This window comes from Zalophus californianus, chromosome 4 (assembly GCF_009762305.2).
Source record: "Zalophus californianus isolate mZalCal1 chromosome 4, mZalCal1.pri.v2, whole genome shotgun sequence".
Classification (NCBI taxonomy): domain Eukaryota; kingdom Metazoa; phylum Chordata; class Mammalia; order Carnivora; family Otariidae; genus Zalophus; species Zalophus californianus.
In genome coordinates, this window is record NC_045598.1 from 72,335,443 (window position 1) to 72,399,705 (window position 64,263).

Here is a 64,263-nt window from a genome sequence, read left to right on the forward strand (position 1 = left end):
ATTCTTAAAATGGAATACAATGGATAAAGAACATACTCCTGCTACATGCAACATGGCTGAATTTCACTCGGCTAATGTTATGTGAAAGTAGCCAGATACAAGAGGATGTACTGTGTATTTCTATTTATATGAAGTTCAAAAACAGGTATAATTGATCTATGTGGCAATGGAGATCAAAAAAATAGTGATGACCATTTGGGGGTTTCTGACTAGAAGGGAACACAAAGAGACTTCTGTGATGCTGGAAATACTTTACACCTTTGGCAAAAGTTTGCCACTCAGGTGTTAACTCCCTGCACCTCTGGTTTGTGTCATCGGGCCCATCTGGGCTGCCTCTGACAAAACCAGATCCCACCTGCCATCGTACAATGCTTTATTTGAGCCAAAGCCTCTGTGAATCTGTTTCGACTGAACTTGGACACCAGAGAGAGAGGAGCTGCCACTCCTGTTCAGTAGAGGCCATGCTAAACTAGGCCCTCTCTTTGGGGAGGCAGAGAAGATGAGACAAAAATGAGGAGATGAGGCAGTCATAGCAGCAGCATGGACTCTCCACTGAGCAAGCAGCCAAGGCCCCGTCAGCAAGGAAGGCCAGGCAAATGTGGGGAAGCCCCTAAATTGGGTTGGTCACAGTTTTGTCATAGACAACTGCAGAAGCCACAATCCAAAGGGCAGGGCAGCTAAGGGCTCAGATCCTTCAGGAATGAAGGCTCTGGTTATACCAATAGGCAAACAAACAATACAGATCAGCCAAAATGCTGGCTAAAAGTGAGGGAAACCGGTGATAAAGGAAGGAGATAAATATCTATAATGGCTGTGAAAATTAATATAGGGCAACATCAATAAAGTGGTATCAGGAGGATAGGAGGGGAGGCTAGAAGGGGGAACCATACCATTCAACATCAATTACAGGAAGAATTGTCAGTTAGAGACCCCAACAGAGAATCATGAAAAGGAAAGAACCATCCGTTACAGGTCTCAACCGGGAAAGATGTACATGGCTTCTCCTACGAGAAATCAACTATCCCTACAACTCAGCCAACTTCCCCAATGGATGGACTTGCCTTCAAAACAACTTTTCCCAATTTCCTCAGATAATGTTTCCTTCCTTTTTTTTTTTTTTTTTGAGTTGCCATACCTTGCGTGCCCCAAATTATAATTCTCTGTTACTCCTGAATAAACCCATTTTTGCTGGCAAAAGAACTGACTTTTATTTTAGGATTAACATGGTCTTGAGACCAGCTCTAGCAGCAGACTTGAATGTATTTCAGTGAGTCTCTTGCTTTAGGTATTTTGAGATTGCAATTGGCCACCACTTTGAAGGAGTTCTATGAATGACTGAACTTGCACCTCCTTTGAAAGAAAAAGCAAAACAGTTTGTGCTCACACACAAAAAATGTAAACTTTATAATGCTGGAGCTAAATATTATGGAAGAACAAGAGTGGATCTGAGCAGTTGAAGGGGTAAATTGTGTTGGATTAATCTTATGGAACCCCCTTAGATTTTCTCAGCCCCATCTATGCACTGGACCCTCAGTTACTCACACCCCCTTAGTTCCTACCTCCTCCTTGAGGGCCCAAGTGGCTCCCCTGCCAGAGGCCAACCATGCACCCCTTGGAATGTATCTCCATAAACACAACAAGGCATGGGATCTCTCTTCCCAAGCTGCTGCTAAAGGGGCTGGACAACACAGCCAGGAAGTTCAGGGGAGCTGATCACCTATAGGAGATGAGAAGCCAAACACTTCCCCTTCCTCCTTCCCACAGACTATTCTAAGGCATGGTTTCTTTCCATAGCCCATTAGTAGGTATCCCAAATGTCAGGGCAAATACAGTGGTCGACTTTAATAACATTCCACCTTTCATTGCTTCCAGCCATCCCTATTTTCCCCTTTCCCTCACTCTCACTGCTCTGGGATTAAATTCTCCAATTATTTGCACATAAGCTTGCCTTAGGCTCTGTTTTTTAGGGAGTCCTGGAAAGACATATATAGTTGGGGGTGTGAGATGTTTTAGACATAAATTTTTATGTATAATAAATGCATACGTTTATTGAATAAACATTGAATAAGTTATTTTTGTATAAAAGTGTATTTAGATCATCTGGACAACCACTTTATAATTGAGCATTTCCACTCTACTTCATGGGACGCCTGGTTGGCTCAGTCATTAAGCGTCTGCCTTTGACTCAGGTCATGCCTGGGATCAAGCCCCGCATCAGGCTCTCTGCTCTGCGGGGAGCCTGCTTCTCCCTCTCCCACTCTACTTCAATGCTTCACTTTGGATTAAAGATTATGTACTTAAGCAGTAAGTTCTATTTATTAGCTATAAATACTAATCTAATTTTTATGAGCCAATGTCAAGGAAAGGAGGTGATCAAGGTGAATTGATTACTACAATGTGAAGGCCAAATGAAGTCACAGGATGAAGGGATATTTCAAGTAATTTGAATACAGTAAAATGGTGGACCAGTTTGAGTTTCCATCTGAGGTTCAGCAAACTTAAAAGTGTCTATGCAGTAGCTGGCAATCCATAACTCATGTTCTGAGAGATATGTACTTTCAATAAAATAATTCAGTGTTGTTAATTTTAATTATATTGACCAATGGGAGCTAAGGAATAGAGAAATAGAGGTCTGATGAGGAAACTGGAGGGAGTTTGCTTTGCACGGTGATATCTAAATTTTATCTTTTCTCTCCATTATAAAATATTCAGTAATATCTATGTTGCTTTCTAATGTTTTTTGGTGCAAGTGGATTCTGTAAGGGAGTACCGAGAGGTGATGAGGCTATGTCAAGATCAATGAGGGTTACAAAAAAAAAACAAGGCCACCATGGAAGTATAACTGGGTATATGGTTTATACTTAACAAATGCTGACTGAATATGCAGAACAGTCAGGCCTCCATGGGCAGGTGAGGGTTGGAGGGTGGTGTTGGGTGGGTCAGTGTCCCTGGTTGGCAAACATTTGTAATAAGTAAACATCTTTCAATGACCAAGCTGCTTGTCACCTGTGAGTCCCTCCAGGGAACCGGATGTGGGTTCCCCACCCTCATTCCCAGCATCTGGCACAGGTGAAGGCAAGGGTAATAATCCTTTCAAAATGAAATATTTGAAAGTACACAGAATTTGAGACTAAGCTATAGTTCCTTATAGAGGAGACAAATGCAATAGTGAAAGAATTTTGGGTCAAAGGGTTAAATACTTTGATAAACCATCTCTGATAGCTTGGAAAAAATGTGTGTCTATATATTCATGTATGTATACACACACACACACACACATATATATATATATACATATATATATATATATATATGGGTAAAGAAGACCTCTAAAAGCATCATTCTCCAAGGAGAGAAATCAAAGTGTGATGTACAACAATGGGGTCATTTAAGAGTTCTGTTTTCTTCTTGGTCCTTTATCTCCTGGAAGGGGCCCTGAGCAATTCACTCATTCAGCTGAATAATAATGGTTATGAAGGCATTGTCATTGCAATTGACCCTAATGTGCCAGAAGATGAAACACTCATTCAACATATAAAGGTAAGTTCAAAATGGTAATTATCCATGCTTTAAAAAAAATTTAAGTGTAATGTTGTGATAGAGCAAACGTGAGTTCTCTAACTCCAGCTGTGTGATACAGGCAAATTATTTTCATATCTGAGCCTGTTTCTTCAGCTGTAAAATGGCAATAATAACACTAAACTACTAGGATTCTTGTGATAATAAATGCAGTACACATAACTCAGAGTTTGATATGTTGTTGATGCTTAATAAATGACTGGTTGCAGACGATTTCACTGAAAACTATTTAGTTTCCACTAAGGTAGGGCCAGCATCATTTGACAGAAGTTGTGAGATACGGGGAGGATAATTCCTTTGCTTGATTTTACCATTGGCTTATATCAGATTCTCCTTTTATGGTCCTAATTGTAACCCCCTTGTCTGTTATCCTAATATAGGAGCCCAGGAGGCAAATCTCTGATTTTAGAACAATCCTGACCCTTCCAATGAGAGGAAACTGTGCATTTTACCAGCCTCCATGCAAGGAACTCTCTCAGGGCTGCTGGGCAGCCTCAGCTCACTTGTTACTTCTCCTATGGGGGAAGGAAAAACTAGGGAAAAAGACTTTCTGTTCTGGCAGAGGCATCTAATTGCTGTAAGGTGGAGGGATTAGAGAGGTCGTGTGCAACAGAAAACAGCTAAGAATAAGAAGGAAATGTCTTATAAAAAGGCTGTAGCACATCCAGAGGCAGTATTGTATAATGAGCAAAAGTATTAGCCTGTAAAATGGGAATAATAATGAGTACCTTCCTCATAGGACTTTGTGAGGATTCAATGTAACAATGCATGAATATAAGGGAAGTGGAGTGAAAGGTATATGGGAACGCTGTACAATTTTTGCATGTCTTCTATAAGCCTAAAATTATCTCAAAAATTAGAAAAAAAACTTCAAAAACGTATGCATAGTACCCGGTACATAGTAAGAGCTCAATAAATGGTAGGCACAGTCATCAATCACCAGTCCCACTTTTAATCCATCTAGATGGAAAGTGTTCCTCCCTCTTTTTTTTTTTTCACCGTATCATTATTTTTAATGTCCAGCATTTACAACACGAGGGCCAGAGCTTTCTCCCCAACTCAAGTTTATAAATTCTCAATTGGCTTGTGAGGCCAATAGGGATACTTCTTCTTGTCTAATCTGGTTTCTGGGAAGACTTCACTCAGGTCCTCAATGGTCATCTGATCAAATGGAATTATGTTCCTCATCTTCTCCAGCTCTTTTTCATATTCCTCAATCCTGGCCTTTGAGAGAGACAAAAACTCGGCACAACTTCTCACATCTTCTTTTTCTTCAGCATCCACCTGAGCAGTATATTTATCCTCTGGCACAGGAACCTTCAGGGCATTAAACTTCTTCTCAAAGCCATCTACCAAACCAGCCTTCGCCACATCGGCCTTGTAGTAAGCCCAGTCGATAGCAGGTGGTTTCTCAGGGAGAGTAGCCAATCTGGAGGTAAGTGTCTCATGCCAGGATTTCAGGGAGTTAGCAATGGCCTTCTGGTTTCGGGGTATGATCTCCCCAAAAGCTACCCAGTCAATGGTTTTTAGAGCAAGTTTTCGCGCAGCCATCTTGAGATCCTTCACCGACCCCCAAGCATTCCTCCCTCTTAATAAAGCCAAAGGGACTGAAGCTTTTTTTCTGGGCAAAGTTCCTGAGTGTGAGCTCAGAAGTTAGTAGTGCAAGCGCTCCAACGTTCGCCTCCAAACGTTCCTTGCTCTCAGCAGAAGCAAGGCTAGAAAGATGGAGTTTGGAGAGAGAACCATCTCTATCACCAATAGCAGTTTAGGGTTGGAGAAGTGCAGCAGTTGATGGGGTGCGGGGAGCTTACCTGTTGAACTGGAAGACTATCAGGTTTACCACCAATTGGTGAAAGAGAAATTCACACCCTTTAAAATCTCTCAATATCAGAAACCTTGGGTAAGTTTTTGATTACCTCTAACTTTAAGAATAGCATGAGCAAAAATGAAGTAGCCACTTGGAGCAACAAAGTGTGGAAGAAAAATGTGGCCAGCGATGTTTCTGTCTGTGGCTGGACAGTCAGTGGGGCTCAGGAATTGCCAGAAGGAGGATACAGATGCCTTATCTCGAATGACAAAGGTCATTTGTATTTATATGGTGCTTTAGAGTTTTCAAAGTGCTTTCACCTAATATCTTTGGGGGTTTTCCTCCTGAAAAAAATGTACTTCTCACTACAATTATTAAATCAACTTTCTGGTAGAAGTCCTAAATGTGTTGGCTATAAGATAAGTTGGTTTCCACATCTTCTTTACAAAAGGAACACTGGTAAGGGCAGTAAGTGTGCTCAGTGTCCCTGAGTAGTTAATAAAAGTGGTTTCCTCCCTATTTGATGTTCCAATCTACAGAGTTGAGGGAGGCCACTGTGGGCTTTGCTGCCATTCCTGGCCATCCCTCACTCTGCTTTCTGAGGGGATTTTCTCCCTCCTGCCCTTGTGGGGACAGAAGTCTCTAAGTCAGCTCTTAATACCAGCTTCAGCTGGGCCGTCCCCAACATTTTTCCACCTGCAAGACCGGCAGATGGCGCTGCAGCAGTTCTATCCACTGCACCTACACTCTACCTAGTATTAGGGAAGCAAGAGGAGCACATTCACAAGGTGAGGGAATGAGAGTCAGGGAGAAACTCACTCTCTGTGTGTCTTCTCTCTGTCACACACACACACACACACACACACACACACACACACACACACACACAATACACAGTTGGAGTAGTTTGGGGTCTCCTCAATGCATGGGAGCCCAGGCACCTCCTGACTTGGCACTCCTGCACAGTTACAGCTCATCATAACCACTTTGTTCATTCATTCATTTGTTCATTCATCCAACAAATATTTACAGAGCATTTACATTATGTTGGCCCCAGGAATCCAGTGATGAACAATATGCTATCCTTGTCCTTAAGGAATAACCGGCCCACCCTATAAACTGTTATCCTCAACTTTCTCCAAACCTCAGTACTTTAAATGTGTATTTGGACATGAGGTCATCTTCTCAAAACCTGGAACAGATGCTGAAGCAAAGCTCCCTAATTAATGGTTCTATTAAAACACGGAAGACAAGAGCATTTCATGCTGCTTATTCTTCCGGGGGAGACTAAAAATTCACATTTCACAAGTCAAATTGTGATACAATACTTTAATGTCGGAAGGTTTATACCGACTTTTCAACTTTTTTGTGATCTTGACTCAGTGTTTTTATTTCTAAAAATGATACAATGTTAAATTCTCCTAGTGACTGTTAAAAATCTGGCTTTGGGGGAAGAAGGAAATGCAAACCATTACAAGAACTTTTTAAAAAATATCCAGGCAGCCATTATTATTATCACTATCTGAAAGGAGTGGAAACCGAGGCTCTTAGAGATAAAATAAATTCCCCAAGTTTATCCCCTTAGGAAGTGTCAGAGCAGGAGTCACTCCTGCATCGATGCATGAGTGCTGCTTCCCCATGTATGATGAACTGTTTCTGCCCCTCAGGCCAGCCCCATCAGGCACTGGAGTCTATCTAGTCACTCTGGTCTGCTCCAGCAAGGACTTTGCTCCTGCAACAATCCCTTTTTCTCTTACATTATCTGGTTTTTTTTTTTTTTCCATTAGCGTATACATATGGTATAATAGTTCCTATTTTTAAAAAACAAATAAACAAAACAAACCCCCTTGTCCTGGGGGCGCCTGGGTGGCTCAGTCATTAAGGGTCTGCCTTCGGCTCAGATCCCAGCCCCACATGGGGCTCCCGGCTCCACAGGAAGCCTGCTTCTCCCTCTCCCACTCCCCCTGCTTGTGTTCCTGCTCTCACTGTATCTCTTCCTGTCAAATAAATAAATAAAATCTTTAAAAAAAAAACAAAAAAACCCTTGCCCTGAAGCCCTCCTTCAGCTACTTCTTCATTTCTCCATTCCTCTTTAATTTATAGAAAAACTTCTTGACCTGTTGTCTGTATTCACCGCCTCTGCTTCCTCATCTATTCTTTTGGACTCACTCATTTGGAGCTATCATCTCTATTCCACTAAAATGGATCATTCAGGTTGCTAAATCCATTGCTCAGTTCTTAGTCCTCACCATACTTGATTGCTCAGTAGTAGTAGACACCAACAAGCACTCTCTCCTTCCTGAAACATTCTCAAGCCAGTGCCTTCTGACTTCCTCCCCGTGCACCTGCCACTCCCTGAGTCTCATTTGCTGGCTCCTCCTCACCACACCTCTAAATGCTGGGGGCCTCAGGGTTCAGTCTTCAGCCCTCTTTTCTCTTTTATCTATACTTGTTTGGGTGCTTTTCAGTGGTTTTGGTCCTAGTAGACCCAATGCCCCTTTGGATAATAAATCTCTTATAATACCCCCTGTACTGTCTTGGCATGAAGCAGCTCAGGGAATCTGCAGAGGCATTTATAATTTAACACCAAGGCTCTTTCATTTTAGGGAAATAAAGTTAGGTGTAACTTGAAGATAAATTAATTATGCCACTTCCTTATATTGAACACTTGGTACTATACTAATAATAAATGCTCTCATAACATTTAGTTAACCCCAAAATTATTATAGTGATATCAGCAGGGCTGAAGTACTCATTTTGAGTTTCTCTCTCAGTACTACTTGGTGTGTGACTTTGAGACCTATACTCTCTAATTGTCAGTTTCCCCCTTAAAGGTTTATTGATCCTCAAAAGAGCAAATGAAATGAAACCAATAGCTAACATTTATTTTTTTTTAAGATTTTATTTATTTATTTGACAGAGAGGGGGAGAGCACAAGCAGGGGGAGAGGCAGGCAGAGGGAGAGGGAGAAGCAGACTCCCCACTGAGCAGGAAGCCAGATGCAGGGCTTGATCCCAGGACCCTGGGACCATGATCTGAGCCAAAGGCAGTCGTTTAACCAACTGAGCCACCCAGGCACCCCAACAGCTAACATTTCATAAGCACTTGCGCTGAGTAAACATGGTCCAAAGTGTTTTCTTGCCTTCCCTTAATCCTCACAACAACTTTATGAGCTAGTCACTAGAATATTTTCCACTCTACACATGGAGAAATTGAGGTTCAGGAGGGCTTGAGGAAATTGCCTGATGTCCTAATGTAAGTGGGGGATCCAGAATTAGTGCCTGCCTCTGGGGTCTGCATTGTCAACCATTACTCTGTGACACACAACATGTGGTAAGTGCTCAGAAAAGGTTAACTATTATTATTAATAAAAGGTAATTCCACATTTCCCCTTCTCATCTTAAATAACTAGGTCTTTGCAAATGTGAAATACAGGTGTAAATTTGAATGATTGGCAACTTTGCCTATTTTCTGTCATAATTGTGTGCTGGTTATATATGTTTTCTTTTTTCCCAGGACATGGTGACCCAGGCATCTCCATATCTGTTTCAAGCTACAGAAAAAAGATTCTACTTCAAAAATGTTGCCATTTTGATTCCTGAAAAATGGAAGACAAAACCTGAGTATGTGAGACCAAAACTCGAGACCTACAAAAATGTGAGAATATCAAGTTCTTTTTTTCAAATTCAATTTCCTTCTCTGATTCAGATTTTTTTCATCAAAATATTCTAGAATCAAATGAACTTGTTTCAAAATCCTCCTATGTGAATAAGGTCAATTTATTTGCTGATATTGATGTGGGAACAAAGGCAGATGAAAAATTACAATTATTAAGTTTCCTTCCTACCTACAGCCCACTGACAAGTCCTTAAGGCAGGCAGAATGACATTCCTCTAGGGACTCAACTGCCTCCATGTTGATACTTTGCTAAGGGCAAAAGGCAACCTTAGCCCAACTTCCAGGACCGCATAAGTCTACTTTAACATATAAAAATTCCTTTGGAGACTTCCTTTATCTCTACCCCCCAAGATACATGTAGGCAATCATCCCCCAAGCATATGACCTACCAATATACATCTGAAGGGACTCATGATTGAGTTTTTACTAAACAGTAATAAATGACGTTTCCTAACAATAGCTAGCCTCCTCAGGATCCTGGAAACCTTGTTTCCAAAATACTCGGGAGGCTTATACTACCTCTAACCCCCTCTTTCTGCCCCTGGGTCCTGTCCCCATGCTTTAATTAAACCACCTTTTTGAACCAAAGATGTCTCAAGAATTCGTTCTTGACCATTGGCTTCGAAACCTAATGTTTTTCCTACATCAATATTTGGTAATAATGACTTCTTCTTAAATTTAAGGCTGATGTTCTAGTTGCTGAACCGAATCCCGCAGGTAATGATGAACCATACACGGAGCAGATGGGGAAATGTGGAGAAAAGGGTGAAAGGATTCATTTCACTCCTGACTTCCTAGCAGGAAAAAAGTCAGATATATACGGATCACAAGGTAGGGGTAGAGAGAAAATATTCTGCTATATTTCTCACAGTTTAATAATTTTATGTTCAAAGTAGATCAGCAATCAACAGGATCTGAGTAAGCATATATAAGCAAAATAAACTATTATAACTTTCACTTAAAATAGGGAATCAGAATAGTGCATTTTTCAGTTAAAATTTAATTTCTTCATATTTAGCATACATGTGTAAATGTAGTATTTTTAATTTTTAGAGATTGTTATCGGGTAGTATTAGTATGATATAATAACTGTAAGATAGTTTAATATGTATTATTAGGTTTCTATGGATCTGTGGTGGGGGTGGGAAACATCTAAACAAATTAAACCTCCTGCCTGCAATTCAGGTAGTAGCCACCAGATGGCAGAGATGCACAGTGCTAAATGGATAAACTGCAGATGGCTGTTGAGTAGGTGTGGTATGGGACTCAAGCATGTGCATTTTTAATAAGCTCCCAGATGATGCTGATACTGTGAGGCCATGGACCCCACTTTGAGTACCAGACAGAATATCTTGGATTGTAGCTCTCAAAAACCCGTGACTAAAGAAAAAGTCCAATTTTCCTTCACAAAATAAACTATCATTCCCATATGAGCTATTTAGAGCAATCTTTGAAGAAAATATTAAAAGAAACAAGCAATGGAGTATACATAATATGTGCTTTCCAAGTATAATCAAATATGATTAGTTTTAGATAATTAGGTTAACTAATAACTAGCACTAGTTTTCTTCACTATCTTGAAAAGATTAGAACCAGTTTGATTTTCTTCATTTAAATGGGCAAGGCAGAGAAAACAAACAAAAGAGTGCTAGCACCTCCATACTCCACCCCCAAATACACTAGAACACTGACAGATCTTATCAGAAAGAGGTGTCAAACAAATGTACCTCTTTGTTGTTCTTTTACAACACTCCGTCTCAACTCCATAACAAATAGAAAATATCCAACATATGGCTCAATATGTGTTGAACTGATTTACCTAACTGCCCCCTCCTACTCCTGAGCCCACCTTAGCCATCATGGTCACCACATAAAACGTCATTCCTTTATAATCTTTCCTTTCTGTATTGTGACTCCATGCCTGCTCCCCAACAACCTACTCTTCCCTTTAAGAGGTCATCAGTATTCCCCAGCACTGATAGAATAGTCTAAATCTTCAATGTGATATACTAGGTCTTTCTTAGCATGTACCCTCTCATTTAACCTTCCAAATTCAGCCTACCTAGGAATTTACATTCCAGAAAAACTGAGCTGAATATAAGTCACTAAGATTCATGCAAATTTAACAAATACTCACTGAGTAACTATTCAGTTCTAGGCACTGTTGCCAAGGCAAGACAATGAAGAAGTCACGGTGTCTGTTCTTATGGAGACAAGTGTCTAGCGCAAGAGACTAGCATGTAAGCAGCAATGAAAATATAACATGATAAGTTCAGTAATGGAATATAATGAAAGTGCAAAGGAGGGGTATCTGGACTAGTTTGAGGATGTCAGAGGCTTCTAGGTGGCTATAAGCCTGATTTTGAAAGAAAAGTAGGAGTTATCCAGATGGAGAGATGGAGAGAGTATTCTGAGCCAGAGGAAAAATATGTGAAAAGAACCAGAGATGAGCAAGAGCATGGTGTGACTCTAGAAAGTAAAAGGAGTTTAGGGATTCACTGTGATTTGGAGTTTTGGAAGTGGGTTAAGAACAGCAAGAAATATGGCTACAGAGAGGAGCAGGGTCTGGATCATCAGGAACCTTGTATGCCAAGTTGAGAAATTGGATTTAACCTGAGCACCATAAGGGTGCCACTGAAGACTAGCGATATGGAGGCCGGGGGGGGGGGGGGGCGGCTATTGCAGTGATTCAGGAATAGGAACAGTAAGACTAGAAAGATGAGACTTGGTCAAAGCAAAAAGGCTGTGGTGTAGTAGGCAGGCCTTGAGAGTTAACCAGATATGAGCCATGAGGGAGAAGGACGTACTGGGGATGCTGCCCAGGTTGTGAATGCCTCTGGTTCACATAGCAGCCTGCACTGACTTCCATCATGACACTTACACCACTTGGGATTTAGTTATCTGGTCATCTGTGTCATCTGCTAGACCGTGAGCTGTGTAAGGACAAGGAAGTTGTTTTATCTTTGTATGAGTAACTGCCTGGCAGTTACTAGCATCTAATTAACATCTGAGGAGCCAAAATAAGTAGTTACATTTTAAAGAAATGTGCAGTTGTTATTTGATTTTCTCTAAGGAAATCAAACCTTTAGTTGAAAAAAAATTAACATAGCAAAGAATAATGATGTTCGGAAAAATTACTTTCTCCCAGTGTGAGAAGATAATTTTGCCATTCTTACTGTAATTGGATGTTTAAAATATTTTCTTACAGAAAGGGTCTTTGTCCATGAATGGGCTCATCTACGATGGGGGGTATATGATGAGTATGATAATAACAAGAAATTCTATTTATTCAATGGAAAAAGAGAAGCAGTGAGGTATGTATACTTTGATTTAATTTTTCCCAAACTATTTTAAGTTGCAACAAATTTTTTCAGGAATTGATGATTTCTAAAATATCAGGTATTTCGTCTTATTTTTGATCTCTCATTCTTAGTGCCTTCTTTTTCAGCTTCCCAAAAAACTACCACTTTTGTTCACTTTATAAGTGCTTCAATTATTTGAATTCTCTACTCTGCAGCTACAAATCATTTGCCTCTTTGTGTGTTTGTGTGTATATGCATGCAACTAGAAGAAATCTGCAGGTGCTACATTCAGTGTCTCCATCTTCCTGCATCAGAATCAGGGACATAAACAAATCTGATGTGATTCTTCAGTGACTTCAGGGCAGAATGATATCTATGTGGACTTCATCAGTATGAATGGGCCTGGGAGGGACTGTAGAACTTAAAAGAATGACAATCCAAATATTAAAACAAAACACAATTTATCCCCGTTAAAAAAAAATTTTTTTTAATTCGAGAGAGAGAGAGAGAGAGAGAGAGAGAGAGAGAGAGCCATGAGCAGGAAGGAGGGGCAGAGGAAGAGGGAGAAGCAGACTCTCTGCTGAGCAGGGAGCCCGATGCAGGACTCAGTCCCAGGACTCCAGGGTCATGACCCGAGCCGAAGGCAGACGCTTAACTGATTGAGTCACCTGGATGTCTCCATCCCAATTTAAATTAAACTTTCTGTGGTGTCAATAGAAAGCAAACTGAGTACTTGTAAAGTACTCTTGGCTGCCATTATTTTATGAGTGAGCTCAATTTCAGTGAATATAAACTTCTTTAGCACAAACAGGAAAGACAGGGAACTTCCTAATTTACTTTAAAGAGCTAGCATAACTCAGATACTAAAACCTGAAGGTTTTTAGTATCCAATGCCCCCCCACCCCACCCCAGGCAGGGCACCTGGTTGACTTTTTAGATGAATGGTAAAGAAAATGTGGTATATATATTATATATTCTATCATATATATAATATATACATATTCCATTCAAACTCTGTTATATGGAATGGAATAATATATTCCATTATATATAATGTTAATATAATATATATAAAATGGAATATATATATATATATACACACACACATATACATATAATGGAATACTACTATTCAGCCATAAAAAGGGAAATCTTGTCATTTGCAACTACATGAATGGAGTATAATGCTAAGTGAAATAAGACAGAGAAAGACAAATGCTATATGATTTCACTCATGTAGAATTTAAGAAACAAAACAAATGAGCAAAGGAGAAAAAAACAGTGATAGAGAGACAAACCAAGAAATAGACTCTTAACTAACTGAACAAACTGATGGTTACCAGAGGAGGTGTGGCTGGGGGAATGGGTAAAATAGGTGATGGGGATTAAGAAGTGCATTTGTCTGGCGCCTGGGTGGCTCAGTTGGTTGAGCGACTGCTTTCGGCTCAGGTCATGATCCTGGAGTCCCAGGATTGAGTCCCACGTCAGGCTCCTTGCTCAGTGGGGAGTCTGCTTCTCCCTCTGACCCTCTTCCCTCTCGTGCTCTCTCTCTCTCATTCTCTCTCTCTCTCTCAAATAAATAAATAAAATCTTAAAAAAAAAAGAAGTGCATTTGTCATGATAAGCACCAGGTAATTAAAATAAATAAATTAAATTAAATTTAAAAAATTTTAAAGTAGGGGAAACTCTAAGCAATGTGAAAATCAATATGAAGAAAACAACAAAATCCTTCTAAAAGGGCTTAAAAGACTATCAAGATAAATTGGGAGACTTTCAATTCATGGAAGTTGTAAATTCAACCCAAATTAATATACAGGTTTTATGAAATTATTTAAAATGCTAACAAGATTTTTTAAAAAGAATAATAGTAATAATAAAGGGAATAATAATAAAGGGAATAATAATAAAGGGAAATTCTACTTATTGAATTTTAAATATACATTAATGCTACTTTAATTAAAACAATGTGGACTGACAGACACATATATAATTTATTTTAATACAGCTAGAATTACAAAGCTATGAGGAAAGGCAGAATTTCTTAAGATATCAGGACAATTTTTAAATGTGTGGGGAAAAAATTAATAGACCCTCCTCCAATTAGATGGACTCATTATATAGAGAGAATAGGAAAAACTAGAAGAATATTAACTCTTTTGTGGTGAAGGTCTTTCTATGCATTCAAGAGTTGGAAAAAGATATAACTAAAAGAATATTTGGCAACCTAAGAACTAAAATTGCTGTTGTACACAAATCAAACATAAACTAAATAAAAAGGTAAAAACAAAACAAAGTATTAGAAAAATTCAGAAACCAGGCTTTTAAGAGCTTAGTATTGTAACTCATAATGAACTTTTAAAAACCATAAGGAAAACAGTAACACTCTTAACAGAAAAATCGACACTGGAGAAGAATAAATAATTCACCAGAGAAATAAAAATGGCTGATAAACATATAATAAATGTTCAGACTTACTAGTAATCAAAGAGGCACAAATTTGACAAAGATGAGAATCTCAGTGGGATGAGCACTCCCACAGATGGCTGTTAGAGGCATGAATTCGCACAGCTTTCCTGGAAAGCAATTTGATGACACATATCAAATCTGTGAAATTTTTCTTTTTTGATCCAGTAATTTCATGTTTAAAATTCCATTTTAAGGCGTGCCTGGATGGCCCAGTCAGTTAAGCATCTGCCTTCGGGTCAGGTCATGACCCCAGGGTCCTGAGATCAAGTCCGGAGTCAGGCTCTCTGCTCAGTGGGGAGCCTGCTTCTCCCTCTCCCTCTGCCTTCTGCTCCCCCTGCTTGTGCTCTCCCTCTCTCTTTCTGTCAAATAAATAAATAAATAAATAAATAAAATCTTTTTAAAAATCCATTTTTTTAGTGTATCAACAGACTTTAAAATGTTCAGACTTTCACTCTGGGAATCAATTCTGCAGCAAACTTGGAAACAGTGTCAAAACTTTATGTGAATTTTTATTTATTCATTGAAGTTTTACTTTTAGTACTGACAAATTGGGGAGAAAGCAAATTAAATAAGTTAGACTAGATTTATATTATAGTATCAAAACATACAGCTATTAAAATCACATTTTAAAATAATATGAATTATAATAATATATTAAAATCTTAAATATGCTCATACACCAAGTTTTTTAAAAGCAGGAAGCAAAGTTATATGGGCAATGTTATGCTGATACATAGAGAAGAAAATACTTCAACATGTTAACAGTAGCTTATTTCTGATGGTGGGACATGATTTTTCCTTTTCTTCTTTATACTCTTGCTATTTTCAAATTTCCTATAGTGTTCATATATTATTTATAGTCTCAAAAAATAAAATGTTGGGTAAAAGCAGTCCATTTATAATAGACACAAACTCATAAGCATATAAGGAAAAATCTAAAATACCTATGAACATATAAGAACTATGTAAAAATTGTATGATATAAACTAACTGGAAAAGAACACCAGGGAATGTCTGCAAGCCTTTTAAGGGAAACAAAAGAGAGCTCCTGATTTTCTAGGAATGAGGGTCTTAGATGAGGAGGTGGCTAAGGTCTTGGATCCTTATTAATTCTGATGACAGTCATAAGCCAGACTTAGCTTTTCTGTTGCATAGAAACAAATTCTATACCATTTTGGGAACCCTTCAAATACTTTCGGGCAAACAAAAATGACACTGATGTGGATTTAATAATTTTGCCATTTAAGGTGATATATTTGTTCATTGAAACAAAAGAGGAAGTTGTAGACATCAGAACAACCTGACCAGAGTCTAACCCTCTGAAATGATTACAGCACCTAAACTTCTAATCTTAATATATTCTCAGATGTTCGACAGGTATTACTGGTAAACATAAAGTACAACACTGTCAGGGAGGCAGCTGTATCCCCAAACCATGCAAAATCGACACAGCAACAGGGCTGTACAAAGAAGGGTGCGAGTTCCTACCTTCTAGAGACCAGACCGAGAAGGCTTCCATAATGTTTTCGCCAAGTATTGGTTCCGTAAGTACCCTGTTCTTCTTTTTCTTTCTTGGCACTTACGAATTTAGTGAGGTTCTTATCCCTGATTGCTGCAAGAAAGGATCAAATTTTCGGAAATCACCAGTGAGCAGCTGATTCTCTGTGCGACAAGCTGGGAGTACAAAATCAGGAATAAATTCATATCTTCCCCCTCTGTCCATTCTTGCAGCTCCATTATCTCCCTCCCACAAGCTTGGAGTTTCAGTGCTTAGAATTACTTCAAATATCCTTAAAGGCAGACAAGCACAAAAAATTTTAGTTAAATAAGAAATATACCCAAGAGGATCAGACACTTCTTTTTATTTCTTAATAAGAACATGATCAGTAGCCTTAAATTTAACTTACAGAGATCTTTTCAGCCTGCATATTTGCTTTTGGTTGGTTAACTGAAATTTTCTATATTTTTAAGAGCATTGGTGAAGGAACTTGTAAGGAGTTTGTGCATAGTTTTAATAGGTTTAAGTAGTTTTAAAGTAGTTTCTAATGTTTTTTTTTTTTTTTTAATGACCAACGGGTCATAAAATAAACTTGATAAATTATCCTTTAGTGTAACTAAACATTTTGGCAAATCGGCACAAACTAAACCTAAATGCATCAGTTAACCACTGACTAAAGTCAGTGGAGAGACTTTGTGGGGAGTCTCTTATCTTTCAGCCTCTTATATAAAATTATGTTTTCCTTTTGGATTAGAGGGTGAAGTAACTTGTAAGAGTTACTGGTGGCATAAGTTTTTAAAATGTGATGTACCATGGTTCAAAAGGCCCATCCTTCAGTCTGGCTTTGCAGTCCATTTCTAGATTTACTCAGAAATTTTCAAGAGGGGGATGCCTGGGTGGCCCAGTCGATTAATTGTCTGCCTTCTGCTCAGGTCATGATCCCAGAGTCCTGGGATTGAGTGCCGCATCAGGCTCCTTGTTCAGTGGGGAGTCTGCTTCTCCCTCTGCCTGCCACTCCCCCTGCTTGTGCTCTCTCTCTCTCTCTCTCTTTCTCTCTCTGATAAATAAATAAATAAATAAATCTTTAAAAAAATGAAAAAATAAAAGTATTTGTTAAAAAAATAAAAAGAAAAACTTTTAAGGGGGGCCCAGATTTAAATTAAATCTGTTGTAAATTAACCACAAAGTTAAATTTGATATACAGTCAGGTTTGGGAACCTCTGCCTGCAGTTTGCCTGTAAGTTTTTCAGATCCCCTGCTAAAACAGAGCCTTATGATATTATGGAAACACAACCAAAATGACCTGGGAAATGCAAATAAAGAGGAAAATAAGTGTTTTACAGCTAATGATTACTTTCTAAATTACTAGAATCTTGGATATTTAGGATTTTTAATTGAATAATACTATGAATAATAATCTGAGAGGAAGAATGAGGTTATACATTCTTTGCATACTGTGGCTCCTTTTTTAATCCCCCAAATGCTAAGATATAAATGCTTAATGAAAGGGGAGGAAACTCATTTATCGGCTATGTTCGTATGGACCCTATTCCATATGTTCTCATGTAATTCTTGCATAATAACTACTGCCCGATTAAAAAAAAACCTGACATACAGATTTTAGGGTTACTTAAAAAACAACAAACTTATATTGAGCTTTTATTATGTGTCAGACACTAAACCAAGTTTTGAGGAAGCAAAATTTAATGAGACAATTTTCTGTCATAGATAGGTTTATAGCCCAGTAAGTGTACTAACAATGTTAAAGGGGTCTTACTGAAGTATCTCTAGGGTACTGTGAAGCCACAGGGCTGAGTGAAAATTCTTTGGAGGGGTAGGAAATGAGAAAACATTTTGAAAATGACCTTTTGGCTGGAACAAGAGGGTAAAGTTCACAATGCAGAAGACAGAGGAAGAGGAATTCCTTGACAAAGTGGGAAACCATGACCAAAGGCAAGTTTAAGAACTTACGGATTACACTAGGGGGAAATTAGAGACTTGGAATGTACAGCCAGAGTGAGGCTGGAGAGTGAAGCAAAATCTAAATCATGGAGATTGCTATTTGATATGTGAAAAAGTCCAGAAATAGTGTGTGAGCAATGAGGAGCCACCAAAGGGTCTTGAGCAAGGGGTAAGAAAGAAGCTGTTCTTGGAAACTATGGGTAGACCATTTGGAGGGCAAACAAGATGGAAAAGTCAGATAGGAGACCAAAATAGTCTGATACAGGGACCATGAGGATTTGAATGATGGAGATTCCAACGGAGAAGGAGAAAGATGATGAACTGGAGAGATAGTGAAATAGATGGCTCTTGGTTATTCTGTAGAGGGAAGAAGATAGGATTTCCTGATGTAGGTGCCTGGGTGGATAGTGTGGTGACATCAAGTTAGAAAATACATGAGGAGGAGGAGCGGAGTTAAAGGAAAGGTGGTGAGTTCAATTATGAACACATGACAGGTTGAGGAGCCGGTGGGGCATCTTAGTGGAAAGAGCTGGAATGCAGGGTGTTGGTAAGTGAGTGGGAAGTAAGGAAGTGAGTGGGAAGTAAAAGGATGGAGAAATAAGATGGTACCAGCAGAGAAATGTTAAGAAGTGGGTGGTTTGAAGACAGTGGTGACAGCTTGAAATGACAAATTTGAGAAGTAGGAAGGAAGCCAGGAGCAGATAAATAGATTGCTGAGTAGTACGAAGGGTCCAATGAGGTTGAAGATGTGGTATGAGATAGGAAGTCTGAATTATGACTGTGAATTTCCCCAGGAGTGCCCTGCAGCGATTGTGGGATTAAGCCAAATTTACAGGTTAGCAGGGCAGACTAGGAAGGAGGACAAGGGATTTAAATATCCTTCTCTATTGTTTATCTCTATAATTTTACTGACAATTTCAGGTGGTTGAATTTTGTACAGAAAAAAACCACAATAAAGAGGCCCCAAACCCGCAAAACAAACAATGCAATCTCCGAAGCACCTGGGAAGTAATTAAGGATTCTGAGGACTTTAAGAAAACCACTCCTATGACAACACAGCCACCTGCACCCACATTCTCATTGCTGCAGATTGGACAAAGAATTGTGTGTTTAGTCCTTGATAAGTCTGGAAGCATGTCGGTATGTTCACTGGGTCTTGGTCTTCAGGATGCTGCTCTCACATTTGTGTATGATATGATCTGGACAACAATTTGTAACAAGCTGGGAATAAACGCAATCCTTAGAGTCAGAACAGTCACAACAATAACATTACCATCAGAAACACCCACTTCAACTCTATTCAACAGAAATTCAGCAGCAAGTGTCTCATTTGCCAAATTAAATTAGCTTTCAATTTATGAGCAAGATCTGCTGAAGTACATAGCCTTGACATCTTTTAATGTTTCACTGACAATATGTACGTCTATAGAACTATTATCAAAGCAGTAATAATCTAACTAAAGGCTAATCTGGCTTGATCTTTTAGGGCTATTCAAACAAAGGCCCTAAAATTCTACCCAAAGATGCTACTAATTATAAAGGATTATATATATAAAGCCCCTTAAATAAGCTTGTAGTCATTTACTCGATGTTAAGGCAGCCACTTCCAAATTTCCTCTACCCTGTTTTGTTATTAGTCTGCTCATCTGAACTCAACCTGACTGCTTTTCTTCTACTTCTCCATTCAGAATGGTAACCGCCTTAAACGACTGAATCAAGCCGGCAAACTTTTCCTTCTGCAGATAGTTGAGCAAGGGTCCTGGGTTGGGATGGTGACATTTAACAGTGCTGCCCAGGTACAAAGTGAACTCGTACAGATAAACAGTGCCGCGGAAAGGGATGCGCTCACCAAAAGCTTACCGACAGTGGCCTCAGGAGGAACGTCCATCTGCAGTGGGCTTCGATCAGCATTTGCTGTAAGACAAGTTCCCCCGTCATTTGTCAATGTTTACAATTTCTGTTTCCCTAAACTTATCTCCGTTTTCAACAAAATTAAGTCAAATTTTCTCTAATATTTAAGTTCTTTCATAAAAGAGCACCTACCTACCTTTCTAGGTTCCCGTACCAGGGACTCTCTTCCAGGTGTCCTATGTCTCAGCAACTTGGATCGCTTGTCCTTCGGTGCTTCCACACCTTTGCCAGGCTCCCCACTTAGAATACTTTCTCCTGCCTCTTCTGTCCTTCAAATCACATTCATTCTTCAAAGATTCATCCCAGACATCACCTACTTCTGGACATCTTTCCTGATTCTTTCAACTGTACAGAATCACTCTTTCTACATTCTGTGAAGTTTAACAAAAAATTTCTTATGACTTCTAGGCTCTTCTGTATGATTTTCTAATCACACGCTTCACTCAAGCAAAATTTCATTAGGGATAGGACTTATCTCTTTACCTCCCAGGCTGCTGCACAGTATCTTTTATACGGAAGGTTCTCAATAAAATTGAATTATTTGAAAGCACCTGATGCTTACTTGCTCCAAATACATAATCCAATATTCCATAGTTATTTAGAAGATATTTACCCCATGAAAAAAGAATAAGAGGCTGAAAGAAACTGGCTTATTAAGGTCTCAGAATCTCTGTGGCATCTTGGGCAGCTCAGCCTTCTGCCTGATAGGGGGCACAACACGTCCATGGGGCTGTTCCAGATTCCCAAGCAGCAGCAGGAACATTTGGTTTCCAGCTCACACTATTGCATGTGGACAACAGACAACCATTTCCTCAAATTCTTCTGTCCCCTGAGACCTTTTATTCCACCTTGAAATTCAGTTCCCTAAAATTGATTTCCACTGTATGCACAGTCGGCTGCAGAACCCTTGTCCAGATGCCGGCGTGCATCTGGATTCTCTTGCCTCTGCCACTCGCCCAAGCTTTGATTAAAGAAGCAAATGAGGGAGGGGAACGGACAGTGAAATTGCTGACATGTTATTCTAAATTCCTGCTAAGCAAAACCTTAGGGGAGATGAGTAAGGCCAGATGGCCTGGTGGTGAAGAGAGAACTTCTGGTTCTGCATTTTCCACTTAGATGGGTGAGAGAGAGTGCGAGAGATACAACTGGAATTTAGATGCTCCTCCTGCCCAATGGAGTTCAGATGTGGGATGGGAGGAGCCTGTGTGGGAAAATGATGAGGGAAAGAGCCTTGTGTACTAAACTGTCTCAAGTTCTCCGCTGGTTCCTGCTGCAGAGCCCTTGTCAGGTCCGTTCTGGGCTTCTGTGCCTGCTGAGGGGCCCCCTGGACTTTGTTCTCTGGGCTTGATCAGGGCCCAGTCCTCTTTCCTGGTTGACTCAGCCCCACCCTGGCTCTCACTATTGGAGCAGAGCCCAAACACTCCCTTGTCCTCCATCCAGCCCCTGAGCAGACTGAACACCCCTTAGCCTGTATAGTGAGATGACCTGTTCTCTTGTCTGCTGACTTCTGTCTTTCCTGTGGGATATATGGGAATTTCTACATGTTTTCCACGACACATAGCAGTGATCGGGAGTAGGACAAAGGAATCCAAATTAAGCCCTTTCTCTGTCCTCTCAGCTTGGTCAGATCAAGGCCACGGCCAGGGTTGAGAGGATCCTGGGCTTTGGGCTCTATCATGTAGCAGCAAGCACAGTTCTGTTCTCTTCCCTTAGGTGGCAGCCCCTCTCAGAGTTCAAATAGAGTGTAGCACAAGTCCCCTCTGCTCTTAGCTTTCCTTTCAACCTACTTAAGATGCTTTCCTTTTCTGACAGTCTGGTCCAGATTAGAGAGGTTACTTAGGCTTGATTGCTAGTTTTCCCTTCTTCTGGGTCTCTCCTACTCTTTTTAGGGGAAGAGTGGACTCTTGCCTTCCACTTCTGAAATGAGTAACACTATTTTTTGAATCTAATTTTCCTTCTATCATAATCTTATCCAACATTGGTAAAAGGTGTGTGCTTTCTACACAATGTAAAAAACTATAATCTGTGTTAATCAGGAATAGTTGAAACATAGATGTCATAGGACAATAGGAGCTGGGGTTAATAGGAACAAAATTATTTGTTAATCAGAGGGAATATTAAAAATTTTAATATTGTGACCTGGGTACTTACTGGTCAGAACCAATGCCAACCATAAACAGCTGGTATGGTCAGATGGTGAATATCATATAAGCTAAATCTACCCTGCGTCTAATATCTCCCAAATATTATACCTATTCAGTGAGGGTGGTTTCTGAAGGCATCTGGGAACCTCCAAAATCCTGTCAAGGAGAAAGCATATGAAGAAAACTAGAAAAACCTCCTTCGCTGCTTCCCCAGTGCTGTCTATCCCTGGACCTACCCTGTATCCTTCTTTACAGAGCCCGCTCTGCAGTAGGGTAACCAAGGGAAAAGACTATTGTCAAGTTCCATGAATGTTGCTGATTTAAAATTTTATCATTTCAAGACAGAGAGATATTTGACCATTCTCAGGCACTTTTGTTCATTCCCTCTGGGATTTCTCTTCTCATTCCCTTTAAATGCAGTTCTCCCAAACCCCTTGGCCCCCCTGATAACTCATGCCCTGCATTATGTTCTTAGGTTATTAGGAAGAAATTCTCAACAGATGGATCTGAAATCGTGCTGCTGACCGATGGGGAGGACAACACTATAAGCTCGTGCTTCAACGAGGTGAAACAAAGTGGAGCTGTCATCCACACAGTTGCCCTGGGACCCTCTGCAGCAAAAGAACTAGAGGAGCTGCCTCAAATGACAGGTGAAGGGTGGTCTGCTGCTGTTGTGTCCCACTGAATTGTCTCTTCCACTGGACTGTGAGCTCCACTGAACTGGGGAGAAGGGGAAGGATGGGATATATAGAGAGAGGGGTAATCTTATTAACCAACTACCTGCCTTTACCTCTAAATGACCATTAGAATTGACTCTACCCATTTCTTTTAAGGCCTCAATTCTAGGATTATGGCAGTCTGAAGGAAGATGGGATCAGCATAGCACTCTAGTTAGGACTCAGGTCTCTCTTCCCAGACACTTTGTAAGGACTGCAAAGAATCTAATAGGTTAGCCAGGAACCACTCTCTTCCAGTTGGCAACTGGCTTAGAGACCCAGGGGAGACAGATGACAAGCCACTAACTATATAACACCATGATACAAGTACTCTATTAACAGTAGAAAGCACCGTAGAAGAGAAAGTCTTTGACTTTATTAAGGGAAGGAGAAGGTCCAGAAAGGTGACATCTAAGTTGACACTTCAATAAGGAGTAGCAGGGGAAGGGCAAAGGGCCTGCTAAACCACACACAAGGTCACTCTGAAACTGTAGAAAACAATGCAGTTTCTCCATAAAACATTAATATATGAAGCTTCTAACTATCATACACAGACAGATGGTTAAAATAGATTCCATATGTGCCTGGCTTCTTTAGCAGAGTAGGTGGGCGCAATTTTTTTAACTTAGGGCCAGTATTATGGATATCAATTATTATGCTGAGTTGCCACCTGAGGCAGCTAAAATGACAGGACTGCTTGTTTCTAATACTACCTGCCTTAGGCTGGGTTTCCTAGAAATAGAGCCTGAGACAGGGATTTGGGCACATGTGATTTATAGAGGGAGAGCTCTCGGGAGAATAGGAGAAAGGGAAATGGGACAAGACAGGGGAAGGACCCAAGCACAGAAGTGGACTTAGAGTCTAGCTGAAGCCTAACCCTACAGGGGGCTCTCAATCTGGAATTGCATCACACACCTCGTACAATCTTGAGGCAAAAGGGCTGATCTTTTGTACCACTGTGTCTTTCAGTCAGTGGCTGTGGACAGTCAAGACAAGGTGGAGGTGAGGGAGCACGTTATTTCTCCAGCAAGCGTAGTCTCTTTTGGTAAGGCAATTCTCCAGAAAAAGGGGCAGTTACATGCCATTAGCAGCTAACACTTAGAGCAGCTGGGGAGAGATTTGCTTGCTTAGGTAAGGGTAGCTGGGTGGGGCCCCAAGAGAATTACCAAAGTACTTACCTTAAACTTTGGATGGCATTAAGAGTTTAAAAGTGCTTTCACATCAACTATCTTAGTTACATATGTTCTAAATAGCCCAAGACTGAGAGACCTGGTGTATAATCTATTTTTTACTACACATTAGACTTTTCTATAACTGTCCCTTGTCAGCTGTTATTTCTTGCTGTTGTTACATACACATGTTTTATGATTTAGGAGAAAACCCAAAAGTCAAGCTTGTTAAGATTATGTCTAAAATAAGAATAAATCAATAGGCTTGGAATAAGGCCTAATGAATTCTCTTTTTGAAGTGTATGACCTTTAAAACATGAAATTTTATGCTCCTAGTTTTGACTAATCAGAGATTCATGGCTGCTTTGCAGATAATTGACATAGCTGGACAACTGAGATGTTGTCGAAGCTATTATTTAGTAGGATTAAAAACTTAGCATCGACTTCTGAATTAATCTGGATGCCTGTTTGATGTTGATTGATACTTTAAAAATGCAATAGAATATTTATGTCACATATTCTGCTATCTTAACAATAGCTAAAATGGTGCAAATACTTGATTTCTAGAAAATAACTCCTGATAATATAATTGCATTTTAGGAGGTATGCAGATGTATGCTTCAGATCAGGCTCAGAACAATGGCCTCATTGACGCCTTTGGGGCCCTTTCATCTGGGAATGCAGCTGTCTCCCAGCGTGCTATCCAGGTCAGAATTTTTACTCTTTGGTTTTTCATGTTTACAAATAATCATAACCAAGATGGAGGGTTTAATGGTTAAACTTTTTAAGTACTACATTCTTCCAGTAGTAAGTTAAAACTAAAAATAGAAGTTTCAGTCTGATATTGGACATTATTCCTAAGATGCAACACTACCGTTTTAAGCAAAGCAATTAGTGTTTACCTGTTTGGAAACAATACCGTCTTCTCCATAGAAACCAGCAACATACAACATTGGGTCCAAAAATTCTTTTTTAACATCTGTTAACAAGCACCCATAGCAATATAATTGGCTCAAATTTTTCTTCACAGTAGATCATCTTAACACAAATTTTCTGGGACAAGTAAGTGCTCAGGGATTACTTGCTCTATTTTTCCATTACCTCAAATGTCTGATATTTGTCAAGATTTCCTTATAATGGATGAAAAGTGTTTTGCTCTGTGAAAAGCCCATGATGTCAGTCAAGACACCTGGGCCTAAAAAAAAAAAAAAGACACCTGGGCCTGCCATTAACTCTAACTGTGGGTTAAGAACTTCACCTTTCTGGGCCTTGGTTTCTCAGCCAGATAGGAACCAAAAAACATCCACGGGCTCTTCTGGTTCTAAAATTTCAAGAAAACCAAACTTTCTTTCAAAAATCTTGGGACTATTCATTAAGAAAAGGACAAATGTATTTTAAATGTTCTTCTTGAAGTTTCAAAAGCTACTCATATGAATTTTTAAGCTAGAGAGTAAACAATCAGAACTCACATCTGTGTGAATTATGATTTTTATTGTGATAACTTTATTGTGAAAGTTTGGCTGAAAATAAAAGAACAATGTCATGTCAAAGCAAAATAATGACAGATTTGGAAACAACACGTTTTCTGATCTACCTGTTTAGCATTTAATCAATCAAAGAAGACAGCAATTTTACTCATTTGGTTTACCCTAGCTCAGATTTAGAAAATTAAACTCAAGAGTCCAGTCTGGAAATTGGAGGAATGTGTCTGAAAAAAAAGTGATTAAACTGATGAAAGGACAAGTTCACAGTCAGGCAGTTTCTGCCCATTACTTTTGTATTTAAGAGGCCTAACAGTGAGAGACAGAAATGAGCAGAACTCATTGACCCACCCGCCTTAAGAATCAGATATAAGAGCCCTCCACTTGTTCCACATCCAAGATCAAATCTACCTGTGAAATTAGAAAATCTGATTCTATGACCCAGCCACCCTATCTTCTCTTAGATATCAGTTTAAGGACAAGAAATAATTACCAAGGAGACAATCCTCATGGTCACATTCTCTGTAAAAGTCCTGTTAACCCTTCCCCATCTCAGTCCCTGCTCTAACCACTCCTTCATTCTGCTCCAAACAACAAATCAGCCTTAGTCCTTGACTTACTTCATTTATTTTCACAGGGACTACAATAACACTTGACCCAGCATTGGTTATTTGCAAAAAGTCCCAGTCAGACCCCTTAAGAGTTTATAGTCTAGTAAACAGGATGAGGTATAAACACTACTAGGTATAAAGCAAAACACACTGTGAGAATATCAAAGGAGTGACAGAATCACGATTCTGTGGGAACTCACAGGAGGGAGAGATTATTCTCAGTCAGTAAGTGAGATGGACAATAGAGAAAGTGTCATTTGAACCGAATATTGAAGGATTGGTAAGGCTTAGACAAATGGAGATGACTGTATAGACTTTCAGGAAAAGCAGAGAGTATGATAAAGTCAGAGCCAGGGATTCATGACTGTCATTTGGGGAAGTGGTCTCGTTTGGGTGTAGAAATAAACATTGTGGAAGCTAAGGCTGGAAGAAAGGTAATTTAGAACTGGATAATGATAAGACCTAAATACCAAACCAAGGACTCAGGCATCACTGAAGGCTTTTAATGGGGCAACTGAGAATTGGAGGCAGAATGGAAGAGACTGTGTGATGGGGACTGTATTCTCCAGAATGTAAAGAGTTGTTTTTCTTCACAGCTTGAGAGTAGAGGCTTAATGCTCCAGAACAATCAGTGGATGAATGGTACAGTGCTTGTGGACAGCACTGTGGGAAATGACACTTTATTTCTCATCACTTGGACAACACAGCATCCCCAAATCCTTCTCCACGATCCTAGTGGAAAGAAACAAGATGGATTTGTAGTGGACACAAACACCAAAATGGCCTACCTCCAAATCCCAGGCACTGCCAAGGTATGGGCTCAGGTTTTATCTTTCCCACAATTTGACAAGATAAATTAAAGTTTTTACAAAATAATCATAGCTTTTTAAATGTGGGTAGTTGCTAAAAGGAGAGTTAGTATTGAATGAAAGAAAGAACAAGGAAAATTCTCCATCCAAGTCTCTATCTCATTAGTATGACTGCAAATCAAGGGAAAGGAAATTGGTGATATTTTCTCCAGGTACTAAAGGGAGACCTTTCAAATTACATAGAAGTCAAGATGCAAAATGGTCCTTGAAACTACGGGATCATGAAAAACATTTCCTCTACCTCTGGAACCCATTGATTTGATACTGCTTTTTAGAAACCAAGGAAATAATAAGGACACAGCTTCCTCACCTCATTTTCCCCAACTAGGATTTTCCTGACAGTAAGAACCATGTAGTTAATCCAAATGTACCAAAATTTCCCTTGGCTGACAGAATATAAGAGATCTTCTTAGATATGCTTGTAACATACTTGTATCAGATAAGCCCTTCCTATAGATGGTATTAAAGTCAGGTCTGTCTCACCTACAGTTATTAATTGGAAATGTCTCCATTTGTTTTGGTCAGGTTGGCACTTGGAGTTACAGTCTGCAAGCAAGCTCACAAACCCTGACTCTGACTGTCACCTCCCGTGCTTCAAGTGCTACTTTGCCTCCAATTACAGTGACCTCTAAAATGAACAAAGACACAGGCAAATTCCCTAGCCCTATGGCAGTTTATGCAAAGATTCATCAAGGATCCTCACCAATCCTCAGGGCCACTGTCACAGCTGTAATAGAATCAGTGAATGGTAAAACAGTTACCCTGGAATTATTGGACAATGGAGCAGGTAACCATTCAAAAAATTGGAAAACACATCTTTCTTTTCCAAAAAGCAACCAAGGAATAGAAGGAGGGCATGATCTGGTGAGGACGTTAGAAGCAGGGAGTCCACTACTGGGGGTCTGGCTGGGAGAGTTCCCTGCTTCCCCCCAATTCCTATATTTTAAAATGTTGAAAAACATGAATAAGGGCCTACCTTTAGCTTCTGCAAAGACCAAACACATTAGTGGCTCAAGTTCAATACACTCAGACACTCCAGGGAGTTGTCAGAGGGTATTCCACACTCCCCAAAAAGGGAAGGAGGAAAATTAATAGCTATCTTATGTTATCTTCATTTTTATCTTTACCACACACTTTTGAGATATTGTTATCCCCACATTACAGATGAAGAAACTGAGGCTTTCACATTTAGAAAGCAGCAGAGATAAATTCAAATGCAATTATATATGCCTGCTATATGTATGCAGACTCTGTATTATCTTGCCCCCAAAATGAAAATCCTGCCCATATTTTTTAAATAAATCTAACAGGGAGCGAGAGAAAGAGAATTCTACATTTCTTTTTAGAAGGAACATGACTGTTTACTCTGATGCAAGTAACTTTATTAGAACAAATTCTGTAAATGAATTTCCTACCCAAATCTACCCTGGTGAGAAGTCATAAGTTTTAAAAAAAAATCATATAACATTTTTTCTCCATAGTAATGTACAACAATTCAACTCAGTTCAACAGATACTTAACGAATAGTTACCTTGCGCTATGTTGGATGTAGCAGACACATGGCATGACCTCTGATTTCAAAAAGAAAGACAACAATTCAGGAAGACAAAATATACACATATGAAGCTAAACACACACAGAGACATATACACACGTGTGCATGTGCACATAAGAGAAAAAGTAGATTTCATCTTTAACACAATCAAATCCTAAACTATCTTGGAGATAGCACAAGATTATCTTTGCTTTGAAAATTTTTAACCCATATATGAGGTAGAAATATACAAATGCCCATCTGCCTTTCAGATATTCATTAATTCTTTCATTTTCCTGTCAAGGTGCTGATGCTACTAAGGATGATGGTATCTATTCAAGGTATTTTATGGCTTATGATACAAATGGTAGATACAGTGTGAAAGTGTGGGCTCTGGGAGGAATAAATGCAGCCAGCCAGAGGGTGACACCCCAGCAGAATGGAGCCATGTACATGCCTGGCTGGATTGAGAATGGTAAGTAATCTGTAATAACACACCTGGCTTGAGTAAAAGGTTTAGGATCAAGAGAAAACCAATAAGCCTGTGGGGAGAATGGTGTGATTTAATATCAGGGTTTCTCTGTCTGAACACTACTGACATTTTGGGCCACATAATTCTTTGTTGTGGGGGCTGTCCTGTGCATTGTAGGATGTTTAGCAGCATTCCTGGCCTCTACTCACTAGTTATCAGAAGCATCCCCCACAGTTATGACAATCAAAAATGTCTCCAGACATCATCCACTGTCCTCTAGGAGGCAAAATAACCCTCAGTTGAAAACCAATAGATTGAAAGTAGCTTTCTACTGCCTGGGTTCACATTCCAGCCCTCTACCGAAGGTAATCTCTTTGTGCTTCACTTTCCTCAGCTGTAAAATAGGAATAATAATAGTAACTACCTAATAAGGTAGTTATGAGGAATTAACAAGAAAATACATCTAATAAGCTGTTGCTGGTAAATAGTAATGTTCAATAAATGTTTGCTATTATTTTCAAATAAATTTTAAAATATTTTGTAATAAAGCTCTTTCCACTGATAGTGGCATTTCCATAGAATAAGGGAATTTAGGGCTTATTATATACATCAGTATCACAAGCCCCACTGTCTCCTTTCTCTTGCTCAGACCAGGGAAAATAGTAGATGAACCTAATACCAGCCAGTACACTGAGCCCTCATGTAAGCATGTGGGAAAATTGTGCTCCAAGAAATAGGCAGTCCTATACCACTCTTGGTCATAAACACTTACCCTGGATTAGAGTTGGAATTGGGACCAAGACTAGTCCTGATGGGTTCCAGGACTTGTTTTCCATCAATCTCTACTGTCTTGGGTAGGTCTTTTCCTAGCGCCTGGTGTATTGTAAGAACAGCTCCGCCAAGAAGCTTCCCACTGTCCTATTTACTTGGGTGTGTGCTCAGTAAAAGGAGGATTCTAGGACATGTGGTGTTTCATGCAAAGGCGATCACAGGAAAAAAAATGCTTTAAAGACATTGCTTCCAAAGCTCTTTCACGTATTTCAGCTAAGTTTATTTTCATTTGTTCTTCTTTCTGAGTTAGGGGAAAAAGGCAGGAGTTTAGCCTTCTTGGCTTAGTGGCCATATTTAGCCGAATGTGCAGTGTTTTACTCACATTAGGACATTACATTCTTCTAATCATCCCATTTTGCAGACAGAGAAACAGAGGCTAGAGAGGCTTTTGGTCTAACTGTGATAGGACTAACCATGATAGGACCTGGCTTGGCATTAGAGAGCCATGTTTTTCCCCTCTATCCCTTGATGAGCCTGAATACCAAGAGAGATGGTCTCTATTGGTGAATTGAATACTAACTCTGAACCCGCTACAGTATCTACTTTATCTTTGCCCTAGACCAGATTGATGGGTATGAAGATCAATCTGTCTTTACAGACAAAAATTTTAAAGGCTAAAGAAGTAGAGTTTATGAGAGAGTAAATTCTGTGTAATGCCATATTAGGGTATTATGGAATATTTTTATTGAAATTAGAGTCGGAGAACCCTACTGATTGAGCAGGCCAGGGTATTTTTTGAATTCCAGGATTACTTTTATACAACCTTTCAGCAAGAATGTGAAGAAAATTGAGATTGCTACAAGCACTAAGTTCCTATGCATTCAATGAGAAAATCAGAAGTCTTCCAAAAGCATAAAATTTTAGAACCTCTAACACAAAACAGTTTATGAGAAGCTGCAATCTAATAAGAAAGATAAAACACAAACATAGAGAAAGAGGGGAAAAATACATGGAAGGAATAATCAAGGTAATTCTTGATGGTCCAGATGATTAATTACCAAATACATAGGAAAAATAATAAAACCAACAGTATTATCTAGGTGAAAGAGATTTCTTGAGGCTGTCTAAGAAGGCTTAAAACAGAGGTAGGATTTAAGCTGATCTAAGAAGAATAAAATCAGGATAGGCAAAAAGATGGGAAGAGAAACAATTCCAGGACAAATGTCACGAAAATAAATTATGAGAATTGTTATTCCATAAAACATCCAGAAAATATCTGTAAGATAAAAAACTGTGATTCTCTCTTTGCTTTTTTTCCTCTGATGCAACCTGATTTGGGATCTTTACACCAAATAATTAAAATTAATTTTGTGTGTGGGAGGAGAGAAGGCAAAGGTGAGAGTAGGAAGAGGTCAATCTGATAACAAAATGAAGTATAGTCATATAGTTGCTTACAATGTAATGAAATGAAATGAAATGTAATGTAATGTAATGCAATGCAAGGTAATATAATGTAACATAATGTAATGTGATGTGATGTGATGTGATGTGATGTGATGTGATGTGATGTGATGCAGGTGAAATAAAATGGAATCCACCAAGACCCGAAATCAGTAAGAATGATCTTCAAGGCAACCAAGTGTGTTTCAGCAGAGCATCCCTGGGAGGTTCATTTGTGGCCTCTGGTGTCCCACAGGCTCCCATACCTGATCTCTTCCCACCTTGTCAAATCACTGACCTTAAGGCAAAAATCCATGGGGACAAATTTATAAATCTGACTTGGACAGCTCCTGGGGATGATTATGATCACGGAAGAGGTAAGCTGAATGTGGTGTGGCCCCTGTAAAGGAGTTTACCAGCCAACAGAGGTGCAGAAGGAGGTGAGGCAGGCAGGCAGGCATGTTGTGGTGCATGGGGAAGGCAGAAGCCAAGAGGGATCTTGAATGTCCTCTGAAATAAAAGGTTAGGGTTTTTAAATAGGAGAGGTTTAGAACCTGAAAAACTGGCCCACTTGAAGTTTTAAGAGGTTTCAACCAGTAACAGGCAATCTAGGTTTTTTTGAAATCTTGCCAAGCTGTCCTTTAATAAACCCCATTTTTAGCAATGACTCCTGGAAAGGATTGGGAATAGAGCATAGATATCTATGGAGCAGAGCTGACCTTTGGAAGAAACCTCAGGTCCTACTAGATTTTTGTCCCAAAGTATAGTCTTCAGATTGCAGCATGGGCATCACGTGAATGCTTGGTAGAAATGTAGAACCCCAGTCCCCAACCAGATCTACCAAACCAAGAATCTGTATTTGAAGATCCCTGGGTATTTTGTATGCACATGAAAGTTTGAGAAGCACTGGTACCAAAAACTCCTCTATAAATAATAAAGCACTAAGCAGTAATTTAAAGGCTTCCTCTCTCAGCCAGATGCATGCACAGAAATACAGACCAAGGCTTTAGGTCATGCCTGTCCATTTATTTATTTATTTTTTTGTTTGTTTAATTTTATTTTTTTGAGAGAGAGAGAGAGCATGTGCGTGCACATGAAGGGGAAGGGTGGGGGCGGGTTAAGGGGTGGGGAGAGAGGGAGAGGGAGGGGGAGAGAGAGAATCTTAAGCGGGATCTATGCCCAGAGTGGAGCCCGACATGGGGCTCAATCTCACCACCCTGAGATCATGACCTAAGCTGAAATCGAGTTGGATGCTTAACCAGCTGAGCCACCCAGGCACCCCGGATCCAGTTTTATATTTATCACTCTGTTGAGATACACAAATAAGAATGTAAAAAGAATACTAATAAATATGGACCATCAATTACATTTATTCACTGGAAATTTATGGAATGGTGATATAGTTTCTAATAGACTTTAAAACTTCTTTAACACTTGAGAATTACAATCACAACTTTTTTTTTTCCTTTTTAGCTCACAAGTATATCATTAGAGTAAGTGCAAGTATTCTTGATCTCAGAGACAAGTTCAATGAATCACTTCAAGTGAACACATCTGATCTCTTCCCGAAGGAGGCCAACTCTAAGGAAGTTTTTGTGTTTACACCAGAAAACATCCCTTTTGAAAACGGCACGGATCTCTTCATTGCAGTTCAGGCCGTTGATAAGTCCAACCTAAAGTCAGAAATCTCTAATATTGTAGGAGTGTCTCTGTTTATTCCCCCACAGACTCCTCCAGAGATACCTACTCCTTCTCCTCCTTGCCCTGATATTAATGTCAACAGCACCATTCCTGGCCTTCACATCTTAAAAATTATGTGGAAGTGGCTAGGGGAATTGCAGCTGTCAGTAGCCTTGGGCTGAGTTTTCATGAGATGAATAAATCATCCATCCTTCTTTTGATTATAAAGTTCTCCAAAATATATTTTAAACTTTCCTGTAGAGGGCGATATAATGAAATAAAATGCTAAACAACTGGCTACATATGTATAAAGACTATCATTGAAATACAAAAGTTTAATCATCGCACAGGCATTTATTAATGATTTTTAAAGAAGAGGTGCTTGCATTGATAAATGAAAGTATGTTTTAATTCCTTTTAAGGAGCTTTGCCAATTAAAAAGAACATGTAATTGCAAGTGAAAGGTGCCAGATGCCCAGCTAGGTCAAACTATTTAAATACAAAAGGCATGGCTTGTTATTTGTATCAACATTACCAGGAATAAGGATTCTCTTCTCTAAATTTGCAAGGATTATACATTTCAGGAAGAGATTGCACTGCAGAAAGAAACAGTAGCATGAAGTCTCCTTAGGCATAGAAATGTATGTTATGTGCATGAAATTACAAGTCAGTGATGCTTAAAGCCACAGTGGTAGGAGATGAGGTGGGAAAGGTAGGTTCAAGCCAGATGTGAAGGGGAAGTGATTGAGAAATAAACGTTTTTTGTGTACTTTGTGCTAAATGCTCTACTAATGCCTTATATGCATTATCTTATGTAATACAATTCAGTTCATTCAACAAATGTTCATCAGCTGCCTATTATATTCCAGGCCCATGGTAGGTCCTGAGTACAAAAAGATAAGAGTTGGCCTTTCTCCTGTAGGCAATAAAGAATATCTGAGGATTTTTTTTTAATCAAGAGATAGATCTTATCAGAGCAATGCTTCAGAAGAGATACTTTGAGGACCACATGAAGAACTGAATAAAGGTGGGAGAGGTGTGACAGATTAAAGGGGAAGGAAAAGAAAAGGAAAAAACGAGCCAAATAAACTTAGCAGCATGGCAGTCCCCATAGGGACTAATCACAAATTGCAGGGCCTCCCAGGAGAAGTATTCCTGTAAAAGATGTTTCAAGTTCTCAGTTCATTAGCATAATGAGTTCAAGATGTGGGTGGCTCTCTGACTGAAAATAAACTATTTTCAATAAGAGATTTTTCTACATAGGCCCCAAATTTATTTCTATGTAGATCTTCCTTATTTCAAAACAGGATTTCAGGTACCTTAGAGATACATTTAATAAACACAATAAAAAAATTAAAATTTAAAAATGAAGTGAAATAAGTATGTACTAAAAATAAAAGGAAGGTTCAATACATCCAATGCCTTATAATATAATGTTCTGTACAATTGCTACAGCCCAGTCACACATTTCATTTTGAGCTTCCAAGCAGGCAGAAGAAAGACATACAGAGTAACAAAATTAACAGAGTCTACAGTGAAAAACACACCAGAGGCTCAGGAGGAGCCATGTGAAGTTTTATCCATGGATCCTTAATAAATTAGGGTACTGTGATATTAAGGGCTGCAGCCTCAGTGGCATCCATATAATAATCACAATAGCAAGTTTAACATAGTGCTGATCACAACATCCTTCACTATAATCACACTTCACTGTGATGTTACAATGGAGTGACACCCCAGCATTGTTTAGGAAAGACAATTATACAGGGGAAAGTCAAGCTCTTGAGTTTGCTCTAAAGATAAATTTTGGAGTAACGGATTGCCTGTCCTTCAGCACATTTTCTATGTCAAACTTCCATTATAGAAAGTTTATTATAATAATTGAACGGGCAGAGAGTTCTCAGGCCAGGAAAACACTGATGTTCTAAAATTCAGTATTTCTTATTAAGGACATATCCAGGTACTCTGCCAACCAAATGGACAAAAGGTCAAATCGAAGTCTTCTGAAAGTTACAAAACCAAACTGAGGCACATGCATGACCAGAGGGGCCACTCACTTGAGCCATGTGGAAAAATGGACCTGAGGTCTACAATTCAGCCCCATAGAACATGTCTGCTATGGGTTTCACTTGGAAAATGTCTAAATCACTCATTGAGATTTTAATTTCCCATTTGGGCAAACTCAGTGGAATGTACCATGGGATAAAGGCAGGAACTGCATAGGGATGTATAGTGTTAGTTCAGAGAAAAGATAAATGTTAGCATGTAAATAAGAAAGTAGAGAATGGCAAAGAAAAACATTTTTATGTACTCTGGGATGTAGAGAAGCTTGTTGCAAAATGAATCTGGAGTCATACGTGGTAAAAAAAAAAAAAAAAAAAACTTTTGCCTTATGCCATTACTACCCCACAACAACCTTAGTTTTTTTAGTTTCTCCTAAGCCACTTAAGTGAGTGGGTAAATCTTGTGAATATATCTAAAACATTAGTAACTCGGGACTTTCAAATAAAGGCCTATGTCCTATGTAGGCTTTTTCATCTAGAACCACAGTTTTATTCTGTTTCCTCTGTGAATCTTCTCTCTGCCTTTGTTACTTAACTGAGCCTGAACCCTTATTGGAAGACTCCCTTTCCTCTAGAAGAGACTGCTCCTCCCAATACCCAAGTACCAGGGATGGGTAGGGAGAAGTATTCTCTAAGCTCCCCTTTGCAACTTCCAAACCAGGCCATTACTCCTATGGTCTCATGTTTGGTTTTTTATGGTTTTTTTTTTTATAAAGCCTTTATCCTATATCACTGATCTATGTCATCCTCCATCTGTTCTCTTCACTGTCATCTACCAGTCTCACCTAAGACGGGCACCTGGGTAACAATGTTTGCCCCTTGCCCCCTAAAATCACTCTGCCTAGTATCAACATCTATATGAATGAGTCCATCAATATCTTAGCCTCAAAATTCTTTAATCTTCACCCCATCTCCACTAAACTTTAGCAAACTATTGGACTGAATCATGAAAGTGCCTTTATATATATATATATGTACATATAACATATATGTAATGTAATATTATATAAAATGCAATATATATTAAGATTTATTTATTTGACAGAGAGAGAGACAGCAAGAGAGGGAACACAAGCAGGGGAGTGTATGAGAGGGAGAAGCAGGCTTCCCGCTGAGCAGAAGCCCAGTGAGGGGCTCAATCCTAGGATCCCAGGATCATAACCTGAGCCGAAGGCAGACATTTAACGACTGAGCCACCCAAGTGCCCCAAAAGTGCCTTTTTATAAGTAAAAAAAAAAAAGAGAGAGAGAGAGAATATTGGCAATTCCACATGGTTTGACCTAATACTTCTTTTTTTAAAAAAGATTTTATTTATTTATTTGAGAAAGAGAGTGTGTGCACATGAGTGGGGGGGAGGGGAGAGGGGCAGAGGGGGAGAGAGAAGCAGGATCTCCACTGAGCAGGAACAGGATGCAGGACTTGATCCCCTAATATTTCTAAGGCTCAATCTGGACCTAATAATGGTATAGAACAACCTCACCTATGAAACCTTAAAATCCCATAGCCTATTCTGGTCACAACCTCTTAACCTCTGAGTTGTTCACTTCCTAACCCACTAAACTGGCTTTGCAATTTTATGATGACCTCTCATCACTTGATTGCCTCTATTACCCAGCCCATTCTCTCTTCTGCTGTACAGCCCGATATGCTGTGTCACCTCAAGTCCTCCCTTGACAACCCCTTCAATTCCCTCATCTACTTCTATTTATCTTGTTACCACACCTTCCCTGAAAGTCCCTAGCTTTGCATTAAGGGCACTGTCTGTGTGCTAGAGGCATTCATTTATCCATTCAACAATTTTTTTTTTAAATACCAACATTGTGTCCCAAGTACTGTGTTAGATGCCGAGGATACAATGAGTGAACAAGTCAGGTATGGTTTCTGCTCTCAAGGAGTTTATAGCCAACTGGCAATAAACAAGCAAGCAGGCAAGTAACAATGCACAATATGTAGGTGCTATTTTGGGGGAAGCATCTATTTTAAGAACCCATGATTTGGTAGCCAGTCCACATGTGGTGTCTGCCAAAGGAAGTGATACTTAATGTCATAATGTCTGGCTATAAGTATAAAAACTAAGAGAAGGAAAAGAAGCAAAATGGTCCTAATTAAACTTCTGTTTCTCCAAATATTACTACATCTTTCCAGTTGGGCAAAATCTACTGCCGGATGCAAGCTGGAGTGACTCTGGGATCAAGTTCTTTTCATTTACTCAATGATTATCTGGGGAGCAACATCAGCAAAAAAATGAGAAAGAAAATATGAGCCATGTTTTTAAAATTATACTTTTAAAAACTACCTGCATGTGAACCCAATGAATTCTACATGCTCCCAAATAATTCTACACGGTTTCAGACTTTTGAAAATAATGTCAAAATCAATAACATGCTGTCTAACCATGTTACAGTGATTCATTAAAACAAAGAGAAGACAAATCAATGAAACAGTGTTCAAGGAAGCTTACAGTAAAATTTCACCAAAATAGCCAAAGATAACAATCCAGGTAAGAACTAAATAATGAGGGCCAGAAATTCATTGAATTAGAAAGCCTAAGCAGTGCATAGTTATTGTAACTGAGAAAAATCTATTTAACCCAGTTCTGGGCACCCAATGTGAAAAGGCAAACATGTTAAATCGTTCTTCTTAGTCTATTTAATTGTTACTAGAGATAAATCTTTTCCTAAATATCAAAAATAATCCCAAATCCATTAGAAAAACAACAACAATAACAACAAAACATAGGTGATGAGCTGCAGAATGGATAGCACAATACATACTGTAGAGGGCATAGCAAGCTCATGCATGATTCCAGCAGGAACAGAACTGTAGCTAATCCTACTCATAGGGCATAGCTGTGAGACCCAGAGCAATGCTTTAAGGAACCAGACAACCAGTCTACTTAGAGGAAGGCTTACTTAGTATCTGGGGGGTTGGAAAGCACAATACTACTATGACCACCATCACCCCACTGACAGGGGTGAGGAAGAGGTGTTGGTGGAGGGAGAGGTGAACAGGGTTTCAGGGCCTTAACTACAAGAAGAGAAAGGTGTTACATTATCATCATCATTTGCTATGTTACCTGATATTGATAACAGCCATCATTTACTGGGATTTTACTAAGTGTTAGGCACTAAGTGCTTTTCATACTCACATCCAGGCCCTCCCCTAATATTTGAGGGGCCTGGGGCAAAAGTACAAAAGGGGAACCACCTAAAATATGTCTAAATATGCAAACATTGGCTAACAAGCTGTTAAAAATGTGTTTATCTCCTATCTTCACAAATATACCTTCACTATGACTTGGAAAGCCAGATTCAAATTTAAAATTCTTGGACTCCTCTATGGGGCGCTTGGGTGGCTCAGTCAGTTAAGCATTCAACTCTTGATCTCAGCTCAGGTCTTGATCTCAGGATCATGAATTCAAGCCCCATGCGGGGGTTTAAAAAAACAAAAATAAAATAAAATCCTTGGACCCCTCTCAATGTCATGCTGGAATATGGCAGGTCAGGAACAGATGGGCCATGGAGCACCCTCTTTTCTTCCTACTCTTCCCAACTCCAGTCCTCACTCTGAGGGACCTCATATTCATGGGCGTGGCCACTTCAAGCCCATGTACAATATCAACAGCTGCCCTTTGTCCATTTCTCCAGCCTGGAAATGAACACACATCTGATGCAATCTCTGCCCTAGGGAGAACTGACCCTGGCACCCAAATCAGTTCTGAGCCATATAGACCATGGTAGGAGGGTCATTAACTTATCAGGGAATTTCAGGTTTCAGGCACAAGTTGTGTGTTCTAGAAGTGGGAAGGAGGGTCATTCACTGGAAGGGTATAATTCCTTAGCCCTCTGGACTCCTTACCCCATAGAAATAGGATAGGGCCAGTTACATAATTATGGGAAACTAGTGCAAAATGAAAATGCAGGACCCCTTGTTCAAGCAGCAATAAATAATGTTATTAAAGCTACTAAAATACAAAGCTTTTTCCTTTCTTCCATGGTCTTTCTCAGCTTGTCCTGGTGTTTTAGTTATTTAAAGTTGTTCTAAAAAAAGATAAATTACAATTTTAAAGTGCTTATATGACTTTACTATTCACCTTTATATGTACAATGGGAGTTCTAAATGCAAATGTAAGAACACCTAGCTTGTATGTGGAACACACGATCTATATTTTGTAGCTTATACATGCATGTATATTTCATTCTTGCCAGCATGAAACACAGTGCGCAAAATCAACCAAGTTTTTTATTTCACATCTTGTTATGTCTTCTCTACATTTGGTTTCCCTGTGAGTAAGGAGGACTGAAAGAAAAAGGAACTATTGGTGGCCCTATTTTTCCCTTTCCTTCTATATCAACATTTTCAACATAAGTAGTTGGCTAACAAAGGGAAGTAACAAAAATAAGAAAAAATACAATACGATTTCTTGGTTGTTTGTATTTCATAGAATATCATTGCCTTCTTTCTTGTTCAAAGAAAGTTCTGGGTTGAACTGAAAGCTCGGCCTCTCAGAGCTGTCACGGAGACACCTACTCAGTTGTAGACATAACATGTTCACCTGGTACTCACTTTTAGTCTCACTGAACTCCAATGCATTGTGGGTCCACCCGAATTCTGTGCTTATGGGACATCATGAATGCTTTATGGAAACTGGGTTGCAAGGAATGGCGGATGCACATACTGCATGTATTTCCTCTACTTAAATGCATGACTTTATTTACAAAACACAAGCTCAAAGACAAAATTAATAAGAATTTCAAGACAACTACAGCAAAACATTAAACCAAGCACAGGACCTTTCTGAGTAGAGGGCCAAATGTGACTACACAGATCACATCTGTGAGGCCAGACCTGGGAAAACACAAACATCAAAGAACCAGAGCAGTGTCTTCTAAAGGGAAAAAAATGTCATGCCAAAAGGCATATAGGGGCGCCTGAGTGGCTCAGTCAGTTGGGCATCCAATTCTTGATTCCAGCTCAGGTCATGATCTCAGGGTCGTGATATGGAGCTCTGTATTGGGCACCGTGCTGGGCATGCTTAAGATTCTCTCTCTCCCTTTTCCTCTATCCCTCCTCCCCCACCCCACTCACACACTCTTTCTCTTAAAAAAGAAAAAAAAAGAAAGAAAGAATAAAGAAAAGCTATATGGATGAGCAAATAAGGCTTGGAGTTAAATAAGTTGCCTGCAACAATTGGTAAGTGCCTTCAGTAGTAGTTAAGCTCAGTTAGTTGAAATCTGGATACCAACCTCTTTAATCAATTTACCTTAGTCCCTCATGAAATAGAAGCTTAGTTGTATGAGCTGGATCAACACTGTACAAGCCTCATATTTTCAGATGTCCTTTTCCCCATAGCCAAGAACTTCCAGGCTGATTCATTGACAGACTGGCTCCAGCAACATAGTTGCCATGATACTACTGCTGTGCATCAAACATTAGCTTGATGAAGAGAGAGGAGGCAAGTGACTTCTCAGTAGTAATAATTAGGATACACAGAATAATAAGAATAACAAGAATACTTATTATTATTTATTAGTAATAAGGAGAATAGCAAACATTTATTTAGCACTTACTATGTGCCAGGTACCGTTCTAAGAGCTTCTGCTCTGTTATCTCATTGTTCTTTGCAGAAACTTCATGAGGTTGGTAATATTATTATCCACATTTTACGAATGAGGACGCAGAGGCAAAGAGTGCTCCAACAAATTGAGTATGATCACACAGCTCATTAGTGACAAAGTCGGCATTTTGAATCCAGGCAGTTCTGCTACTTTGAATCATCTTTCTCTTTTCATAGATCCATCTCTGTATTAGTGAGGTCTGTTTGCAGACAGGTGTAACTAAAGCAACTCACCCAGACAAGATGATCAGTAAATATTTCTAGAATAATAGTACAATGAACTTTAACAGCCTTTTATCTGACATGACTAAAATCTCACGCTAAGCAGTTTTTCATGCATTTTATTTTTCAGAAAATAATTTTTAACTGTTCCCTTTATAGACCTAATTTTTTAATCATGTAGCCAAGGCTCCATAAGGAAACACATTTTATTTTTAATTCAATGTCCTGTGTACCTTCCTTATCTACACTTACATTATATCCAAGAACTAGGAAATAAGAGGAAAACCCTGCAGACTCACAGAACTATTACAAGAAACTGTTCTCAACATAGCTATTAACTTCAGAATTGAGTGTCAAATCAAATTTGCTAACTTAACATACAGAGGTCATTGCCTAAGTTGTTTCTTTGTTTTGTTTTTCTGTTTTAACACTGGTTAGTATGTGGATCAAATTTTCTAATACAACACAACCTAGTTACTGTCCAGTAGTTTGTACTATTGCTCTGTTTTACTACAGGACAGGACTGGGTATATGTGGGAACTCATGTATCAAATGTGCATATCTGGTACTGAGCTGCCAGTTCTGAATAATGAGCTGTGACAAAGGTAACCAAGAATAACAAACGAAGATCCTAAGCACCAGGATTGATTGTTTTATTCAATTTCCTCAACTGGAAATAAGGGTATGTTCTAGCCCTAATTTTCTGTGTGCTATGAGCAAACCCATTGATTGGTAACAACAAAATCCATACTACTAAATTAAAAATATATATGGAACACTATTTTTACTTTTCAAACTAACAAGATGTCTTTAAATGTTAATATTTATAAAGTGCATTGAGGTGTACACTCTCACATACTATCTTGTGAATTATAAATTATAAATGGGCACTGTCTTTCTAGAAAGCAATTGGCAATGTCAAAGGTCATAATTATCTTCACCCCTTGACACATCAGTTTATGTCCAGATATCTATCATGAGGAAATAACTAAAATTGCCAACAAAGATGTTTATAGCAGCATTATCTGAATGATACCCAAACTGGAAAACAATTTCAATGTCTAACAATAATAGTAAAGTATGATGTATTCATGTGGTGAAATTCTACTCATTTTAAGTGGGATTTATAAAATATTTTATTGACATAAGAAAATGAATATCAATTTAAATATATGTATATAACCACTCACTAGTTATGGCAAGTTACTTATCTCTCTGTACTATAGCTTCTTTGTCTGTAATGTGGGAATAATAAGTCCTATCACAGGATTGGCGTGAAGATTAATTGAACAAATATAAGTAGAGTGGGCAGACCAGGGCCTGACACAGAGGAATCGCTAAGTCAATATTAGTTACCTCATCACCTCCATCATCATCTTCATCCTCATTCCAAATACCACCAGCATTTTTCATAGAGCTAGAACAAACAATTCTAAAATTTGCATGGAACCACAAAAGACCCTGAATAGACAAAGCAATCCTGAAAAAGAAAAGAAAAGCTGGAAGCATCATGATTCCAGACTTTAAGCTGTATTACAGAGCTGTAGGCATTAAGACAGTATGGTACTGACAAAAACAGACACATAGATCAATGGAACAGAATAGAAAACCCAAAGTAATCTTTTGGTAGAATGCTTATAGTATGTTGTTTTTAAATGTTTACAAAATTGAATATACAGTATAGTCTTAACAGTTTAACAAAAAAAGTGTATATGTATATATAAAATAATAGATAATTAAAATTTCCTTCTTTAAGCCTTGTAATTTTTTCCAATTTCTTAATAATAAATATTATTTATAATCAGAACAAAGATTTTACACATAAAAAAGAAACAATCTACACAGTACAAAAGCCAAAACATGTTGAGAAACAAAAAACAGAAGAGTGATCCCAGAAATTCAAAATGGCAACAAAGAATGAGCACTGGGAAGACAGAACAAAACCAGAAATGAGGAAAATGGAGAATTTACAGCTCTGCAGCATAAGGACAACATCTCAACAGTACCTTCAGGGCCACTGTTCCATGTTAAAGATACATGGGACACCACACACTTCTACAGAGATTAGCAAACTTCCAAGAACATTGTATTACTCTCCAGAGGAGACTCCAAAGGTTGATTTAGAGAATGATGATCCCAAGTTTGCACTGAACAAATCCTAACATTAATTAGAACAGAGAGGCAAGCCCAAGAAACACTCAAGAGAAGATGCCAAGGAAATGAGCTTTCTCCTCTCCTTTGTCTCATCACTGATTACCATATAAATTTATTTAATATTGCTTACTAAAAATAACTGAAAAATGTCACTTCCCTCTGTGAAAATATGTGTGTGCCTCAATAAAATCTGTTCCTTTGGATGAAGACTTATCCTGGTGCCTACTGGAGGGCATTCATAAAGACTGTTGCCACATGCACTCACTCAGGTCTCATTACATTACCTAAGTTATTTTTAATACATCCTACTCAATGTATTCTCTTTTAGAAAGATAGGCATGAAAATAGTTAAAACTAAGTTTTCAAACTATATGAATTAGGCTTCATTTATCTGGAAATTTCAATGACTTTATTCTTGATCCATTATAGACAATCAAGGCTATCATATGCCTATAAATAATAACAAGGAATATCAGATTGGCTGACACTGCCTATACCACAGCCTAATGCATCTGCCAACCAGGGTGTTTTCCATTCCAGATTTTAGGAAATCATCCCCCAGATAGTTTCAGAATCTGATCTGGATTGAAAAAGTTGCCAGCAAAACTAATTATGCTTTGGTTCCTTAATCTGTACTGCATTTTGCACTTTACAAGTTATTAGTCCTGCATTATCCTTAATCTGAAGTCGGGCTGGTTCCAAGTTCTCTCAGGGACTTAGTTCCTGAGCAAGAAATGATTCAGTTGCTTTTCAGTAAGTATTTGGATCAAATGGAGAGGGCTCTTAGCTACTCTAGTTTCATTATAAATCAAATGGAGAGTTGCTGCTTTGGAAATCATAAAACCATGTGTTCAGAAAACGAAAGAGAAATGATTCAATATAGGACAAACCATATTACTTAAAATTACTGTACCAGTGGAATAATCCAGGTCAGTGAGATTTCATGTCACATATATAAATCAATCAAGCTCAATGGTATCTATTTCTTCAGTCTGTCTATTGCAATATGGTTCCTTTATCTTTCACTTCTTCTCTCTATGAAGTGTCCTATAAATCATAGATTCAATGGCAAATAATAAAAACAGTATCATTTGGGACACATCCAACAGTACTGGATGCCCTTCCACAGTTTTGAACGATGTCTCCCTGAAGTGGCACAGAGCATTTGGTTGTTGTATCATGTTTTATTTAAAAGGATTGTGCTGTAGAATATATTAAGAGGAAACAGGATAGAGACAGGAGTTCTCTGAGGACAGAGATTGCAATCTGAGCTAGTGAGCTACTATGCAAAATTATAGAGAGGCAAAATAAAATCTTTCAGGGTCAACTGATTTTATCTTTTTCATATCCCTGTTGCAAATACTCACCTTTATTACATTTTCTTTTACACACAGATAATTTGGGAATTGCTAGAACATTATCATTTTAAAATGTGTCCCTGTCGACAGCATATTACTGTATCTTTTCAAAATCTAAGCTGAAGTGAATTTAATGAATTCACACAAGGTTTATTTGTTAAAAATTATTTCTGCCATCTTCTTTTATATTTTCTATTTCACCTATTTCCTTTTTGTTTCTTCTGTTCCCCTTCTTTCCTAACTTCCATTAGATAGACTGAATTTTACTCAGCTGGTTTGAAAATCAGACATTATACACTTAGCCTTCTGGCGGTTATCGCTACTTAATAAGACCCATTCTTATATTTATTATCCATCTGTTTTTTTCCTATAGTAATAGAATTCGAAAGCTTATCAATATCCACAGTCCCCTTATCTCCCTCACTTTCAACAGAAATGCCTTAGCAGTCTTTATCTCTCTCTGCACTCCAACAGCAACCTGCCCCATGTTGATATTTTCTAGGGTTTAAATCATAAATAGATAGGTTTTTGTTGTTGTTGTTCTTTGCTTATTTAGGCAAGGAATTTTACTAAATTATTTGCTAGCATTTAGTTCCCATATTTTATTTTTTAATGTTTTAAGTTTTTATTTAAATTCTAGTTAATATACAGTGTAATATTGGTTTCAGGAGTAGAATTTAGTGATTCATCACTTATCATCACTTATACACAACACCCACTGCTCATCACAAGTGCCCTCCTTAATCCCCATCACCCATATTTTATTAATTCATCTTTATTTGTTTTGCTTCTTGCTGGAGAATTTCCTCCAACACCTGTTTTCAGAGTGTGTATTAGGTAATCTAAGGCCTAGTATTTCTGACATTATTTTTACTTCATTCTAATATTAAAGTGATAATTTAAAATATTAGGTTTAATTTTTTTTCTTTCAGTATTTTGAAAATAGTATTCCATTGCTTCTTGCACTTAGGATTTCTTTTGAGAAGTCCGAGCTAGATGTGTAGTTGGTCATCATCAGAGTACAAAGGATAACTGAAGCCATGTGTGTGAGTGAGATCACCCACTGGAACACAGAGAAAGGGAAGAGAAGAAAGCCAAGAATGAACTCTTGAAAAAAGCCAAAACTTAAGTGAGAAGAGGGGATAACGAAAGAGGCATTGTGAACTAGACTGAGAAGGAACAGCCAGAGATTTGCCAATATAATCAGGTATGCGTCACGTAGACCAAGAAAGGAGGCAGTTTCAAAAAAGACAGAATGGTCAACAACATCAAATACTACAGAGGTGGAGTAAGATAAAATACTCATTGCTCACTGCATACAACAATATATCCAAATTTACTGAGTTCTCTTTTATGAGAAAGGTTTGTATCACTTTCAAATGCTGTTGAGAGGGAGCAGAGATCAGCAGGAAGCCAGAAGAGAGGGAGAAAGAGGAAAGAGAGGGGGAAGTGATGCTTTGTTGAGGTCCTGGAGGAGACTGGAGGACAAAGAGCACAGGTACATGGAGATTAAAAGGTGATTATCTGTGTTTTCTGGGGCATGAGGAAAGGGACAGTCCAGATAAAGGTATATTTGCAGATGTAAAGGCAAGCATTTGGGGGAGTTCATATTAGTAGTAGCATATTAGTAGAGTTCATCTTTGTGAAATTAGAGTTAAGACTTTTGCTGATAGGTAAGGAATTAAGTGAGTTAAGACCAATATTTTGGATATCCCTTTAGACTAGAACAAAAAACAAAAACATCTTCTAGAGCAAACAGTATGTTCTTAAACATGCAGTTGAAGCATTATATTTCTTTTTCACAACTCTTTAATTTTTTTAAAGTCTTTAATTCCAGTTAGCATAGTGTTATATTAGTTTCAGGTGTACGATATCGTGATTCAACGCTTCCATACATCACCTGGTGCTCATCACAAGTGTATTCCTTAATGCCCAACACCTGTTTAATCCATCCCCCCCCCACCTCCCCTCTGGTAGCCATCAGTTTGTTCTCTATAGTTAAATGTCTGTTTCTTGGTTTGTCTCTTCTTTTTCACAACTCTTAAAGGGAACTGAAGCAAATTTCTTCTTGTGGGTCCATTCTGATTTGTGTTTCTGGTGAGAGAAGCTTTAAAGTGTAAAACCCACTTCCTGATCTTGGCTCTGTTTCTTGTCATATGGACAAAGTCAGCCCTCATAGGAGAGAATGGAAGTGACTCAGAGAAGTAGCAACAAAGAAAGGAGAGATCATTTTTAAGTCCCTGGTTTTGGCTGTTCCTAAAAACTAGTTGCATCTTGACCTTCCCATAATTCCATATTCAATGCTTTTTTGGATTCTCTGAGTCAATAAATTCCACTTAATTCCTTAAACCAATTTGAGGTAAATTTCTATTTGTTGGAACAGAGAGTTTACACTAGTAAATGATTAGTGCAAATGAACAAGACAGAAACATTATAGGAGTTCAGAAGAGAGAGATTTCTTTGGCCTGGGAGGTCAAGAAAGATTTAATGACCTTACTCGAGGTGGGACAAGGACTAGTTCAAGTTTGTAGAGCTAGATAAGCAGCCATCATGACAAGTGGGAGAGGCATCTAAATGCTAAAGGTGCATAAACTCAAAGTGAACTTGAACTCTACAAATGAAAGTAAATGTGGAAGACAGAATAATGGCCTCCCAAAGATGTCCATGTCCCCACAATTGTGAATGTGTTACCTAACACGGCACAAGGACTTTGCAGTTGTAACTAAATTAAGGGTCTTAAAATGGGGAGATTATCCTGGATTTCCAGGTGGCCCCAGTGTAATCACAGGAGTCCGTATAAAGGGAATATGGCAGTGGGAGAGGCAGAGAAGATGTGATGATGGAAACAGAGACACACAGAAAAAGGAACTTAAAGATGCTATATTTTGGGCCTTCAAGATGGAGAAAGAGGCCATGCATGAGCCAAGGAATGCAGGTAATCTCTAAGTTGGAAAAGGCCATGAAACGAATTTCCCCGTAGGGCCTCCAGAAGAAACCTGCTCTACTGACAGCTTAGTCCAATGAAACCCATTTTGGATTTAGGACCTCCAGAATCATAAGATAATGAATTTGTGTGGTTTTAAGTCACTACGTTTGTGATAATTTGTTACAACAGAAAGAGGAAACTAATACAGGTGGGATAGGAGTGATTTGATTTTAAAAGATATGTCTCCATTTTCATTATATTTAATCCTAATGTTCAGACTTTCCAACCTGAGCCAAGATGCTACACATATCCATTGGCAAGAACTTCACATAGCTAGCTTTGAACACAGAGCCTGGTTTATCAAAGGACATTAATAAATAGATTTGTTGGGTAAGTAAATGTGTGCTATATTCTAGTGTAATTAATTCCAGATCTCTGTTTCTAGGAATACCCCCCGCCAAGTGCCAACACACACAAACACACACAACAGATAAATAAGTGTGTGTGTGTGTTCATTACAGGTCTTTTCTATCTAGATGAGGCTTTGATGCCTCAAACTTAATTTGTCCAAAACTGAATTGCTGACTTTGCCTCCACCTCCCACTCTCTAATCTGCTTTCTTTTTTATCTTCTTCCTTAAGTGAGTGGGAATAAGGAGTCCCAACTCTCCACCTAGACAGCCAAGCCCAAGAAAACTGGGAGTTATCTGGTTTTCTCTCTCCACTCTCAGTCACCAAATTATAGAGAATGTATCTTGTAATTACCTCTCAAGTCTGTATCTCTCCTCTCTCTCCCTGCCGACACCACCTTAGTTTGGGCATTACATTCTCTTATCCAGGTCAGAGCAAAACCTCATCATGAGTGGCCCTGTAGGCAGCACCAGCAGCAGGACACCCCAGCCCCTGCCTGACCCATCCTCTACCTGCTCCCAGAGTTCTACCTATCAGTACACTCTAAATAGGTCATAGCTTTTCTTAAAAGCTTTTTGAGGTTCTTCATTGACTCCGTAATTAACCCCATGAAGTCTAATCCTTGTTGCATGGCATTTCAGGTCTCTAACAGGAGCTCCTGAGGGGTACCATTGTGCCATGGTCACTACTTCACTCCTGACACCTGGCACGTGGTCAGGCATCTAGTAATGACTAAATAATTCTTTAAATATAATCAGGACATTCCCCACCTTATCCTTTACAATATGACAATACCAAACTTATCATTGTTCCCCAGACGGTCGATGTTATTTCAGCCGCATGACTGCAGTTCTGTTCCCCCTGTCAGGAAGGCCTGCTCCCCATTGTTAACAAGGAAAACATAGTCAACTATCAAAATCCTGTTGAAGCACTGCTTCTTCTTGATGTTTTCTCAAGCCACCTACCCTACAGGCCTCAAACTCTCTTCTCTGTACTTGTTCTGAGCCTCACTTTTCTCATCACAAAATAAAAACATTTCTTCAGCACTTACTATGTGCCAGGTAATCTCCTAGGCACTGGAGATTCGGTAGTGAAGAAAAAAGATAAAATGCTACTACCGTCCTATCCATAATGCTGATGCTAGCTAGAGTTAAAAAGAATTCATGTTCTAGGCACTGTTCTAAGCAATTTACAATATAAACTCATTTAATCCTCACAATAACCCAGTGAGGTAGAAAGTGTTATTATTCCTGTTTTACAGATGAGGAAAGTGAGGCACAGTTTTAGCAACCCGCTTAAGATCTCCAACTGGTAAAAGTGACTAATCCAGCATTCAAATTCAGGCAGTCTTATTCTAGAACCTACATTCTCAACCACAATGTCATATATATTTCTGTAACATATTGCACTGCACTAAATTGTAATCATTGATCTCCATATCTGTCTACCATGCTAATCTGTGACTTAATTAAAGCCAAGGACTATGTTCAATTTGCCATGGTATTCCTAAGGGCTACCACAGTACCTAGTTTACAGTCATAGGGACTCAACTAATGTTTGTTGAACTATTGGCAACCCCAGTTGCAGTCAAATTGCTGAATAAAGGAGAGAACACTGTGTTAAGTGCTAAACTTACGAACTTAAATATGTGAGATAAAAGAAAAATGTTAAACCTTCATCCTCTTAAGTTCCTAATTTTTTATTGTGCTAAAGTATGCATAACATAAAAATTTATGATTTTAGCTACTTTTAAGTATACTATACTGCCACATTAAGTACATTCATTTGTTGTGCAACTATCACTACTATCCACATCCAGCACTTTTTCATCTTCCAAAACTAAAACTCCATAACCATTAAACAACAATTCCCCATTCCCCCCTCCTCCTAGCCCCTAGAACTACCATTCTATTTCCTGTCTCTATGAATTTGACTACTCTAGGTACCTCATATAAGTGGGTTCATACAGTATTTGTCCTTTGGTGATTGGCTTATTTCACTTGGCATAATTTTTTCAAGGTTCATCCACGTTGTAGCATTAAAACTGAATAATATTATTCTATTGTATGCATACTCTGCATTTTGTTTATCCATTCATCCATTGACGGACACTTGGGTTGCTTCTACTTTTGGCTATTGTGAATAATGCTGCTGTGAATATGAGTGTACCTATACCTGTTCAAGTCCCTACTTTTAACTTTTTGGGGTATATACCCAGTAATAGGATTGCTGGATCACATGATAATTCCATGCTTAATTTTTGAGGAGTCACCATAGTGTTTTCCATAGCAGCTGCATTATTTTACAGTTCCACCAGCAATGCACAAGGAAGGGTTCTAATTTCTCCATCCTACCAATAGTTATTTTCTGTGTGTGTGTGTATGTGTGTGTGTGTGTGTGTGTGTCTGTGTTTGGATAATAGCTATACCAATGGGTATGAAGTGATATCTCATTGTGAAGTTCTTTGGGTTTTTGGACCAATGTTTATTTTTCTGGTCGCTCTAAGTCCCCTCTAAATCTCATACTACTCTTGAGTCCTAAACTGAAAGAAAACTTCCTTGAAATTATATGAATGAGGGACACTTCCCATAGGATAATATTCTCTTTGTTTATACATAATGATATGGAGGTGCTGAAATAGCTTGTGAAAATATTTTGTCGTCAATACACAGCTTTTTCCTACTGTGTCAGTCCTAATTTAGCCTTTGTCCTCTCTTTAATGATATAGTTCATTTTGATCCTATTCTGTTTCTGTTCATCCAGCTCTCCAGGCAACCATATCCAAGAGTCACTGGCATGTTAATGAAGAAACATATTACTTAACTGCATTTTTTAAATCTAGGAGCAAATTTTAAAACATCTTGTATTATACTGTTGTCATTATAACTTTATGAAGTTATAGATATATTTGCTTTAATCACTGTCCCAAGAAAATTTACTTTTAAAAGGAAAGGGAACAGATTTTATTGATTTCATGTGTGAAAGGCACTTTGCCTAAAGAAAATTAAAATTTATTTTTTTGGACAACTTTCCTAATAAAATATCTCAAAGATTATAGCAATAGGTTAAATTTTAGAACTCTATCTAGAGGAAAAGCTCAATGCACAAAACAATATATTTCACTAAATAAGGAGCTCAGTAATTTTCAACTTGATTACTCTGAAGCACATATAGGCAGAAAGAAGATAAACAAGCAGCTCAACCAATAATTAATTGGACAAATGGTTCAATGAAAGAGGACTACTCCACCTCTCCTAACCATCCCTACCTTAGGTGGCAAGGATCAACCAGAAAGAAGAGAAGCATCTAAGCAGGTTTTACAAGAATATTTAGAAAGTCATACAAAGGCATCAATGGTACAAGTTGACTTTGTACCAAGAACAAGGCTATGCCTACCAAAGAAATGCAAAATGTAAATGTCTAGCAAAGAAACTAGGTTAAGTATGAAGGATTGTGTGGGTGCCAGGAAGGCCACCATAAGCCTATTTTACCTTCTCATAGAGGTGATTAATAAAATGCATTTGCATCAAAGTCAGACCCACAAAGTAAAAATGTGCCAACTATGGTCAATATGATGAAAGCCAGTTTTCAAAATTTAATGTGCATATGTATCACTTGGAAGTCTTGTTAAAATGCAGATTCTGAGTCAGTAGGTGTGGGATAGTGCCTATGATTCTGCATTTCTAGCAAGTTCCTAGCTAATGCTAATATAGGTGGTCCATAGCCCATAGTTTTAATAGCATAATGTACACAATCAGAAGGCCTAAAAAATCAGGTGAAAATTGAACTCTCTATGGCTTTTGGTAAAGCATTTGCCTTTCTGATAAGAGAGCAGACATTGTTCAGGCCACCATATTCCTCTGTTTACAGATACAGGACCTGTCTCTGCAGCAGCCACTTGCAATCATGAGTAAAAAGCCACCAATCCAAGGTTGGTAGAGAAGAATGTAGAAATTGCCTGTGTCTTTGATGTCATCATTAAGCCACTGTACCAGCCTTGGACTGCCTTATAAGGAAAATAAATCCATATTTGGTTAAGCAACTGCAGGGGTCAAGGGCAGGCTGCCCCAAGATAGGCCACTTTGACATGAACATCATTTGGAGTTAAAAGTCATCAAAACCCTGCAGATGCAGAAAAAGCTCTCCACCTCCCCCTCAACTGCCTAAATTTACATTGGAGAGGAGAGCCTATACCTGGAGGAAAGCTATTAACAGAGACTCCCCTTTACCTAAGAACCTTATCTGCATATAGGGAGACCTCTGTTTTTCAAACCATCTCCTTTCACCTTCCTGCTACTGGCCTTCCTCCCCTTTGTATTCTAAGCTCCTTATATACCCTTCTCCTTAGCTCATATAAGCTTCATGGTGCCTCATTTTCTTTGGAATTTCATGTCTGTGTGGATTCCCTCAATGTAAGCCTATTAAATTTGATTTTCTCCTGTCTCATAACAATTTGATTCAAAGTCTAGCTAGAAGGACCTTGAAGGGCAAGCAGGTCTTCCTCCCTGACACCACTATTAATTAGGTGAAAACACTCTTAATTAGTACATACAGGTTAGAGGTACCAATGTGTAAACTATGGGCCAAAACAAAACAAGACCAAAAAAAACCCAAAAAACAAAACAAAACTAGTAGGAAAGGAAGTATGAAGAGGAGAAAAGGACCTGGGGAATCCACTGAGATAGGCTTCTTTGAATAAGCAAGGATCTACTGCAGACTAGTGAGCCCCAGCTTTTTCAGAAATAACCCACAAAGAATATCTTTTAATGTCAAAAGAATGTCAGTGATCTGCTTTCCCAACTCCCATACATAACGATAATTGATATTTATTGAGCAATCATCATGTATCAGCCAGTGTTCTAAGTGTTCCATATGTATATATTTTTAATTCACTTAAGTCTTAAAACTATTCTTTGAGGCAAGTTTAATATTCTCCTCACTCTACTAATGAGGAAATTGAGGCATGGAAAGATTGAGTGGCCTAATCAAGTTCACTCACTTAATGATAAAGCTGGGGTTTGTATTCAGGCAGCACAACTCCAAAACCTTATATTCTCAACCACTTTGTCTTATTGCAGCCACACAAGATAAGACCTCTGGTATCTGTGGCTTGAAAAAGGAATGCATATATGCATATGGATGTGAACACCCATCTCAATAAACTTCAGTCCCCCTGAGGAGCTTAGTCCACAGGTAGGAAATTACTCTCCTAATCCAGTGCTGCCATTAACATCACTAGGTTGTCTTCTCCAGATTAGAAACATTTGACACTTTAAAACTTCAATTTTAGAATCAGATGTTTAATATAGCTATGAATATAAGCAATCCCTGTTTGGATGCAAAAATTCTAATTGTAAAATAATTTTGGGTCATCTTAAAGACAGCAGTGACCCAGCCTACTTTATCAGTCAATTAGAAAAAGAAGAATTGCTGTTCAGACTACAAGAGCAAACACAATTCTGGTATGGTTTATTTTAAAAATAAAACAAAACAAAATAAAAAATAAGACTAGTAAAATTAAAATAAGATAAAATAAAACATTAAAATCCTATCCATTCCTTAAGACTCAGATTGATTCACTAAATCCATCTTTAGCCCTGACTCAGAATTCCTTGCTCCTTCTGTCTGGCTACTGCATAGTTTTATTACAGCATTTACCACCTTGTATTCTAGATCTTCATAGGTCAGTCTTCTTCACTAAACTGTAGATTTCATAAAGGCAAGCACTTTTTTTATCTTCTGAGCTTATCACAAAGCAAATCCCCTGTAAATATTCCAGGAATAAGTCTAAAGATTATATGACGTGTATATATAGTCATAACTTATTTATCATGCTTTGTTTTATTGCACTTTCACATATTGTGTTTTCTACAAATTGGGGGTTTGTGGCAACCCTGCATTGAGGAAGTCTATTGGCACCATTTTTCCAACAGCATTTGCTGACTTCATGTCTCTATGTCACATTTTGGTGATTCTTGTAATATTTCAAACTTTTCATTATTATTATATTTGTTACCATCATCTGTGATCAGTGAACTTTGATGTTAATATTATAATTGTTTGGGGGCAACATGAACTGTGCCCATATAAGATGGTAAACATAATTAATAAATATTTTGTGTGTTCTGGCTTCCCAGTGACTGACTGCCCTACCCATTCCTCCATCTCTCGCCACCTCCTCAGGCCTCCCTGTTCCCTGAGACACAACCAATATTGGGTTAGTCCAGTTAAGAACCCTATAGTGGCCTCTAGGTGTTGAAGTGAAAAGAAGAGTCACATGTCTCTAACTTTAAATCAAAAGCTAGAAATGATCAAGCTTAATGAAGAAGGCATGTCAAAAGCCAAGACAGGCTGAAAGCTAGGCCTCTTGTGCTTAACAGTTAGCCAAGTTGTGAACACAAAGGCAAAGCTCTTGAAAGAAATTATAAGTGCTACTCCAGAGGACACATAAATGTTAAAAAATAAAACAGCCTTGGGCGCCTGGGTGGCTCAGTTGGTTAAGCGACTGCCTTCGGCTCAGGTCATGATCCTGGAGTATCGGGCTCCCTGCTCAGCAGAGAGTCTGCTTCTCCTTCTCACCCTCCTCCCTCTCATGCTCTCTGTCTCTCATTCTCTCTCTCAAATAAATAAATAAAATCTTTAAAAATAAATAAATAAATAAATAAATAAAACAGCCTTATTGCTGATAAGGCATTAACTACAGCCCGGATGATGGCAAATCTGTTTACAACATGGTTTACTGAATGTTGTAAGCCCACTGTTGGGACCTGCTGCTCAGAAGAAAATGTTCCTTTCAAAATGTTCCTGCTTACTGACAATGCACCTGGTTACCCAAGAGCTCTGATGGAACTGGACAATGAAATTAATGTTGTTTTCATACCTTCTAACGCAACATCTACAGCCCATGGATCAAGAAATCATTTTGACTTTAAGTCTTACTATTTAAGAAATATGGGTCTTAAGGCTATACCTGCCTCTGATGAATCTGGGCAAAGTAAATTGAAAACCTCTGGAAAGAATTCACCATTCTAGATGCCATTAAGAACATTGGTGGGATACCTGGCTGGCTCAGTTGATAGAACATGTGACTCTTGATCTCAGGGTTGTGAGTTCAAGCCCCATGTTGGGTGTAAAAACAACAACAACAACAACAAAAAACAAACATTCGTGACTCATGGAAAGTGGTCAAAATATCAACATTCACAGGAATTTGGAAGAAGTAGATTCCAACCCTCGTGGATGACTTTGAGGGATTCCAAGTGGAGGCAGTAATTGCAGATGTGGTGGAAACAGCAAGAGAACTAGAAGTAGAAGTGGAGCCTGAAGATGTGACTGAACTGTTGCAGTTTCCTGAATGAAGCATTGCTTCTTATGGATGAGCACAGAAAGTGATTTCTTGAGATGGAAACTACTGTGAACATGTTGTCAAGATTGTTGAAATGACAACAAAGAATTTAGAATATTCCATAAACTTAGTTGATAAAACAGTGGCAGGGTTTGAGAGAATTGACTCCAATTTTGAAAGACGCTTTATTGTGGGTAAAATGCTATCAAACAGCATTGCATACCAGAGAGAAATCATTCATGAAAGGAAGAATGGATCAATGTGGCAAAAATCATTGTCATTTTAAGAAACTGCCACAATCACCCCAAACCCTTCAGCAACCACCACCCTGATCAGTCAATAGCCATTGACATGAAGGCAAGACCCTCCACCACAAAAAAGATTATGACTCACTGAAAGCTCAGATGATGGTTAGCATTTTTTAGCAATATTTTAAATTAAGGTATGTACATGGTTTTTCAGACATAATGCTATTGCACACTTAACAGACTAATATAGTATACACATGACTTTTATATGCACTGGGGAATCCAAAAATTCATTTGACTTCATTGGGATATTCACTTTATTGTAGTGATCTGGAACTGAACCTGAAATATCTCTAAGGAATGGCTATAATATGTTTTCCCAGAAGATTGCTTGTTCTTCCCAGTTATAAAAATCTAGTCTTCTGGATTAGGAAAAGGAAATTTTAATATGAGAAATATGTGAGAATCTGGTTTTTGCACTGGAGTTTTCACCATTTATTTTTAATAGTCTTCCATAGATGGAGGGCTTGACAGATTATGAGTTGGCCTCCTTACTAGGGGAAATTATATGTCCTCAAAAATATAGCATAGGGGTTGTAAATATGGCTTGGGAAGCAGAACAGGGCTTCAGTTTGGTTCTGACATCTATTAGCTGTGGACTTTGGGCAAGGTATTAAGATTCAATTTTCTCATTTGTAAAATAAGAAAAGTATCTATTCATAGGTTTATTATGAGTATTAAATGAGTTGACAGATTCAAAGAATGTTACATAGTGCTAGGCACATAGTAAATGCTCAGTAAATATTATTTGAAGGTTAAGGTATGACACTCTAACTTAGGTTCTGTTCACCAGAAAGCTCCTGAAACAAGGATTTGTGTACAAGCAATAGTTACTAAGGAAATTCTTGAAGGAAAAAAAGTAAGGGAGGAGAAGAAGCAGGACAGGGAAAGAATAAATCAAGCAGGTGTGCTGATTACAGGCAAAGTCCCATGGAAGTGGTTTCAGGCTGATCTCACAGGGATCTTTAGTGTATAAGTTACATCTTGGAATTTGTTTCAACCTGAAGCAAAGGCACTGAGATTTCATCTCTGCACCTGTTATTCATTGGCCAAGGACCACCTGGGAGGATATAAGCTACCTCTGGCTGTCTGCATAAATGGACAAAGCAACTCCAGTAGCCTAGTGGTCATTCTCCAGAGAAGAGTTGTCTCACTGTGGTCAACTGGAAGCAAAAGCACCCTGATACAAGGGGAGAAGAAGCATTCAGGAACAGTAAAAGGAATATGAGTGGATTGAGGCAGAGCACCAAGAGTATCTACCACCATACCCCAAGGTGTAACCAACCAGGAAAAATATACCTCCCCCTATGTCTTTCTCCTGGTTATATAAACTTGGACAATTTACTTAACATCTCTGGTCTCTGTTTCACCCTTTGTAGAAGGAGGATGATAATATTATCTCAACAAGTGATTATGAAAATAAATGGGCCAAAAACCATAAGATACCTAGGAATAAACCTAACCAAAGAGGTGAAAGACTTGTACTGTGAAAACTATAAAACACTGATGAAAGAAACTGAAGATGACACAAAGAAATGTGAAAACATTCCATGCTCATGGATTGGAAGATCAAATATTGTTACAATGTCTTTACTACCCAAAGCAATCCACATTTAATGCAATCTCTATTAAAATACCAACTACATTTTTCACAGAGCTAGAACAATTCTAAAATCTGTATGAAACCACAAAAGACCCCCAATAGCCAAAGCAACCTTGAAAAAGAAAAGCAAAGCTGGAGGCATCACAATTCCAGACTTCAAGTTATATTACAAAGCTATGGCACTGGCACAAAAAGACACACAGATCAATGGAACAGAATAGAAAACCCAGAAATGGACCCACAACTCTATGGTCAATTAATCTTCAACACAGCAGGAAAGAATATTCAATTAGAAAAAGTCTCTTCAACAAATGGTGTTGGGAAAACTAGATGGCAACATGTAGAAGAATGAAACTGGACCACTTCCTTACACCAAACGCAAAAATAAATTCAAAATGGATTAAAGACCTAAATGTGAGACCTGAAACCATAAAAATCCTAGAGGAGAACACAGGCAGTAACCCCTTTGACATCAGCCATAACAACTTCTTTCTAGATGTGTCTCCTGAAGTAAGGAAAACAAAAGCAAAAATAAACTATTGGAATTTCATAAAAATAAAAACCTTGTGCACAGTGAAGGAAACAATCAACAAAACTAAAAGGCAACCTTTGGAATGGGAGACGATATTTGCAAATGACATATTGGATAAAGGGCTAGGAGCCAAAATCTATAAAGAACTTATTAAATTCAACACCCAAAAAATAAAAAATCCAGTTAAGAAATGGGCAGAAGGCATGAACAGACATTTCTCCAAAGAGGTCATATGTCTGACAAATAGACACCTGAAAAAATGCTCAACATCACTCATCATCAGGGAAATACAAATCAAAACCACAATGAGATACCACCTCATACCTGTCAGAATGGCTAAAATTAACAACACAGGAAACAACAGTTGTTGGCGAGGATGTGGAGAAAGGGGAATGCTCCTACACTGTTGGTGGGAATGCAAACTGGTGCAGCCACTCTGGAAAACAGTATGGAGGTTTCTCAAAAAGTTAAAAATACAACTACCCTGCAATTCAGAATTACACTACTAGGTATTTACCCAAAGAAAAGAAAAATACTAATTCAAAGGGATATATGCACCGTGATGTTTATAGCAGCATTATCTATAATAGCCAAATTATGGAAAGAACACAAATGTCCATTGACTGATGAATGGGTAAAGAAGATGTGGTGTATATATATATAATGGAATATTATTGAGCAATAAAAAAGACTGAAACCTTGCCATTTGCAACAACATGGATGGAGCTAGAGTGTATTATGCTAAGTGAAGTAAGTCAGAGAAAGACAAGTACCATATGATTTCACTCATATGTGGAATTTAAGAAACAAAACAAATTAGCAAAGGGGAAAAAAAGAGAGGCAGGCAAACCAAGAAACAGACTCTTAACTATAGAGAACAAACTGATGGCTACCAGAAGGGAGGTGGGTGAGAGAACGGGCTAAATAGGTGATGGGGATTAAGGAGGGTATTTGTTGTGATGAAGCCCAGGGTTGTATGGAAGTATTGAATCACTATATTGTACACCTGAGACTAATACTACACTATATGTTAACTGAAATTTAAATAAAAACTTAAAAATTTTTAATGTAAATAAAAACCAAATAAAAATTTTAAATAAACCAGTTCTTGAAAAGTAGCAGAGTATGTGACCTAGAATGGATACACAACAAATATTAGTTCTCCCTAATTCTTAACAGATTCATATATATATAAAGAGTGGATTATAGCGATCACTTTGAATACATGAATTTGTAAGTACTTCCTCCTGGCATAAAATTCTTTGGACAAACTTTCTGTTGAAAGCAATTTTATTCAAAGGATTTTTCTCCTTATGGTTCTTTCAATTCTTCTGATTACATGAAGAGAAATTCTTCAATTTAGGAGTCCTACGTTACAATATTTCTGTATCCACTAACCTTACAACTTCTAAAAAAAAGGGGGGGGTGCCTTGGGCTCAGGGTATAGCTAATTTAACAAACAGCCACCGAAGCAGCAGCCAGGAAGAGAAAGGAGGGGCCGGCTCAGTGTTGGTGAGCAGGAAGCCATTAGAAGAGGTCATACTGGGCTAAAAGCCAGATGTCCCTGGTTTGAGCTTTGCCACTTACCTTCCTAGGATATGTGTTCTCTTCTAAAACATCAATGGTTCAACTAGATGGTCTGTCAGGTACCCTCCAGCACCAAAATTCTACTACATGGATAATCAAAATCTCAACTCCTAAGTCCTGAAATTTGGAGGGCTTCCTATGTATAAAATGTATAGAAGTTCAGAGAAGGGAAATGACAGGCTGGATTGAGGAAGTAGATTTCAAGCTAGATATTGAAGAATAAGCAAGAACTAGAAAAATAAGTGTGGTCTAAGGCATAATAGTGGAAAGTAAAAATAATTTTTCACAAAATATGAAACTTTTTTTGATTAGAGGGAAAGATTTATTATAGATAGTATTAGGAAATAAAACTAAAAATTACAAATTGACCAGACTGTGGTATATTCTGAACAGTAAGGACAGAATTGTGCCAATCTAAAGATAATAATAAGCTCTTGAAGAATTAGAGAAAGGAAGGGCTCCTGGTTGGCTCAGTCGGTAGAACATGCAGCTCTTGATCTCGGGGTCGTGAGTTCAAGCCCCATGTTTGGTGTGCAGTGTATTTAATTAAAAAAAAAAGATTCTGAGAAAGGAAAGGTGGTATTGTACATAAGATAATTTGGTGATATGCAAGATGAACTGGAGCCAGAAGTTATTGTTGGCTAAGAAATCTGTAAGAAGGCTGCCAAATTGCCTGGTTATGAGATGAACTATCCTTAAAAATTGAGGGGTTTATACCATTAGATTAATATTGTAAAGCAATTAGTTGAATGGGCATAGTTCCTCTAACAGTGAGAGAAAATGGAATCATCTCCGTCTGTCCATCCCCATGTAGAGAACGTGTAGGAAAGTAGACTTCCCTTGATTATGTGTGACTATATAGCTCTTTACAACAATAAATACATCTCCTTATGGGTTTGAATATGCACATTTGGGAGTAGGGAAAGGAAAGAGTTTAAGTACCACTTTGTGAAACATTCTGTTTCACAATCCTGGAAGGAAAGAGTGAGAAGCAGAGAGTGAGGGAAGGAAAGGGAGAGCTGGGCACTAGGTACAAAAAAGGATATGAGATCCCCTTAATTGTGGCATGTCTCAAGAACATAAAAGAACATGTGATTTCACATTGTTCCCCACTTAATATATTGGGCTTTAAAGTGACAAAAAAACAAAAACAAAAACAAAAACCAGCCATTTCCCTTTCAGAGATTGGAACTGATTTGAAAATAGACCTAGGAGTCAGGTCACCAAAATATTGACCATATCAATGGTGAAGCTGGACTAATAAATATGACTTGACCTAAAGCCACAATTGGGATTTCTAATGCTTCTCTCCAAGTCTAGAACTCAGACACTTCCTGTGCCATCCCCAAAACATAGTCTGCAAAACACAGCCTGCAAAGTTATCTGACTAGGTGTGGAGAGAATCACAACCTCACATAAAATAGACACTAGTCATAGGGATACAGACTGGTTTCCAGATCTGGCTCTAGAAGGCAGGAATGGATCCTGACCCATGTGTGCTTAGCACAACAAATCTAGAATAGAATACATATACTGTGGAGTGGCAGATCCAAAGGAGAAGGAGGAAGAAGTATCGTTCCATACAGGAAATCAAAAGTGAAATCATAGACCATATGCCTGCCTCAATATAACAATCCAAATCCTCTTCCCATAAGGAAGCATGTGATTGACTCATAAAAGTCCCATATGAAGAAACCTCTGTCAATATGGTAATCAGAAGTCTCTCTCCCTGGATAATTCAGAGTTGTTCAGTGAAATTCCCAGAAAAGAGGAAAATCTGAGATGGGATGTTAAAAAGAAAGAAAGAACATCAAATTAGTATCCCATTTTCTTAACATTCAACCTGTGAGGAATACAAGGAATTTCTCTCATTGATAAATTTAACTTGGGAAAAGACAAATCTGTTTCTTTTATAGCTTTTGGGAAACAGTGTTACTTATTCAAATGTGAATCCACTTAGGCTTAACACAGCCAATAAAATGTGTGTCAGAGACAGAATGGGAGTAGGATAGGGAATTATTAACACAGTAAAGGTAAATTCTCCTGAGATCCTAAATGCACAACCAAGCTGTTAATACTACATAACAGAAAATGTTACCCACTGGAATCAATTATTATTCAAATTTTACCAACTATTTTCCTTTTGGAGTTAAGATCTAAAACTTAAACTTTACAAAAACTGTATTTTGAAGTTGAATAAAGATTTTTTATATATATTACAGGTTTTATACAGAAACAATTCATAGTAATTATATTTGCAAAAAAAATTACCAATTTTGTAGTATTGCTTGTATCAACATAGAGATATTAAAAAGTGAAATAAAAATTAATACCACCAAATCTGAAATTACTATATGATATTTAAGGACATTGGGAAGATTTAAGCAAAAGAGCCCCAGCATTAAATGGTCCAAATATCCCCAATCTGGTGTATAATCAAAGAGGAAACTAAAATCAAAAACTATGTAATAATAAATGTCAAATACATCAATGAAATAAAACAGGCTATCTAGACTGGAGTATGTTATGTTAACACTTGTGGGACATGGCCAAAATAATATCCAATGTACTTGTAGTATTTATTCCTAAACAACAATAAAATAAAAATAAATTAGCCTACGATCAACATAAGAAGCTAGAAAAATAACTACATTATAAATCTAAAATGAAAGCAATGACTAATAATAAAAAAACTTAATGAAATAATGAGCACAACCAACAATAATAATCAAAAATAGTTTTTTAAATGTATAATTTCTGGGGCTAGTGAAGGTATAGGGAGAAAACTTTGTCTTACATTATATAATCCCCCAAATAGAAACATGAATACCTCTAAATGTTCGCCAATGAGAGAACTCTTAAATGACAGTTAATCTATATCATAAAATTATATTATTTTAAAAGAATGAAAAATAATAATAAATAATTAAAAGAATGAGATAATTCTATATGAACTACCATATACTAGGTTTCCAAATTTCATCCATGCACATACCAACTTCAGGATTGCTGTCATGTTCATATAACCATTCTACAATTTTCTTAATATGTTTAAATGTTTCTAAATAGATGTTTACATTTTCTAAATATATGTTTAAATCTTAATATATGTTTCATTTGAAAAAAGAAAAATAACCTGGTATCATTATAACAGTAATATCTGTGAAGTCATCAGTTTGATATGTTGGTTAACAACTATATTTTTTCAAAGTTCCTTGTCCCAGTAATAGATAAGGAAACCCAACCCTTTTGAGTGCCCTAAGTGAGCCTGTTTGCCTGAGCAGGATTTTGTTTAGACCAATTTACCAAAGTCCTTTCTGATTTGTGACCAGCCAGCTTCTGCCCAGAATGTCTACTCAGGTTGAGTTGATGGAGACAGTGGCCTTTGTGGCTGGACAAGCCAACTGAAAAATCTGTAAGGGTCAGACTAGCAATGAACAGAGATGGCTATTAGACACCAGAGCAGCTCCCCACCTTCCTTTTTATGAAGAGTATTATAAATTCAGCAAGGGATATAGATGGAAAATAAGTCAAGAGCATACCTTTGTCTCTAATTCCATGGAGGTCCTTTTTCAGGACCCATAAAGCATCATTCCTTTCTGTGCCACCAGGAACAAACAGAGGGCGACCGTTACAAATACTCATCTATTTTCATGGAGCTGCATGTGCCCAGGTCTTGTAAGGAGCTTTTCCTAATTCCTCTGGCAAAATGAGGCATCTTTCTTCCAACCTTATAACCAAGAGTTTCCCAATTTTGTTGAGGGAGTAATAGCACCTCCTCAAATATCACGCAAATGCCAAGGGGATCTGAGTCCCTCAGGTTTCTCTAAATTTCAAAGGTTTTGGACAAGCTTCTGTTTAGCCATTGTGATATGTCATTATTTGGGGTTAAAATGACAACCATTCACTAATTTAGTCAGTCTATCAGTCAAAAACAATTTTCTGAGCACCAACACTACAGGATGGGTGCATGCTTGGTTTGCTTGAAGCCCCTCAAGCTAGAATTCAGGGAGCGGTGGGGGGCAATAGAGGAGAGGTCAGCAAGGGAACCAGGGCAAGACTGCCTCAGATATATTTCTTAATGCTCAGCCCCTACGCCCTCCAAGTAATCACATTTTCCTGGAGTTGCCAGTATAACAGCTCCATCCTGTATCTTGTACAATATATTAATTTCATAAATGTAAGACTACCCCATAATATTCCTGAAGGAATGGAAGGATGATATAGGATGCTGCCTAAAAGGGCAAAGTCTGGGCACATGTGATAAAATGCCTCTTGTAAGGATGTTGCTTGTTCAGAATGCAACATGATTATCCTCCTACTGAAACTCTTAATTTAAAGATATTTTCTGGTCTTCTATTTCCAGTTCTCTTTGGGTTTCTGATGAGTTCTGGTTCCTTTTACTTTAGAATTAAACATTATTTTATCCATCATTAACAATTCCTAACCTGACCCCCTTTCTCCTTTTTTTTAATCTTATATTATTTGCCTTGTAAAACCATATTGCTTTACTATAGAATAATTAAATCTATGGGGCTCGGGGTAAGAATGCTGCATTCAGATCCTGACTGCCATTTACTGGCTATGTGATCTTGGTAAGTTACTGAAACTGTGTACCTCAGCTTCCACACATAAAATGAAGATAATATTCATACTTACCTTAAGAGAGTTATAGTGAAGATTGAGAGAATCTCTGCCCTAGTAAGCACTAAATAAATGTTAACTATCAAAATTATTCACTCTCCCTCAATAATAATTAGCACATACCAGACTCTCTTTTTTTTGTTTTTTTTTGTTTGTTTTTGTTTTTTAGAGTTTATTTTTTTAGAAAGTTTTAGGTTCACAGCAAAATTGTGAGGAAAGTACAGGGAGTTCCCATATACCATCTGTCCCCACATATACACAAGTCTCCCCACTATTAAAACTCCACACCAGAGCAGACTCTTTTGATATACTTGCATAAAAACCCTCTGCCCGTCCCCCCTGCTCACATTTTCTCTCTCTCTCTCTCTCCCAGGAGTCCTTAAATAAATAAATCTTTAAATAAA

At 38.3% G+C, this 64,263-nt stretch overlaps 2 protein-coding genes across 2 annotated transcripts; one reads left to right on the forward strand and one right to left on the reverse strand.

Annotated features, from left to right (window-relative positions):
• Positions 1–3,327: 3,327 nt before the first annotated feature.
• CLCA1 (chloride channel accessory 1) lies at positions 3,328–33,388 on the forward strand. Its single transcript, XM_027608295.2, has 14 exons — positions 3,328–3,540; positions 8,903–9,043; positions 9,748–9,895; positions 12,273–12,378; positions 16,199–16,376; positions 19,214–19,432; positions 19,981–20,208; positions 22,823–22,997; positions 24,833–24,939; positions 26,921–27,136; positions 27,719–27,980; positions 29,032–29,202; positions 31,548–31,787; positions 32,884–33,388. Exons 1-14 carry the CDS (start codon positions 3,379–3,381, stop codon positions 33,270–33,272), a joined length of 2,742 nt encoding a protein of 913 aa, XP_027464096.1. The 5' UTR covers positions 3,328–3,378; the 3' UTR covers positions 33,273–33,388.
• On the reverse strand, positions 4,564–5,136 carry LOC113930829 (ATP synthase subunit d, mitochondrial-like). The gene has a single exon (XM_035726938.1). The coding sequence runs from the start codon at positions 5,128–5,130 to the stop codon at positions 4,645–4,647; it is 486 nt and encodes a 161-aa protein (XP_035582831.1). The 5' UTR covers positions 5,131–5,136; the 3' UTR covers positions 4,564–4,644.
• Positions 33,389–64,263: the final 30,875 nt, after the last annotated feature.

Excerpts from the sequence above, each read along its gene's own strand:
- CLCA1 (XM_027608295.2), top strand. The coding sequence starts at position 3,379 with ATGGGGTCATTTAAGAGTTCTGTTTTCTTCTTGGTCCTTTATCTCCTG. Across the intron at positions 3,541-8,902 it reads CACTCATTCAACATATAAAG|GACATGGTGACCCAGGCATC; the intron begins GTAAGTTCAAAA and ends CTTTTTTCCCAG. Across the intron at positions 27,981-29,031 it reads ATTATTGGACAATGGAGCAG|GTGCTGATGCTACTAAGGAT; the intron begins GTAACCATTCAA and ends TTTCCTGTCAAG.
- LOC113930829 (XM_035726938.1), bottom strand. The coding sequence starts at position 5,130 with ATGGCTGCGCGAAAACTTGCTCTAAAAACCATTGACTGGGTAGCTTTT.